Source organism: Bos grunniens, chromosome 2 (assembly GCF_055505025.1).
Source record: "Bos grunniens cultivar Pamir isolate PY7600 chromosome 2, Bosgru_T2T1.0, whole genome shotgun sequence".
Taxonomy (NCBI): Eukaryota; Metazoa; Chordata; class Mammalia; order Artiodactyla; family Bovidae; genus Bos; species Bos grunniens.
Window position 1 is genome coordinate 68,858,498 of NC_141166.1, and position 72,089 is coordinate 68,930,586.

The window sequence follows — 72,089 nt, forward strand, 5'->3', positions numbered from 1 at the left end:
TTTCTATTTTTTTGAATTTACCAAGGCTAGCTTTATGGCCCAGGATGTGATCTATCCTGGAGAAGGTTCCATGTGCGCTTGAGAAAAAGGTGAAATTCATTGTTTTGGGATGAAATGTCCTATAGACGTCAGTTAGGTCTAACTGGTCTATTGTATCATTTAAAGTTTGTGTTTCCTTGTTAATTTTCTGTTTAGTTGATCTATCCATAGGTGTGAGTGGGGTATTAAAGTCTCCCATTATTATTGTATTATTGTTAATTTCTCCTTTCATACTTGTTAGCATTTGTCTTACATACTGCGGTGCTCCCATGTTGGGTGCATATATATTTATAATTGTTATATCTTCTTCTTGGATTGATCCTTTGATCATTATGTAGTGACCTTCTTTGTCTCTCTTCACAGCCTTTGTTTTAAAGTCTATTTTATCTGATATGAGTTGCTACTCCTGCTTTCTTTTGGTCCCTATTTGCATGGAAAATCTTTTTCCAGCCCTTCACTTTCAGTCTGTATGTGTCCCCTGTTTTGAGGTGGGTCTCTTGTAGACAACATATGTAGGGGTCTTGTTTTTGTATCCATTCAGCCAGTCTTTGTCTTTCGGTTGGGGCATTCAACCCATTTACGTTTAAGGTAATTACTGATAAGTATGATCCCGTTGCCATTTACTTTATTGTTTTGGGTTCGAGTTTATGCACCGTTTTTGTGTTTCCTGTCTAGTGAATATCCTTTAGTATTTGTTGGAGAGCTGGTTTGGTGGTGCAGAATTCTCTCAGCTTTTGCTTGTCTGTAAAGCTTTTGATTTCTCCTTCATACTTGAATGAAATCCTTGCTGGGTACAATAATCTGGGCTGTAGGTTATTTTCTTTCATCATTTTAAGTATGTCTTGCCATTCCCTCCTGGCTTGAAGAGTTTCTATTGAAAGATCAGCTGTTATCCTTATGGGAATTCCCTTGTGTGTTATTTGTTGTTTTTCCCTTGCTGCTTTTAATATTTGTTCTTTGTGTTTGATCTTTGTTAATTTGATTAATATGTGTCTTGGGGTGTTTCACCTTGGGTTTATCCTGATTGGGACTCTCTGGGTTTCTTGGACTTGGGTGATTATTTCCTTCCCCATTTTAGGGAAGTTTTCAACTATTATCTCCTCAAGTATTTTCTCATGGTCTTTCTTTTTGTCTTCTTCTTCTGGGACCCCTATGATTCGAATGTTGTAGCGTTTAATATTGTCCTGGAGGTCTCTGAGGTTGTCCTCATTTCTTTTAATTCGTTTTTCTTTTATCCTCTCTGATTCATTTATTTCTACCATTCTACCTTCTAATTCACTAATCCTGTCTTCTGCCTCTGTTATTCTACTATTTGTTGCCTCCAGAGTGTTTTTAATTTCATTTATTGCATTATTCATTTTATATTGACTCTCTTTTATTTCTTCTAGGTCCTTGTTAAACCTTTCTTGCATCTTCTCAATCTTAGTCTCCAAGCTATTTATCTGTGACTCCATTTTGATTTCAAGATTTTGGATCAATTTCACTATCATTATTCGGAATTCTTTATCAGGCAGATTCCCTATCTTTTCCTCTTTTGTTTGGTTTGGTGGGCTTTTATCCTGTTCCTTTATCTGCTGGGTATTCCTCTGTCTCTTCATCTTGTTTAAATTGCTGAGTTTGGGGTGTCCTTTCTATATTCTGGCAGTTTGTGGAGTTCTCTTTATTGTGGCTTTTCCTCGCTGTGTGTGGGTTTGTACAGGTGGCTTATCAAGGTTTCCTGGTTAGGGAAGCTTGTGTCGGTGTTCTGGTGGGTGTCCAGTACTGAGTTATGAGATGTCTATGGTTTTGGGGTGACTTTGGGGAGCTTGTATCTTGAAGCTCAGGGCTGTGCTCCTTTGTTGCTGGAGAATTTGCTTGGTATGTCTTGCCCTGGAACTTGTTAGCCCTTGTGTGGTGCTTGGTTTCAGTGTCGGTTTGGAGGTGTTTGATGAGCTCCTGTCAATTAATGTTCCTTGGAGTCAGGAGTTCCCTGGAGTCAGGGTTTGGACTTAAGCCTCCTGCTTGCAGTTATCGGTGTTATTTATACAGTAGTTTCAAAACTTCTCCTTCTATACAGCACCATTGATAAAACCTCTACGTTAAAGATGAAAAGTTTCTCTACTGTGAGGGTCACTCAGAGAGGTTCACAGCGTTACATGGAGAAGAGAAGAGGGAGGAGGGAGTTAGAGGTGACCCAATTGAGATGAGGTGGAATCAATAGTGGAGAGAGTGGGGTAGCCAGTAGTCACTTCCTTATGTGCACTCCACAACTGGACCACTCAGAGATGTTCACGGAGTTATACAGAGAAGAGAAGAAGGAGGAAGGAGACAGAGGTGGCCAGAGGGATAAAAGGGGGGAATGAAAAGGAAGGAGATCCAGCCAGTAATCAGTTCCCTAAGTGTTCTCCACCATCTGGAACACATATAAACTCACAGAGTTGGGTAGAGTAGAGAGGGGTTAGGGAGGAGACACAGGCGACCTGGTGGAGAAAAAGGAGAGTCCAAAGGGAGAGAGAGCAGTCAAGCCAGTAATCTCGGTCCGTAGTGAAAAATGGGTCCTGAACATTGGGTTCTTAAAGGTACAAAATTGGTAACAAATACATAAAAGCAAAAATTAAAAATCTAGAGTAGAGTTTGGAATTTCAAAAATACGATGTTAAAGAAAAGAAGAAGGAAAAGAAAGAGAGAAAAAACGAACAAAGAAAAACAAACAAGGTCGCGAAAATTATAAAGAAAATACAGGTACAAAATTGATAACTAATACCAAAAAGCAAAAATTAAAAATCTAGAGTTTGGAATTTCAAAAATACAATGTTAAAAAAAAGGAAGAAGAAACATAAAGAGAGAAAACAAACAAACAAAAACAATGTCGCAAAAATTATAAAGAAGATACAGGTACAAATTTGATATCAAATACCAAAAAGCATAAATTCAAAATCTAGAGTAGAGTTTGGAATTTCAGATATATAATGTTATATAAAGAAGAAGAGAATGAAACAGGAAAAAAAAAAAAGTCACAGAAATTATATAAAAAAAAACTTTAGGTACAAAATTGATAACATATACCAAAAAGCTAAAATTAAAAAACTAGAGTAGAGTTTGGAATTTCAAAAATACAATGTTAAAGAAAAGAAGAAGAAGAAGAAAAAAACAAGGTCAAAAAATTATAAAATATATATATGAAGTTTGCTGAAGAAGAAAAAAATAGGGTCTTTTTTTTTTTGCAAAGTAATAGGTTATAAAAGTGAAAATTAAAGGAACAATAGAGGACTTAAAAAAAATTTTTTTTAATTAAAAAAAAAAAGAAATAAAGAATGATCGTAAAAATAGTAAAAATATATCTAGGACTTTCTCTGGTTTTGTTGTATGGTGGGTTCAGTTCATTTTTGGCTAGTTCCTTGGTCCGACTTATATTTCTCAAGATCTATAGGCCCCTTCCTATGTAGTCCGTAGTAACCACGGGGCTTTAATCTATTGCCTGTAGCTTCCAAGGCGTTTCCCTCTGTTTTAACTTCTTCTGTTTGCTGGTCTCTTCAGTGTCTGGCTTCCGCCCTGACACAAAGAGGACGGTGGGGGGAAACTTTTTTTTTTTTTTTTTTAGGCTCACTTGTTCAGTCACGCTGTGGGGAGGGAGGGAGGGATGCTGCAAACAAATCAACACTGGCGTGCGCTCGCAGTGCCTCAGCCACACTGGGTCTGCCCCCACTCACGGCGCGTGTAGCCTCCCTGCCCTCACTGCTCAGGCTCTAGGTTGTTCCACCGAGAACAATCCGAGGCTGGCCCTGGGCTGCATGTACCTCCCAGGTCCAAGCCGCTCAGGTTCAGGCACTCGGGTAGTCCTCAGAGGCGCAGACTCTGTTGGGCCTGCATTTTGTGCTCTTCCCAGGTCCGAGCAGCTCAGGTGATGAGGTGCTTGGCGAACGCCAATGCTGCGACTTATCACCTCCCCGCCACTCAGTTATCTGGGTGTAAAACCAGCTCACCTTCTCAGGCAGATGTTGACCGTCCAGACCCCCAAGAAGTTTTAGTTAGCAAAGAAGCCTGCTTACAGTTTTATAGATAATGTCTCTCTGGGGCTGCGATTGCCCCCTTCCGGCTCTGGCTGCCTGTTACCGGAGGCGGAAGGTCTGCAGCCGGCTATCTCTGTTCAGTCCTTTGTTTCGTGCGCGGGCCTGGTGGTGTCTTAGGTTGGGGCTGGCTTTTCGTGTGGTAGATATCCCACAGTCTGGTTTGCTAGCCCAAATTATTTCGCTCAGATAGTGCTCAGGGTATTCAGGCCAGATTCTTACTCTGAGTGATGCAGCCCGAGCCGCGCCTCCCTGCCCAGCTTGCTTGCTCATGGCGTGTGCAGGCGTCTGCGCTGCTTCTCCGCTGGGGGAGTTACCGTAGGGCTCGCAATCTGCGAGTTTATTATTTTTTCTCCCTGTTATGTTGCCCTCTGTGCTTCCAAAGCTCGGCACAGATTCGGCAGTGAGAAGGTTTCCTGGTGTTTGGAAACTTCTCTCTTTTTAAGACTCCCTTCCCGGGACGGAACTCCGTCCCTCCCTCTTTTGTCTCTTTTTTTTTTTTTGTCTTTTATATTTTTTCCTACCTCCTTTCGAAGAGTTGGGTTGCTTTTCTGGGTGCCTGATGTCCTCTGCCGGCATTCAGAAGTTGTTTTGTGGAATTTACTCGACGTTTAAATGCTCTTTTGATGAATTTGTGGGGGAGAAAGTGTTCTCCCTGTCCTACTCCTCCGCCATCTTGGCTCCTCCCTCCTTCATTGTTATTTTTTAAACTTTAGCAGCCAGTTTTAAAATCTGTTCTCCACTGATCCAACTAAATAAACTACCCAAGTGGGAATTCTAAGCCACTCTTTTTGAGTCTTCAAAAAATTCTCATTTTTCATAAATAAACTCTGAAGTGATTTATGCAATAAATAAGCTCCTCTCCCAATTTTTATGGCAAGATCTCTTAGTATTCATTGGATTTAACTGTCATTTATTAAATAAGAAAAAAGACAAACTCTCAGTGGCATACAGCAGTAAGACTTGTTTTTCCTTCAAGTGTTTGTGAGTTGACTGGTGCTGCATGATCTAAGGTGGGTATGGTTAGATGGCGTTCAGTAGCTACTTAGGGCCAGTTCTACTCCAAATATTTCTTTTTCTAGCAACATGCTAGTGAGAGTACCATAGCACCATAAATTCATGATGAGGGCAAAAGTGCAAGAGAAAATATCAAAATATTCAAAGTATTTTTTAAGCTTCTATTGTCCATCTTCTGATGTCCTCATCCCAAGCAGATCATAAGATAAATATAAAATAAAAAATATAGGAAGTTTAAGTTTCCTGTGAATGTAGCAGGGAGAGGAAGAAAATAATTTTTAAAAATCTATATAACATTCAAAAAACTAAGATCATGGCACCCACTCCCATCACTTCATGGCAAATAAATGGGGGTAAATGGAAACACTGACAGATTTTATTTTCTTGGGCTCCAAAATCATTGTGGATGGTGACTGCAACCACAGAAGTAAAAGAGGCTTGCTCCTTGGAAGAAAAGTTGTGGCAAACCTAGTAAAGTGAAGTGAAATGAAGTCTCTCAGTCATGTCCAACTCTTTGCTACCCCATGGACTGTAGCCCACCAGGCTCCTCGGCCCATGGGATTTTCTAGGCATGAATACTAGAGTGGGTTGCCATTTCCTTCCCCAGGGGATCTTCCCAACCCAGAGATCGAACCTGGATCTCCCACATTGTAGGCAGACGCTTTACTGTCTGAGCTACCAGGGAAGCATCCTAGACACCATATTAAAAATCAGAGACATTACTTTGTTGGCAATGGTCCATATAGTCAAAGCTATGTTTTTTTCCAGTAGTCATGTATGGATGTGAGAATTGGACCATAAAGAAGGGTGAGGACCAAAGAATTGATGCTTTCAAATTGTGCTGGAGAAGGCTCTTGAGATTCCCTTGGACAGGCAAGAGATCAAACCAGTCAATCCTAAAGGAAATCAGTCCTGAATACTCATTGGAAGGACTGATGCTGAAGTTGAAGTTCCAATATTTTGGCCACCTGATGTGAAGAGCCAACTCATTGGAAAATACCCTGATGCTGGGAAAGATTGAGGGCAAGAGTAGAAGAGGGTGACAGAGGATGAGATGGTTGGATGGCATCATTGACTCAATGGACATAAATTCCAGCAAACTGAAGAAGATGGTGAAGGACAGGGAAGCCTGGCATGCTGCAGTCCATGGGGTTGCAGAGTCAGACACAAACTTAGCAACTGAAAAACACTGATCTATATAATACCTCTTGCATTATTTCCCACCATCACTGTCTGCTAAAATGGTGTTATTAGTTACATGTAGGACGAATTACTATGCCACACTGATGTAATTTCAAAGAAAACAAAAACACTTGGGATTTTAGTTAACATGCACAAACTTGTCATCAGGTTTGATTTGTCAGGTTGTTTGAAGTGTTGCAGATAGCTTACAGAGCTTTCAAAGATTTCATGTTGCCTATTGATCTTGGTTTAAGAACTTCTGTTATAGAAAGTACCAATCAAATCTATTCTTTCATGCTATCTTTTCCTTTGGAGAAAATATTTATCTTTTAAGAGTCTAGTGATTTTTTGTACGTTTACCACATTCATCACACCAACCACAGTAGCCATCCACCTTTTTCAAGTTACTCCATATGTCTCCATTTGCAGCTTCTGAGTAAAGCCCAGAATCAGGTGTTTACTTTGCAATATTCGATTTCTTTCTTCTCTATTTGTCATCTGGTAGTGGTGAGTCCATGTGCTTTATATACCTACTCATACATTCCTGAATGCTTACATGTTCATGTTTTAAGGGGATCAGGGATTTAATTACCTGCACTGAATACAAAATATTTATACTAAGAGTATTAATTTCTTGCTCACTACTGCTTACTAATAGCTATAAAGAGAATCATTCTTACATAAGAAACCTAGAAGAAAAGACTCAAAAAATTAAACAGAACTTGAAATGTTGGATTAAACATTCATTGCCCATATTGTACAAAATATAATTTAGCCAGAAAAAGATAAAGAAATGCAAATGTAAATAAAGATGGAAAGCCTTAATACTGACATTAAGTGCAATATCCTGACAAAAGGGTTTGGAAAGTTGCTTTCTGAATGAGGAGTAGAAAGATAAAAGATGAACACTTTTTTTTTTTTTTAATCTGCCTGATTCACACTTTATTCAAAAAAGCAGTAAGTCAAACCCAGGTTTGTAGCATTTGTCGATTTCCATAATATTTTTACTCCCACCTTGGCTGATTTCAAGCTGCTAGTCTATTCTTACAGAATGTAGAAAAGAGACAGGCAGCAGCTACCATTATTAGAATTTCCATCCCTCAGTTGCAATAGCAAAAACAGCCTTAGAAAGTGAAAGTGAAGTTGCTCAGTCGTGTCCGACTCTTTTCGACCCCATGGACTGTAGCCCACCACGCTCCTACGTCCATGGGATTCTCCAGGCAAGAATACTTAAGAGCATAGATAATGGCAAAATACAGTATAAAATTAAAAATTATGATTTTTAAGTACCCAGCACCTTTGTTTTGTGATCATAAATTTATGTAATTTAGTTTTTGATAATAGCTTTATCAGCTCACAAATTTCCTGAATATTTAACAGTTATTGCTTGTGAGCCAGTTTAAGATGAGCACTTTTTACTCGACAAATGTCTACCTGTTGCTGCTGTTGCTCCTGCTAAGTTGCTTCAGTCATGTCTGACTCTGTGCAACCCCATAGACAGCAGCCCACCAGGCTCCCCCATCCCTGGGATTCTCCAGGCAAGAACACTGGAGTGGGTTGCCATTTCCTTCTCCAACGAATGAAAGTGAAAAGTCAAAGTGCAGATGCTCAGTCTTGTCCGACTCTTAGCCTTCCAGCCTCCTTCCAGCCTTCCAGGCTCCTCCGTCCATGGGATTTTCCAGGCAAGAGTACTGGAGTGGGTTGCCATTGCCTTCTCCGTCTACCTGTTAAGACTCCTCTTTGATGATGGAAAACTGTTAGTCGCTCAGTCGTGCCCAACTCTTTCAAACCCATGAACTGTATCTAACCATGCTCCTCTGTCTATAGAATTTTCCAGTCTAAAATACTGGAGGGGGTTGCCATTCCCTTCTCCAGGGGATCATTCCTGACCTACTCTGGATCATTTTGTCTTTCAGCAGGCTACAGTCTGTCCTGAGGAGCTCTCACTATGTGTATTCATCCACCCCTTCTCTGAAAGAATCATTTTTACTATTTTGGTCTTGCTCCAAGAAAGCTACAATAGTGTTAAATGGAGGCTCCTGAAAAAATCGTCATGAGATTGATTCAGATTGCAGTTCCTGGGGCCAGAACAGATATTAGATAAATAGAAACAACGAGGAAGACTTATAATCATTGTCAGTCAGCTGTATGTGTTTGCACCTACTGTGTAAAGAGCAATTAATTAAAGTCACTCAGTTGTGTCCAACTCTTTTGGACCCCATAGGCTGTAGTCTGTCAGGCTCCGACGTCCATGGGATTTCCCAGGCAAGAACACTAGAGTGGGCTGCCATTTCCTTCTCCAGTAAAGAGCAGTAAGAAGATATAAGGTTGACATCCTCCCTTAATATGTTGATTATTTTTAAAATATATAACAGAGGAGTTTTCACTGGGTCTAAAAAATTTCATGAAACTTGCTCTTTTTCTGCTACACTCAGGGACAGAAATGCTCCAAAGGTTTTGAATTAACTGGCTTCCCTTCTGCGGACATAGAAGCACCACTTATTTACCAATGCTGGGTCTTGGAAGGCAAAGATCTTTATATTCTTATTCCAGTTCACTGTATTCTCATGTTGGTTGTTGTTCTTTCACTAAGTCATGTCCGACTCTTTGTGACTTCATGAACTACAGCACTCCAGGCTTCCCTATCCTTCACTATCTCCCACAGTTTGCTTCCCTGGGATCTCAGTTGGTAAGAATCTGCCTGAAGTACAAAAGACCTGGATTCAATCCCTGGGTTGGGAAGATTCTCTGGAGAAGGGAATGGCTAGTCACTTCAGTATTCTTGCCTGGAGAATTACATGGAAAAAGGAGCCTAGCAGGCTACACAGTCCATGGGGTTGCAAAAGAGTCGAACACGACTGAATGACTAACACTATGCATGCTCATGCAGGTTCTGCTAAAAATAATGTTTCCTGAGTCTGCTATTACCATAAATGTAAGCAAATAGAAAAGTTTGTCAAAATATGTAATTTCATGTGCAACCAACCTCTTTGTATCATTCATCATCAAATTATATATTACATGGGAATTGAAAATATAAATCTCATGTTTATTTGATATATGAAGGATTTCAAGAGACATATATATATATGTCTTTTTAGACATAAATTTTATGTAAAAGGATATGGTCATTACAGTCATACTCATTTATAAAGTTTCTTTGTGGTAACTATTTTCAATTACTACATTAAACATTACAGGAAGAAGATATTGAATTTTTTTATGATAAGTTTTATCATAAAGTTTTATGATAAGATTCAAATAATGTTTTATTTAATCAAAATCTTTAGCATTTATAATAAAAGATTGTCATAATGAGTGCTGAGTACTGTCAAAAAAAATAATAAGACTATTGACATATTGAGTCCATTGGGTAAAATAAATACATCCTTCTTCAGACAAAAGGAATGGATATATTACAAGCCAAAAGATACCGGGGAACTTTAATCTTTGATCTATGTAGCTAAGGATATCCTTTAATAAATTTTTTTCAATATACTTTATGTACCTTTATTGAATATTTATTAAGAATTGTATTGAATACATAAAATTGTGTATAACATAAATCCAAGTCCCACTTAAGTAAGACAGAAATTTGGTAGTTTTATTTGCAATTTTTGTCTCTGTTTTTACCAATTTGTCTCTCTAATATAAACCCTCTTTAAATTGAGTTTCTGTGTATGAAAACCACAATATGACATACAAAAGGCTCTAGGCAAATTTCCTATGACTTGTCCATGCCCTTAAGAAATAAGCAGAAATATTTGTCTTTCTATGATAAATACATATTGTTGCTAACTAATTCTGATGAAACACAGAATATTTCTAACATATTATCTCTCATCTCATCTGCCAGACATCATCATAATTTCAACTTTTATCTTCTTTATTTAAGACATTTGAAGTCACCAAGTTTATTTGCTGAAAGTATAGAAGAATTTTAGATAAGAAGAAAAATATCTAATAAGTTCAAAACTTGTCATAGTAACTTGAAAAGGTTAAATTAAAATGCATACATCTTGCATAACTGAAATTAGATATCCACTAAATGGCATTTCTTCATTTCCCTCTTGCTTGAGCACTGGCTACACACACACACACACACACACACACACAATGGTTAGCCAAATAGCCAATTCTAATTGTACTTCTTTTTCTCCAACACTAAGATATGAAAAGATACCAAATAAACTTAAGCTTAAAATCTGGCAGGTGAAGCCTCCAATAATAAACACAAGGTCACCTGTAACAAGAAGAACTATAGCTTTTTAAAAATATATAAATGAGGTTCTGCTTTCGGTTAGAGGAGAAAATTACAATGTAAATACCACAATGTGAAAAAATTAATATATCATGAGTGGGCTTTATATCAGATTTCAAAGTTGCTTCAACATTCCAAAATTAAGTGTAATTCACCATTTGAACAGAATATCAGGTAAAATGTGGTCACATCAATAGACGCAGATAGAGGAATAGAAGAGGATTTTTTTAATCTGATAGAGGAGATTTAACAAATCCTACAATTAATACCATACTTCAGAGTATTGTATTAAAGACTTCCCCTAGTGGCTGCTCCTTTAATAAATCAGTTTCACAAGAATTAGCTTCTCAGTTTCAGCATTTAGGTAATTGAAACTTTCACAAACATAAATCAGTTTATTTTTTAAGATATTAAGAAATGAACAATATAACCACATGGACACGGATATTAGAGCTAAGAATATAATAAATACTGAAATCAATGAGATAAAAATAAATATTTGAAGATAAATCCAAACTTGTCTTCAGAAAAGATTAATAGAATATCCTTTATGAACATGATTAACTTAAAAAGAATGAAAAAACAAGATTAGAAATAGAAAAAGAAGCACTTTATATTTCTCAGACTTGGGGTTATACATAAGCATAAGTAAAATAAAAATAAGATACCATGAATAAATCTGTTACAAAAACATCAACACCTAGAGTAAATTAATTATTTCTAAGCAAAATAAAATAATTTCTACTAACCTGAGAATAATTTGACTATTTTGACATAAAAGGGGCAGCAAAAGTGATTCAAACATTATCAGAATCAGCTTGCTTTACAACTGATATCTGTTAAAGAATCACTGAGTTCATTATAAGTATTCTAGAATATTTATATTTTATAAATAATATCCTAGTATTAGAAATATGTTCTAGAAAAAAATATTCTAAAAATTTCTCTGGTTTATTGTATAAGGCTTACATACATTTATTACAAAATTCTACTGAAGGAACTGCAAAAAATAAATCTTATTTGTTGTGTTGGAAAATGTAAAATTTCAAGTGCTTGACATCTTTAAGTCTCCACAGGGCCCCATAAAAGCCTAATTGTGAGTTCCTTTGTTTTGGCCAGATATGTACTTCCCCAGCCCTCTGCAGGAGGAAATGCTCCCCTCCTCAGCCCCATTTCCTGATCAGCCATTTCCTGTCCTCAATTTATTACATTTCACTGCTTTGCCAACTCATGAAACTTTTCCAAGAAGCCAGTCACAGGTTTCTGATGGAACCAGGTGTTTTCTCATCCTCTGGATACTGTAAGCCTGCTTCCCGTGGGCCCCACTGGGTCACTTTGCTTCCAAATGCAATCACTGGTATGGCCCTGCACGTGTAGCAAATAAACTACTACCATCTCATCTTCCCAGTGTTGGGTGTCCTATAATTATGTATCATTTATTGCATACTCTTCACCTGCAGGGTAAAGAGCAAGTGTTCAGAATGCTTAAGAATGTGGATACAAAATAATTTAAGTAAATATTAAAAAATACAACTAAATGAAGTATCAAAATAACAGTACACTACAAAACTAATGTAGATTTATTCCAGGAAAGCAAAGGAGATTGCAAGTGAAGACATTCATTCATTCTGTTCATTCATTCATTCAGAAATTCATTCTGTTATCTAAATACAGAGTGAGAAATCTCTCATTGAATACTGATATTTTATTTATAAAGAATAGTAAAATTTAAAATGTTATAAGAATTACAAGTAACTAAATAAATATAGTAAAAATAATACTCCAAAGTTAAACATATATTTTAAAAAATAATACTCCAAAGTTAAACATATATTTTAAATAGAAGAGCAACAATGTAATTAAAATTAAAATCTGTAACTTTGCAAAAGTGGTCTCTGTTACCATTTTTATAGATCATTGTATTTCAAGAGTTCCAGTATATGCATTTGCTTAGTGATATGTTGCATATTTATAAAACCCATAAAGCTCTAGTAAAATATGAAAAGTAGCTGTAAACTTGCCATTATGATAAAGGTATACTTATTCCATATATTCAAATAATTTTTCAGAGTACTAAAATCAATCTCAAAATCCAGGAAGAAAAGCTTTTAAACTTCTCACATGGTCTCAGAATATATTAACACATCATACTGCAAACAATTTGCTTATGTGTCATGTTTTTTGTGATTATTAAAGTGAAGATTGATTTATGTTGCTAAATTAAAACCAATTTAATCATTATTATTTAGCTTCTCAATTAGTAAGACTTACAACCTATCATGTGCAAGCTAAAGAAAACTCACATTGAAATTTGGTTTCCTAACACAAATCACTGGAGACTCCTATGCTTCATCTTGTTACCCTTCATTTCTGATAAAGAAAAATATCTGGGTCCAATCTACATATGAAACTACATGGACATGATTATTAATACAGCACGTATTTATTGAGGGTTTGTGTGCCAGTCACTTGGTCCAGATCCTGGGAACTCATCAGAAAACAATAACATTAACAGAGTATGTATACTATATGTGTATATATATATATATATATATGATCTCATATGTATATGATCTCTAGAGGAGCCATATTTGATTAGGAGGAGACAGAAAGAAAAAAAATGAATTAAATGGCACATTAAAAAATAGAGTAGATAAGTGGGTAATGTGAAATGTCTGTGTGTGTGCTACAGTTTAAATAGGGTTATTAAGCAGTTTATCTTTGTGTAAATGTCATATAAGCAAAAACTTAAAGGATGAGAGGAAATTAACCCATGTAGATAGACAGGGCAAAATGTTCCAGACATAAAGAAGAGTGAGTGCAAACAGCCCAGAAAAGGCCTTTAGGGAGCAAAAAGTTGGGCAAAATTGATACCAGAAAGGCTTTAACAAAAAGTTGTTTGGTTTCTCCAGAAGAATTTGGTTGAGGAACACAAAATACAAATGTAAAATAAAAAAGCAAGCAAAAACAAACAAACAAACCCTGAGGCAGAGGAATAAAGAGAAAGAAGCAGTTTATTTAGGGCAGAAATGAAAGCTATACACTTTGAGATAAGAACTGGTGTCCTCAAGAGTGAGGAGCAGGCCACAGAGTTTTTGATCTCCCTTTTTATCTTAATTTTAGCCCTTTGAATGGGAGGTGTTTTTTTTTTTATTATTATTATGGGTAGAATATTCAGGGAGAGGAGGATTGATGTGTGTGCTCATGAAATATAAGCTGTTTCACTTGACTCCTTCACCTTATGCCAGGTTTCTCTTGGTGCCCAAAATATGCCACTCTGATAGCCTCTTTCCTGTACCTATTGCCTCCACTAAACCACTAATTCTTGATACTGGATGCTTAGTATAATCATTGGTGAGATTCATCACCATTTCAGATATAAAGACTCTGCCTAGATTTAATGAATAACCATCTCAGGGAAAGGCCAGCATACTAGGTTGCTTCAGTCCTGTCTGATTCTTTGCGATCCTATGGACTTGTTGCTCCTCTGTCCATGGGATTCTCCAGGCAAGGATACTGGAGTGGGTTGCCATGCCCTCCTCCAGGGAATCTTCCCACAGGGAAAGGTCTAGTTATTTTTAATTCTGGCAAAATGAGTCTTATGTACAGTAAAGTTGGAGGTCTATAATATTAGATATAGTTCCTGAAAAGCAAGAAAAATTTCTTGATTTTACAGCTTGATGTTTGGCATGAAGTAAACATCATAAGTATTTTATAAATTAATGAAAAAATGAATTGTTCTCAAATCTGGTAGTAGTAAGATGCTCCAAGAAAGATTCAGACTTCTGAAATAAAATGAAAAAAATCATTACAAAAAATGAAAAAAAAAAAACAATTATAAATAATGAAAATAATTATATAAGATAAAAATTTATAAAGCTGGAGAAAATGTTAATAGTCACTTAATTCATACCCAGGGCTTCCCTGGTAGCTCAGTGGTAAAAGAATCCTCCTGCAATGCAGGAGATGTGGTTTCAATTCCTGGTTCTGGAAGATCCCCTGGAGAAGGAAATGGCAACCCACTCCAGTAGTCTTCCTTGGGAAATCCCATGGACCCAGGAGCCTGTTGGGCTACAGTCCATGGGGTTGCAAAAGAGTTGGACATGGCTTAGCCATTAAACAACAACAATTCATACCCATATTTTAGATATGGAGGGAATGAGATCTAGGGAGCTCAGCGTCTTTCCCATGGCCACATAGGAGGTTAGGGAACTGTTACTAGGAATTTGGTATGCTGACTCAGCCCTTGAGAGAAGATTACAGCTGCAATGATCTAGGGTATCTTAGCAGTTACCAAGGTTGATACTAGGACCAGCAACATAACATCATCTGAAACCTTGTTAGAAACACAGAGTTTTAGGCCCCATCGCAGAATTAGAAACTCTGGGACTGGGGCCCAGAGAGCTGTTTTAACAAACCTTCAGGGGATTCTGAAGCACTATTGAATTTGAGGGCCACTGATCTGGGAAAACAAATTTATCCTTACCAATCAATTTGAGGAAGTCATTCTGATCTCAGGAGACAACAATGAGTAGTGGTGTGACACAAGATCTTAGTTCCCTGCCCAGGAATTGAACCTGGGTAGCCTGGGTGAAAATCAGGAATTGTAAACACCAGTCCACCAGGGGATAGAGGCTGGCTAGAAGCAAAGTTGCCTTGGCTCATGTCCTTGTTGAAGAATGAACTTCTCAAGGAGGCAAAAAATGTAAAAACAGGTACAAAGTTTATAGTTAGAGACACAACACAGTAAGTCAGAGAGCACACAGAGATAATAATTTGTTTATTAAAGACAGAACCAAGGCAGAGATACACACTTGGAGAGAAAGGGTGTGGGGAGGATCATCCCAGAGAGGTGATCATGTTACTTTATAGGATATTTCCTCCAAGTCTTTGTTTATTTTTGGCCAATTACTTAATTTCTTTTCCACACATGACCTGTTCTAGGGTCCTCCCTGACAGATATACATGTCTTTTATTGCCAAGATGGACTCCAGCACAGAGTTCTATGAGGAGATTGATACCACCTATTATGAGGTGGTCCCATCCATTTTATTATGGGTGGGTCCCACCCAATCCCCTGAGGAGATTTTCTGCACTTTTGTAGTTGGGGAAGTCTCCTTGACCTCAAGAATGAGAAATGTGGTCTCTTTATCTTCTATCTAAACAGGACTCAGTTCCTCCTTGCTCCTGCCATTATCTTTACCTTGGCATATCTGTCCATGGGGAACAGGTTCCAGCTGCTACATCTGGAACACATCTATCTATCTCCAGCCTAAATTATTTTATTATGTTTTCCATCCAGTTTCCCTTCTCCCTTTCTCCCCACCCCTGGTAACCACCAGTCTGATTTCTTTTCCTATGAGTTTGTGTATTTTTAAATTACAAGTTACCTACAATACCACGTTAGTTCCTGGAACACAACATAGTGATTAAATATTTCTATCTTTTACAAAATGATCACTATGAGAAAGTTGTTCTTTGTATAATGTTCATGTAAATCTACTATAACATTAAGCCGTTTCCTATTTTATTTGAGGAACAACCCAGGGTAATATACTACATCTTTGAGAGTGAGTAGAAATTAACTTGGGACAAAATATGCTAGTATAATGCCTCACTTGAAATTTTTCTTCCTTTTGGAAACTTTTGGAACCTTTCTTTTATGTGAGTTTCTATGACATTCCCATAAACCCCACAGTTTTGTTTTGTTTTGTTTTTTCTCTCTCCCATTGTTTCATACATTATGATCAACAAGCTCAAACCCTTATAAATAGTTAGGCACTGCTTAGTGTTTTCCAGTATGATCTCAACCAATCTGCCCTAACTTGTATCTTGGTGCTCAGACTAGCAGAGTCATTAGTATCATAGACTATAAAGGCAGAAAATATTGAGCTTGAATTCTAGCCATAAGACTTGCTAGCTGTGTGATCCAGAATATTTCTTAACTTTTAAATATCTTAATACAAATAGATAGAAAATTAAATATCGACTCAAATATTTGACATATAATAAAATTTAGTATATTTTAGCTATCTTCAGTATACTATATAGTATATTAAATTTAGTATACCTATATTTTGAACTAGCTAAAATATACTAACCTACTAAAATATTTTGTGCCTATTATATTTTCTATTGTCAAAAAATCCAACTTCACTTCTACACTAAATAAATACACCTTTTCTTGGACTTTTTCAGTCATGTAGAGTCTAGTGTTCAATCATATGGATCAGCGATATCCTTTCATCTGCAAATTCTAATGCGTTGCAAAAAAAAAAAAAAGGCTTCTGTTCATCAATGCCAAATAGAAAAACAGAGACAGAGTTTTCAAAGAGTTCAGTTCAGTTCAGTTCAGTCGCTCAGTCATGTCCGACTCTTTGCGACCCCATGAATCGCAGCATGCCAGGCCTCCCTGATCATCACCAACTCCCAGAGTTCACTCAGACTCACGTCCATTGAGTCAGTGATACTATCCAGCCATCTCATCCTCTGTCGTCCCCTTCTCCTCCTGCCGCCAATCCCTCCCAGCATCAGAGTCTTTTCCAATGAGTCAACTCTTTGCATGAGGTGGCCAAAGTACTGGAGTTTCAGATTTAGCATCAGTCCTTCCAACAAAATCCCAGGGCTGATCTCCTTCAGAATGGACTAGTTGGATCTCGTTGCAGTCCAAGGGGAAAACCATAGCCCTGACTAGACAGACCTCTGTTGGCAAGTAATGTCTCTGCTTTTGCAATCATCATCTACAGTGATTTTGGAGCCCCCCAAAATAAAGTCTGACACTGTTTCCACTGTTTCCCCATCTATTTCCCATGAAGTGATGGGACTGGATGCCATGATCTTCGTTTTCTGAATGTTGAGCTTTAAGCCAAGTTTTTCACTCTCCTCTTTCACTTTCCTCAAGAGGCTTTTTAGTTCCTCTTCACTTTCTGCCATAAGGATGGTGTCATCTGCATATCTGACGTTATTGATATTTCTCCCGGCAATCTTGATTCCAGCTTGAGCTTCTTCCAGCCCAGTGTTTGGAAGAGTAGAAAGGAGTAAGTTCATTACTTTGCCAGGCAAAGGGGGACAACAGCAAGCCACCACTTCCAAGGCTGTGCCCCCTTCCTGGCAAATTGGAAGAGGTCTTATAACTTTAGGATAGAAAATGGGGCTGAAGATAAGGATAAGGGCTGACGTGGTTTTGCATTCTTCTCCTCCTGGGGGCATTGAGATCATTTGGGCTGTCATCCCGTGATTTCTGGTGCTTCAAGGTCACCATGTAAGGTCTGTCTAGTCAAGGCTATGGTTTTTCCAGTGGTCATGTATGGATGTGAGAGTTGGACTGTGAAGAAAGCTGAGCACCGAAGAATTGATGCTTTTGAACTGCGGTGTTGGAGAAGACTCTTGCGAGTCCCTTGGACTGCAAGGAGATCCAACCAGTCCATTCTGAAGGAGATCAGCCCTGGCATTTCTTTGGAAGGACTGATGCTAAATCTGAAACTCCAGTACTTTGGCCACCTCATGCAAAGAGTTGACTCATTGGAAAAGACTCTGATGCTGGGAGGGATTGGCGGCAGGAGAAGAAGGGGATGACAGAGGATGAGATGGCTGGATAGTATCACTGACTCAATGGACGTGAGTCTGAGTGAACTCCGGGAGTTGGCGATGATCAGGGAGGCCTGGCATGCTGCGATTCATGGAGTCCCAGAGAGTCGGACACGACTGAGCGACTGAACTGAAATGAAGGTCACCATCCCATGACATTTTTTCTGAAATGAAGAATGCTCCCAGAGGAAAGGAGTGTTGGGAGCAGGTAAACGTCAGGTGTAGCTAGAGAGAAATAGTTTTCAGAATGCAGTTAAGCAAGCAAGCAAGAGAGAAAAACATCTGTACGTTAAATGGATGGAGAGAACAAGGGCTGGATAAGGGCTAACATAATATAGTGCCTCACCTAGTTTCTGCTACAGAAAATACAATTATATCGCTGCCATTGTTACCACTGCACTTAATCCATAAGTCTAATTTTTTTACTATTTATTGATCTGTATTATTTCATATTTCAAGTAATGGCTAAAATAAAGATCTCCTTAAGTCTTAGTTGAAAGCTAAAAGTAGCACTTGTCAGTCAGTTAATAAATTTAATAGCAATTGAATAAGTGAAAATTATGCTACTTAAAATACTGTTTCTAAAGTAGAACTGATTAGATATGGTTTTTATAGTTCAGCAGTTCTGTAAGTTTGTTTGTTTGTTTGTGTTAATCTTTTCAGGATAACAATAATAATACAGAATTTATCCCAGGAATATAAAATTGAGTCAACAGTAGAAAATTAGTCATTACATTTTGTGATCTAACAAGATAAAAAACTTTGTGATCATCTCAGAAAATTAAGGACATGGCTGTTTACAAAATTCAGCATTTATTAATGGTAAAAACTTTAAAAAATCAGTAGGAAAGAACTTCATCAACCTGGTAAAAGATATTTAAAAGTGAACAAGCTACAGCTAACATTGTATTTAAATATAAAATACTGAATGATTTTACCCATTGATGGGTAACAGGGAGAGAGTGTTTTCTTTCATTATTCCTATGTAATATTTTGCTAAAAGATCTAGTCACTTCTCTTAGGCAAGAAAAAGAAATAAAAGCTTTTCAATTTGGAAAATAAGAATAAAATTGTTTTTATTTGCAAACAACATGGGCATCAACCTAGAAAATTTCAAATAATCTATCAAAATAACAGGAATTAACAAGTGATTTTAGCAAGGTCACAGGATACAAGGTCAACATACACAAATCAATTGTATTTCTATCCCAGACCACCTTATGTGCCTCCTGAGAAGCCTGTATGCAGGTCAAGAAGCAACAGTTAGACCTGGACATGGAACAACAGACTGGATCCAAATTGGGAAAGAAGTACATCAGGGTTGTATATTGCCATCCTGCTTATGTAACTTATATGCAGAGTACATAATGCGAAATGCTGGGCTGGATGAAGCTCAAGCTGGAATCAAGATTGCTGGGAGAAAAATAAATAACCTCAGATATGCAGATGACACCACCCTTATGGCAGAAAGTGAAGAGGAACTAAAGAGCCTCTTGATGAAGGTGAAAGAGGAGTGAAAAAGCTGGCTTAAAACTCAACATTCAAAAAACTATGATCATGGCATCCAGTGCCATCACTTCATGGCAAATAGATGGGGAAACAATGGAAATAGTGGCAGACTTTATTTTATTGGGGTCCAAATGGTGACTGCAGACATGAAATTAAAAGACGCTTGCACCTTGGAAGAAAAACTATGTCCAATCCGGACAGCATATTAAACAGCAGAGATGTTATGTTACCATCAAAGGTCTGTTTAGTCAGAGCTATGGTTTTTCCAGTAGTCATATATGAATGTAAGAGTTGGACCATAAAGAAGGATGAGTGCCGAAGAACTGATGCTTTCTCACTGTGGTGTTGGAGAAGACTCTTGAGAGTCTCTTCGGCTGCAAGGAGTTTCAACCAGTCAATCCTAATGGAAATCAACACTGAATAGTCAGTGGAAGGACTGATGCTGAATCTGAAACTCCAATACTTTGGCCACCTGATGCAAAGATATGACTCACTGGAAAAGACCTTAATGCTGGGAATGATTGAAAGAAGGAGAAGACGGTGACAGAGGATGAGATGGTTGTATGGCATCATGAACTCAATGGATATGAGCAAACTCAATTTGAGAAAACCCTGGGAGATGGTGTAGAACAGGGAAGCCTGGGTTGCTACAGTCCATATGGCTGTAAAGAGTTGGACACGACTGAGCAAGTGAACAAGCAATAAAAAACTAAAATTTCTAAAGTATCCATTTACTATTGCATTGAAACCATGAAATACTGTGATATAAATCTTAGAAAACTTGTTCAAGATTTTTACAGTGAAGCTCCAAAATACAGATGAAAATATTTTTAAATACCTACATCAACAGTTTACCTTCAAATTCACTGTCTCTTCTACTTGGACAAATCTAGTGTCAATTCTATTGAGTGTCTTTTTCATCTCAGATATTGATGTTTTTCAATCCCAAAGTTTGAATTTATTCTTAAAAACAACTGTCATGTATCTGTCATCTTCTATTTTTGAGATATAAAAAATGAACTTACAAAAATTTTAGTGCATTTACCCAGTAATTCCATAATTTCTCATTATATGATTTGATTTTCCTCTTTATTATGGGCTTAATTTTCTTGCTTATTTGAAAGTTAGACATCAAAATTTGCTTTGTTGGATTTTCAATATTTTTACTTTCTGAAAAATATAGCTGGAAACAGTTCAATTCTTTCAAAATTTCAAAATCTTTACATGATTTTGAACAAGTTCCAGGAGATAGTAAAGGACAGGGAAGCCTGGTGTGCTGCAGTCCATGGGATCGCAAAGAATCAGACATGACTGAGTGATTGAACAACAAAAGCATGAGCAACAAAAACAAAAAAAATTACATTAATTGTACTTCATCAAAATTAAAAACTTCTGTATATCATAGGGTATTACCAAGGAAGTGAAAAGATAATTTACAAAATGGTAGAAAATTTTGGAAATCATAAATCTGATAAGGGTGTAAAAGCCAGAATGCCTAGTGGTCCCTTGTTGTCTAGGATAGAATTGTTCTGGGATCCCCTGTGGATACCAAATCCATGGATGCTTAATTCCCTTATATAAAATGGTGTAATATTTGTGTATAATCTATACACATCCTCCCATATACTTTAAATTCATCTCTATACTACATAAAATACATGATACAATATAAATGCTACATAAATAATTACCAGCATGGCACACTAAAGTTTTATTTTGGGGAACTTTTGGACTATTTTTCTGAAATTATTCACAATCAGTTGAATCCAAGAATGTGGAACCCATAGATATGGAGGATCAACTGTATAAAGTCTTAAAGCTCAAAAACAAAAAGACAGTTAAAATGGGCAAAGGGCTTACATAAACATTTTTCAAGAGAAGATATCCAAGCCACTAACAATCATCTGAAAGTATATCATAGGGCAATGCAACTCAAAATCACAAATGGTACTGTTTCACACCAGGGGCTTCCCGTTTGGCACTAGTGGTAAAGGACCCACCTGCCAAAGCAGGAGACATAAGAGACGCGGATTTGATCCCTAGATTGACAAGATCCCCTGGAGGAGAACATGGCAACCCACTCCAGTATTCTTGCCTGTAGAATCCCATGGACAGAGGAGCCTGGCTGCCTACAGTTCATAGGATCGCAGAGTCAGACATGACTGAAGCAACTTAGCACACACACACACATGCACTATTTCACAACAAAAATGATGGCTATTTTTGTTGATGGAAAATAACAAGTACTGGAAAGGGTATAGAGGAATTGAAACTTTGGTACATTATTATTAGGAATGTTAAGTAGTTAAGCAAATATAGGTAACAGTTTGGCAGACCTTCAAAAAGTTACACAGAATTACCATATGACCCATAAACACCACTTCTAAATAATAAACTTCAAATAATTGAACATGGATACTTAAACAATTAACATACTGTTGGTTGCTAGGGGAGAAGACAGAGGAACTTCTTGATGGGTACAGGGTTTCCTTTTGTAATAATAAAAATACTTTGGAACTAGACAGAAGTATTGATTAAGCAACATTTTCAATATACTACATGGCCCTGAATTGTTCATACTAAAATTGTTTAATGTGATATAAAATTCAATTCAATGGTAATAATAATAATAATCATTTCTTTAAAAAAAGTTTGGTGTGGTTCTCCCCTCAACTTTTACCAATTTTCTTACATTCATGCACTGATTATTACTAGTTCAAGACTTAATGGTAATCCTCCTCTCTTCTCTTGTAATATAGTGAACTCCCCCTGCCTTGTCTGTCCTGGTCTCTCAACTTTGTCTCTTTAAATCTGGAATATTTCTTGCCTTCACTTAGTTTCCTAGTACCTGTGTTTTAGCTTGCAAACTCCCTAGATAGCAAATTGGGACAATCTTCAGCTCACCTCATTTATCTCCTTCCTATGTCTCAGGTATCATTGTCCTGCACGATCAATGTTCAATATCTGAAAACCATCATTTTACGTATGTTGTCTAGTTTTTGGTTGGTTTGGGATGGCAAATCCAGTGTCTGTTATAAATGGTGGCTAGAAATCAACATTTACCTTTCACTGAAGTGTTTCTCAAGCTAGTCTGACGTCTTTACTCCCAGGTGTTCATTTTACAAACATAAATACATGCACTTATACAGCACATACACACAGAGATATTTTCTCTTTACAAGATGTAAGTAAAATGTACTATCTAACTGCAAGAAACACAAATCTAAATATTCTTGAAGTTGAAGAAGCATACATGCATATGCTCACTAAAGACACTTCAGATTATATTTAATTTACTGCAGCAACAAGAATTTTTTAGCCCATAGGCTCTTATGTCAATGAGTACATCGTGGCTCTCTTCTTAGAGCTCAAACGATGGTGTCTAATTAGATTCTCCTGCTGAGAGTAGAAGAAAATGGGAACCTACACCTGTGCATACAACCCATTCGTTATGTTTAACCTTCAAACCTAATTGGTTGATGATGTCCATGGGTTCTCCAGTTTTCTAAGGGGCTCAGATTGCCAGGGACAAACATTGACTGGGAACAGTGACTCACAGTAACTGAAAAATACATTAGGAGAAGTAATACCAATTAAAATGGAGAAAGAATGATCACTAGGACAACATACATATGATTAACTAATTCTGTCCAGTGGGTAGATTGGGCACTAAGCCATTTTTCCTCAAAGAGCCACATGAAAATATATTCTAACTCATTTTAAAGGATCCTTTTTAACATGAAGAAAGGCATGTCTCTCCTGGAAGTATGTTTTCTGGTTGTGTCATTCTTGTTTTCAAAATTATTTGCTTGATAATCTGATATATTTTTTATGTACTCAGTAAAATTTGTAGGAAAAGTTTTTTCAAACAACCAGTTTCAGAGCACAATTGCAGGAGTAACCTTTTATTAATGTGTCTTGTGTAGGAACCTCTTCTGGGTCATCCCTCTATCATTCCCCCACTGTGATAAGGGAGCAAGGGGATCACAACTGCAGATGCATCCAGGGAGAGACTTTCTCTTCCTAAACACCCTGTGTTCTTTCATTTCTCTTTGGTTTTATAATTATTGTGTCCCTACCTAGAAGACATCCCATACTTTCTCCATTCTAAGTAAACATGTTCATATTTCAAGATCTGTTATGTGTGTCATATTTTAAGTAGAATCCTCTTCACTTTCCCTAATGAATCAACTGGTTTGTCTTCACTAAACCAGTACACGGAGAAGGCAATGGCAACCCACTCCAGTACCCTTGCCTGGAAAATCCCACGGATGGAGGAGCCTGGTGGGCTGCAGTCCACAGGGTCACTAAGAGTCAGACATGACTGAGCGACTTCACTTTCACTTTTCACTATCATGCATTGGAGAAGGAAATGGCAACCTGCTCCAGTGTTCTTGCCTGGAGAATCCCAGGGATGGGGGAGCCTGGTGGGCTGCCGTCTCTGGGGTCACACAGAGTCGGACACGACTGAAGTGACTTAGCAGCAGCAGCAGCAAACCAGTACACAAGAGAGAGAATTTCATTGCATTGCAGTTTTGATTTGGGGGTGATTTCACCCCCTCACCTCTCACCTTCTGAGTTCTGGACGTCTGAGACTTCTTTATGTTAGGACACTCTTGGATGTTTTACCTTCCAGTGCATAATAAACCTTTGAGAAATGATTGCTGGAATGAAGAAAAGGAGGCAAAGAGCAAAACAGATACAAAAAGGATAGATGAATGAATACCTCAACATAGTTACTAGGCAATACAAAGATAAGAGAATATCCTAATTTTGACATTTACACAATTGAACAACCCAGATCACAAACATCTGGCCAAAATATCTGAATTAAGATGATCCTGATAAGCCCATGGATTACAGAAAGTTCAGAACTTCAAATAGGAAGGGAAACTCTAATATGAGATAATCTGTGATTTTAAATCAATGCTATAAAACCTGAATATATGCAATAAATATAGAGATTTTTTTTATTATGAAAGAAATAGCTAAAGGATCAGAAGGACTAATAACATCTTATGATCTCTCCATTAATTATTCTTATGTTGGCAGATTGTAATATGAAATAAAAATACATAATTCTCCCACTGGGTACCAAGGAGAAATGTGAAGATCATAGAAGATACAATAACTAGTTTACAGTCTAGTTGAGGTGATAATACATACTGTCTTTTTAAAAGATTTTGAATAAATGTTCAACTTGGTATAAAAAACAAAAAAATAAGAAGAAGACTTTATTTCCAGGCTTGAACCACTCATGTCTACCTTGATGAACAGTGAGGGAATAATCCCCCTCCATGGGAATCATTGATGGTATACAGGCCTAAGTAGCCTACAGCTAGAATATTCATACACAAAAATATATCATCATGATTGAAACCAAATGCAAAAAAATTGAGAGAAGGTTAAATAAGAAGAAATTGAGCCATTGGGGCTAAATTAATAAGGAAACCATGAAGGGTTAGATTGAATGTAGAAACATAAGCACATAAGCCATGGTTGTGGCTGTGCTGTAATAATCATGGATAGGCAGTGTGATTCTTCACAATAAAGCAAAAAAAAAAATTATTCCCTCAAGATAGCAGCCATCAGACTATATTCAAAATATGGAGAAAACTTGCCATGTACCCAAAAATAACCATTCATCAGATGATAGCTATCTATGTATTAAGCTGAGCTGTATCTGAAGTTGGGCTTCCCTGGTGGCTCAGATGGTAAAGAATCTGCCTGCAATGAGGAGACCAGGGTACTATCCCTGGGTTGGGAAGATCCTCTGGAGAAGGGAATGGCAACCCAGGCCAATATTCTTGCCTGGAGAATCCTATGGACAGAGGAGTCTGGTGGCCTATCCATTGGGTTGCAGAGTCATACACGACTGAATGACTAACACACACACACATATCTGAAGTTAGTACCAAATTAACTTTTGCTGCAGCTTTGCTCTCAAATATTTAAAGAAACACTTTCTACACTTTAAGAAATACATGCTTGCTTGAAACCATGTCAATATTTCTCAAATCCCAACAATAAACTAATTATTGCCTTGATTGATGTTATCAGTTTCTTGTCAAAAATGTGAACATTCAGGAGCAATGGATGACCTGTCAGAATACAGAATTAGATGGACTGGTTTTGTTTAAAAGGCAGTGATGGTAGTTGTTCATTTGCCCAGTTGTATCCAACTCTTTGCAACACCATGGGCTGCAGCATGCCAGGTTTCCCTGTCCTTTGTCATCTTCCAGAGTTTGCTCAGACTCCTGTCCATCGAGTCGGTGATGCTATCCAACCATCTCGTCCTCTGTTGCCCTCTTCTCCTCCTCCCTTCAAACTTTACCAACATCAGGGTCTCTTCCAATGAGTCAGTTCTTCACATCAGGGGCCAAAGAATTGGAGCTTCAGCTTCAGTATCAGTCCTTCCAGTGAATATTCAGGACTGCTTTCCTTTAGAACTGGCTGGTTTGATCTCCTTGCTGTCCAAGGGACTCTGAAGAGTCTTCTCCAACACAAAGCATAAGTTCTTCGGAGCTCAGCCTTCTTTATAGTCCAACTCTCACATCCATACATGACTAATGGAGAAACCACAGCTTTGGCAATATGGAAAGGCAGTGATTAGTAATGTTTATCTCACTAAATACTGAATTATTTCCTGTTATTTGTATGAATATGTTATACATATGAAAGAAATATGAATTCTTTCTTTCTGATCAACTTTCATCATTGAATATGGCAACCAAGATCATGTAATTTGACACATGTTCACAGGTTTTTCAAGTAGCAGCATTTATCTTGTCCTAAAAACAAAAGAAAATCTGGAGATTTAGGTCTCAAAAATTACGTAGCAATTTAAAGCAGTTGGCACTGAAACACAAGTTCACTTGAGCATCTGTTGCTCACAGGTAACTATATTTTCTCAATTCAAAGTGAGCAATTGCTGGTAAAAATCTTACCTATATTACAATTGACTCTCTCCCCTTCCCCCACCCACTCTCTTTTCTCAAGTAGTTTCATTTCTGAACAAAATGCATTTAATTAAATTCTGATCTTTTCTGAATTCTTAAGCAAAATAAGAAGGCTCATTTTAGGAAATTACCAATGCCTTTTTTTTTTTTTAACCTTTTATTCTGTGATGGAATAATAGCATACTACAAGTGATAACCCCTAAGGAAAGAAATCATAGCAATTATCTGAATCATTCTTTTTTTGAGGATTAACAAACCTATGAAATGGCAATCTTTGAACACTCATATGTTTAGAGGAAAGGGTTTAATAGTTTGTTTTTCTTTTTCCTTAGCCTACTGTGGTAAAAGTTCCTCCTAGTATAATTTAATCTATTTTCCATATTAAGATTCAGAAAGAAAGCTTTTATTAAAAGAGAGAGCACAATTTTTACCAAATTCTATGTAGCTTGTAATTAAGTTCAATAAGAGTTAGAAGTTACTATGATGATTCAAAAATTGATGGCTCAAATTTCTAAAATACAATGATATCTCTAAATAAATCAGTTATTAGACAATGAGGACCATTATAGTCTAATTAAACAGTGAAGAACTATGCTGTCCATAAATGCCTATTTCTATGATTAGTGATGGTCAACACTATGAATTTGACATAAACATTTTACTGTATTTATTTTGTACAATTATTTTTTAGCCAGTCTCTTCAAACTATAGATGAAATCTATTATGATTACTATAATGGAAAGTTCCAATTCTATATTGAGAAATGCAGAAATTTTAGAACTGTCTTAGAAATTGTGCGCTATTCTGATGATAATTTCTTGAAATGACAATGAAAAGTCAGCTGAGAGAAGACTTCTGAACAAAGAGTTTTGTACCTAATGATGGCTTATCCATCAGAGAGGGAGTAATTGCGTTTGTCAACAGTATGTATTTCCTAAGGTTGGTGTCACAAAATTCATATCCACTGGGTGGTCTTTTCATTAAACTTTGTCTCACATTTACTGCTTTGGGATTTCTGTAATGAAGTGTACCATAAAGAAAGAGATTCAAACTCTCATATTTTGAGTTTTTAAAAAATTAAAAGTTTTAATTGTTTGGGGAATCAAACAGCTCATCAATATTTTACATGAAAAAAGATTTGTGAATAGTTCTAGAACATTTTTAAGACTAGTCACATCTGGAAAAAACGGTGACAAGTATTAGAAAGGAAATTGCTAGAAATCTTATTGTTAGAACATACAAGGGAATCGTGGAAGAACCTCTGAGTCTAAACCTAATACCAATAAATCAGGGGTTATCATTCACTCTGAGATCAATGGAAATTGTGTCCCTGATGTTCAAATAAAATTCCCATAGAGAACTCTCTAAATTCCTGAGTCAAGAAAGATCTGCACAAAGGGTTGGAGTTCCTATGAGAGCATATGAAAATTAAAAGAGAGAAAGATTCCAGTTACACTTTAAACAGCAGGTGCTTCCAGTAATATTTTTATCCTAAGGTTCTTAAACCTTTCTTCCAGGAGTTCATTCACTTTCAGTACCTGAGGATAGATCCAGAGATACAGAGTGAATTAAAGTTCTTGGGATTTATCCATAAAACATTGAGGTTTTCCTGAGTTTCATTTCTGATTTTGTCACAAATTCCTCATTGCCCTGGTAAATTCCTGTGACCATAACTGTGCATCCTTTATTTTTTCCTTCTCTATAAGAGGGAACTACTTTATAACATCACTGTAAAGTATTTATGAGATAGTAAATGCAAATCACTGTAAGCATTTTAAGATGTCATAAAATAAATGTCATTTTCCATTGAAAAGTCCACTTGTCAGCCACTGGCTTGGATATTATGAATACATTCTAATATATCAACATATTTGACATATGACTTCTGGTCAAGGTAATAGTGCTAGAATTCATGTTAAGAGATGTTAGGAGTCATTTTATTTCTACAGTATTCTATATGCTATATTCTAATTGTGGACTTCACGAGTAGCTGCTAATTCAAGAAAACGTCTTCCTATCCCTTTAATGTAATATTCAATTAAGTCAGCATTCATAGTACTGACTACCAGAATACCAAGATTGTGTTTCATTGCAAGCTGAGATCATTGGCTTGTTAATGTTCCTCTTCAATATAATCTGACAAAAATTGAACTATGGAATTTCAGAGTATATGAAATCTGAAGGGTGTGAAACAAAAAGCTTGGATCACAAGTTTCTGAGACTAATTAGAATTCTTGGTCCACAAAAGCCTTTCTGTGTGATCATAGGAAATGTTTACTTAGTCTTCACTTCCTATATATATTTCAACCATGATAAAGGGACATGTAACAAATTCATCCTACCACTGAGAGAAACTATAAAGGATAGATAAAGTTTCTAAACAACCATTTGATGTCACAGGAAAGTAACGAGGGCAGGCAGGAGCAAGAAAGCACACCAAAGTAAGTCCCCATTCACTTCTGGGTTTGCCTCAGAAAGTTAACCAATCACATTTTAGGGAAATGAAAGCCAAGGTAGCCTAAAAATATGGACATTCAAACTAGGGAACAGAGATATAATCTGGAGTTTGGGGTTCCTATAATGGAAAAAACTTGAGGCCAAAAACACCAGAACCAGGAAATCAAAAGTAAATAAGCCTAGAACTATAGGTAATTTCCTATGTATGAGCTGAGACTCTGAAAAAGCAAGTGAAGAGCAGTAACTGAAAAGCTATAAAACTTAGAAAATAATTTGGCTGCCTAGTCACAAAGAGGTTATTAATAAAATTCAGGACTGGCTATGGAAGTAAAAAGAGAGAAATAAAGGGAGGGAGGGAGGGAGGAAGGAAGGAAGATTTTCAGGTAATATATAAAAAGGCTATACTGTGTGAGTGGGAGCTATGCCCTAGGGCTAAGAGCAAACTAAAATCAGGCATCCTTATTAAAACTGGAAACAAAGACTCCACTGCAATAAGGTGATTTATCTATACTTTATCGACCTGTAGGAGTAAAATTAAACCCTCTCTGGAAAAAGATAGCATCATTCAAAGCATAGAGGATTCAGTAGTTAGTGAAAAATTAATTGGCATGTGAAGTTCTGTTCAGTTCAGTCACTCAGTCGTGTCTGACTCTTTGCAGCCCCATGAACCACAGCACGCCAGGCCTCAACGTCCATCACCAACTCCTGGAGTCCACCCAAATCCATCTCCATTGGGTCGGTGATGCCATCCAGCCGTCTCATCCTCTGTGGTCCCCTTTTCCTCCTGCCCCCAATCCCTCCCAGCATCAGGGTCTTTTTAAATGAGTCAGCTCTTCGCATCAGGTGGACAAAGTATTGGAGTTTCAGCTTCAACATCAATACTTCCAATGAACATCCAGGACTGATCTCCTTTAGGATGGACTGGTTGGATACCCTTGCAGTGCAAGGGACTCGCAAGAGTCTTCTCTAACACCACAGTTCAAAAGCATCAATTCTTCGGCGCTCAGCTTTCTTCATAGTCCAACTCTTATATCCATACATGACCACTGGAAAAACCATAGCCTTGACTAGATGGACCTTTGTTGGCAAAGTAATGTCTCTGCTTTTGAATATGCTATCTAGGTTGGTCATAACTTTCCTTCCAATGAGTAAGTATCTTTTCATTTCATGGCTGCAATAACCATCTGCAGTGATTTTGGAGCCCCCAAAAATAAAGTCAGCCATTGTTTCCCCATCTACTTACCATGAACTGATGGGACCGGATGCCATGATCTTCATTTTCTGAATGCTGAGCTTTAAGCCAACTTTTTCATTCTCCACTTTCACTTTCATCAAGAGGCTCTTTAGTTCTTCTTCACTTTCTGCCATAAGGGTGGTGTTGTCTGCATTTCTGAGGTTGATATTTCTCCCGGCAATCTTGATTCCAGCTTGCGCTTCCTCCAGCCCAACATTTCTCATGATGTACTCTGCATATAAGTTAAATAAGCAGGGTGACAATATACAACCTTGACATACTCCTTTTCCTATTTGGAACCAGTCTGTTGTTCCACGTCCAGTTCTAACTGTTGCTTCCTGACCTGCATATAGGTTTCTTAAGAGGCAGGTCAGGGGGTCTGGTATTGCCATCTCTTTCAGAATTTTCCACAGTATATTGTGATCCACACACTCAAAGGCTTTGGCATAGTCAAAAAAGCAGAAATAGATGTTTTTTCTGGAACTCTCTTGCTTTCTTGATGATCCAGCAGATGTTGGCAATTTGATCTCTGGTTCCTCTGCCTTTTCTAAAACCAGCTTGAATATCTGGAAGTTCATGGTTCACATATTGCTGAAGCCTGGCTTTAAGAATTTTAAGCATCACTTTACTAGCATGTGAGATGAGTGCAATTGTGTGATATTTTGAGCATTCTTTGGCATTGCTTTTCTTTGGTATTGGAATGAAAACTGAACTTTTCCAGTCCTGTGGCCACTGCTGAGTTTTCCAAATTTGCTGGCATATTGAGTGCATCACTTTCACAGCATCATCTTCCAGGATTTGAAATAGCTCAACTTGAATTCCATCACCTCCACTAACTTTGTTTGTAGTGATGCTTTCTAAGGCCCACTTGACTTCACATTCCAGGATGTCTGGCTCTAGGTGAATGATCCCACTGTCATGATTATCTGGGTCGTGAAGCTCTTTTTTGTACAGTTCTGTGTATTCTTGCCACCTCTTCTTAATATCTTCTGCTTCTATTAGGTCCATATCATTTCTGTCCTTTATTGAGCGCATCTTTGCATGAAATATTCCCTTGGTACCTCTAATTTTCTTGAAGAGATCTCTATTGTTTTCCTCTATTTCTTTGCATTGATCGCTGAGGAAAGCTTTCTTATGTCTCCTTGCTATTCTTTGGAACTTTGCATCAAATGGGTATATCTTTCCTTTTCTCCTTTGCTTTTCACTTCCTTTGTTTTCACAGCCATTTGTAAGGCCTCCTCAGACAGTCATTTTGCTCTTTTGCATTTCTTTTTCTTGGGGATGGTCTTGATTCCTGTCTCTTGTTCAATGTCATGAACCTCTGTCCATAGTTCTTCAGGCACTCTATCAGATCTAGTCCCTTAAATCTATTTCTCACTTCCACTGTATAGTCATAAGGGATTTTATTTAGTTCATACCTGAATGGTCTAGTGGTTTCCTCCACTTTTTTCAATTTTAGTCTGAATTTGGCAGTATGGAGTTCATGATCTGAGCCACAGTCAGCTCCTGGTCTTGTTTTTGCTTGCTGTATAGAGCTTCTCCATCTTTGGCTGCAAATAATATAATCAATCTGATTTTGGTGTTGACTATCTGGTGGTGTCCATGTGTAGAGTCTTCTCTTGTGTTATTGGAAGAGGGTGTTTGCTATGACCAGTGTGTTCTCTTGGCAGATCTCTATGAGCCTTTGCCCCACTTCATTCTGTACTCCAAGGCTAAATTTGCCTGTTACTCCAGGTGTTCCTTGACTTCCTACTTTTGCATTCCAGTCACCTATAAGGAAAAGGACATCTTCTTTGGGTGTTAGTTCGAGAAGGTCTTGTAGGTCTTCATAGAAGTGTTCAACTTCAGCTTCTTCAGTGTTACTGATCAGGACATAGACTTGGATTACCGTGATATTGAATGATTTGCCTTGGAAACAAACAGATTATTCTGTTGTTTATGAGATTGCATACCAGTACTGCATTTTGGACTCTTTTGTTAACTATGATGGTTACTCCATTTCTTCTAAGGGATTCCTGCCTGCAGTAGTAGATATAATGGTCATCTGAGTTAAATTCACCATTCCAGTCCATCTTAGTTCACTGACTCCTAGAATGTCAGTGTTTACTCTTGTCATCTCCTATTTGACCATTTCCAATTTGCCTTGATTCATGGACCTAACATTCCAGGTTCCTATGCAATATTGCTCTTTACAGCATTGAATCTTGCTTCTATCACCAGTTCCATTCACAACTGGGTGTTGTTTTGGCTTTGGCTCCATCTCTTCATTCTTTCTAGAGTTATTTCTCCATTGATCTCCAGTAGCATATTGGGCACCTACTGACCTGGGGAGTTCATCTTTCAGTGTCCTATCTTTTTGCCTTTTCATACTCTTCATGGGCTTCTCAAGGCAAGAATACTGAAGTGGTTTGCCATTCCCTTCTCCAGTGGACCACATTCTGTCAGACCTCTCCACCATGACCCATCCATCTTGGGTGGCCCCATACGGCATGGCTTAGTTTCATTTTGTTAGACAAGGCTGTGGTCCATGTGATCAGATTGGCTAATTGTCTCTGACTGTGGTTTCAGTCTGTCTGTCCTCTGATCCCCTCTCTCAGTCAAGAAAGAGAATCAAATAGCCAAAAAGTAAAAATAAATAATAAAAAAGTACCTGAGTGATCCAGATATTGATGCTACCAAAAGAAAAAAAAAGAGAGAGAGAGAGAGAGAGAGAGAGAATTCCACTAGGAAACTGAAAACAATTCTGGAAATTTTAGAACTTAAAATAAATTAACAAAATTTTAGAATTCAACATATAAATTTGATAGAATGAGACTGTTAAAGATATTCACATAACTAACATTAGAGAAATTAAAATTAAGAACAAAGTGTGCCATCAGTTTAAACCTATTCAAATTGAAACTATTAATTTAAAAAATATCAATAACATGATAATAAAATTAGCATTGGCACTAGTGATGAGCATGTAAGTTAGTACTGCAACCACTGCTCAGGAATACTTTTGGTAGTTACTAATAAAGTTAAATAAATAAAATATTACTCTAAAATTTTCTAAAATATATTTACATGAGTGTTGATAGCAATGTTAGTTCTAGTAACTCCAAACTAGCAATTATCCAATTGCTTATCAATCTTAGAATAAATAAAGTGTGGTATGTTTTTAATGAAATATAATACAGCAATAGAAATAAATAAACTTTGCTACATATAATAACATAGCTACATCTGATGGAAATTTTGTTAATAAACCCAGATGGAATAGTATTGGGTATTGTATAATTATTTATGTGAAATTCAAAAACAGACAATACCAATTTATGCAGTTAAAAATCACAGAAAAAATTATCTCTACAGGATGAGAATTAACTGAGAAAAGACACAAGGGAAGTTCCTGATATGCTAATTGGGTTCTTCAGCTTGATGATCATTATAGATGTATATACACTTGAAAAAATTCACACACAGGATTTATGTGGTTAACTTTAAATTCTATCTCACTTTTACCAAAATTAAGGCAATTAAATTCAGTAACATGAAAGCACTTAAAACAAGTTAAAAAAATTAAGCATAATATTATTTTTGTCAACCTGTTATTTCTGATGCCCAATTTCACATTTAAAGTTTCCAAAAGAAATAAATGCATATTCCTCTGGCAGTCCATGTGGCGCTAGTGGTAAAGAACCCACCTGCCAATGCAGGAAACATAAGAGACTCGAGTTCCATCCCTGGACTGGGAAGATCCCCTGGAGGAGGGCATGGCAACCCACTCCAGTATTCTTGCCTAGAGAATACCATGGACAGAGGAGCCTGGGGCTACAGCCCATAGGGTTGCAAAGACTTGGACGTGACTGAAACAATTTAGCATGCAGACATGCTTGAGGGAAAGGAGCAGGATTTCTCTGAGAGACATCTCTCATCTTTCAAGTGTCAGGTGTTCCCAAGTAGTACACTGTCAATATTAGATTCACTAAAACTAATTCTAAGTTTTAAAATGTCATTTTGATTTACCTTCTCTCAACTCAAAATTATGTGCAGAAAAAGACATTTCGTTTGCTTAAGGAACAGGTCACTGGAACCTTACTAAGTCCCTTTGAAAGGTGAAAAATCTTTTTATATCTGGGGAATCCAATATTTATTTGAGCTGACAAAATAGTCTGGGGCATAACAATGAAATATTTGGTTCAAATGGTGTTAAATAAAGGAGAGAAATAGCATACACACATGGGAATTTGGTTGTATGATTTATTGAAGAATGTGGCTTTCATAGCTATTTCTTCATTTATTATAGATCTTTCTCCTCGTCCATCAAGTTAGTAAGTAATCAATGCTCTAAATGAAGAACAGCCTTTTTGTACAATAGTCACATGAACCTATGCTCCTCAATGCACAAATATTTTTGTTGACATTTTCCCCTAAATCTTTGATGCCAAAACCCTTTTTTTGATGTATTGGGATTGAAATCACCAATATAATAGACTTGTTGTTATTGCTTAGTCACTCAGTCATGTCAGACTCTTTGTGACCCCATGGACTGTAACCCGCTAGGCTCCTCTGCCAATGGGATTTCTCAGTCAAGAATACTGGAATGGGTTGCCATTTCCCCCTCCAGAGGATCTTCCCAACCCAGGGATCAAACCCAAGTCTCCTGTGGCTCTTGCGTTGCAGGCTGATTCTTTACCTGATGAGCCATCAGGAAGCCCATGTAATGGGTTATTTCCCTCTAAATAATTTTATGACTGAAAAGAACTTCAAAATATCTTTCTTCCATCCCCTTGTTTTTTATATTAAATGATGTGAGATAAGTGAGCTGAGTTGATGAAGCTCACACAGTTTTGTGATGCTAAAATTAGAACCTTATTTTCTGATCATTTTTCTTCTTTTTTTCTTTCCCCAATGGGCTATTGCAGAACTAGCATAAAAACAGCATGAAAATAGGACTCAAACCTACTCCCTCTCAGCTCATTCCCCCAGAGCTCTTCTGCCACACTGAAGTTCCATGCTGAATTTTGCATTAAGAACTACACCACCAACTAATAGCTCTTTTGCAAAGGAAAAGTCTAAATGTCACTGATTGAAGTGATTTAGGATTTCAGAATGGAGAGTCTGTATATGGCTCATAACAATGAGGAGTAGCTTGATGGAAGAGGATTCAGAGGAATGGTGAAATTTGAGATGAAAAATGTTGTGAAGACTTGACTTAAAGGGTCTTTAGTCAAAGTCAAATCATATGGATAGTCTTGTCTAGATGTAGGATCTTACCTCTGATAAGTGAAAGGGAGTGTCTCTTGGAATATCTCCAGCACTTTGACTAGACTCTGAGTTAGTGGCTGGGAAAATCTGTTACCCATTCAGCAGGCCAAATAGTCCTGACAGTAACTGTCCGACTGCTGTTTTAGCAGATAGAAAAACCACTGCTTTTCTTAATGCTAGGCTCATACTGGTAATTACTCCACTCATCTTTTTTTTTTTTTTTTTTCCATTTTTTTTTATCCCCACAAACATTACCTGAAAATCAGTGTAGATGGCTGGTAGTGAATATCGCCTATTTTGGAGAGCACAACTTGAGTTCCCAGTTTCAAAATAACAATCTCCTTTCTTGTATTCATCCTCTCTCTCCCTTACTCCCTCCTTCTTTCGCTCTCTCCTTCCATCTAAGGATGGAAGGCTAAAAGCTTATTAGCTCACTGATTTGATTTGTGTTAGTGATTTGAAAATCTGTGTTAATTATTTTCATTATTGTCTTTCCACATCCCCAATACCTCACTTTGTTCCTCATGCACAGATTGACTTCTCCCTGTGGAATTTGTCTCCTACATGTGTGACCCTAATTATAGAGTTGAGCCGGCCTCTGAGTATGAATGAATCAATACTAAGCCATATTGTTTTCTTCTGTTTTTTTATTTCTTCCTTCTTGCTTTCTTTCTTATATTCTGAATTAAAGACACTCTTGAGAGCCAACACTGTTCTATGTGTGGCTACGAGAAATCCTGGAGATATACAGAAGGAAGATCTAGCCCTTGCTCTCATGGAACTCCGAGTCTCCTTGGGAATACTTTGGGAAGACAAAACTTTGAGCTCAGAAGCAGTAAACACAGGTGGGCCTTCCGCATGCAAGCAGACAGTGAAATACAAATGCAACACAGAATCTGAAGTAGTAGATGAAGAGGTCAGAACTGATTTGAATGGTTGTTCCCAAAAGGGACTTATGAGTACAAAGGGATGAAATAATTTGCCAAAAGTGACTCAAAATATACATGACTGAGTCATCTCCTAAACTCTAAATTCTACCCTCTTTAGAAATACCACATACCTCTGTACATTTACTTTTATCATCCCCTTGACTTTGCTTTCAATCTTATTTCTTTACACCCTCATGAAGAGCCTTTTAGTTTCACTGAGATTTCCATTATCCAAACTCCTAGGCTTACCTTTTACTATTATGACCTCATGATACTAAATTTTCTTAAGTTGAAGCCCCCAAACAAGAAATATTATTTTGCACGCCATATTTTACATTCATATATCCCTGGTTTCATTTTCTTAGTCATTATCTCTTCACATTAAAACTTACTGGTACATCTCAACCATAAAGTCAGAAAATCCAAAGACCCTTCACTTTAAGGTGAAAGGGGTAACTTTCATCCTCGTGTTACTTACTTGCTTCCTGTAGAGCAGTGGTCCCCAACTTTTTTGGCACCAGGGACCAGTTGTGTGGAAGATAATTTTTCCTTGGACTGGGGCAGGGGAGGATTTCAGGATGATTCAATCACATTTCATTTATCGTGCATTTTATTTCTGTTATTATTACATCAGTTCTACCTCATATCATCAAGGCATTAGATCCCAGAGGCTGGAGACTCCTACTGTAAAGTACCTTGATTTGATGATGACTAATGGAAAACTACAGTGTGACATTTATATACTTGTAACTATTTTACAGATGAGGGCACTGAGCTTAACTTGCCCAAGTTTCCAAAAGTGTAAGTGCTAGGGAAGAAACTTGAATTTTGGAGTTCAGTTTTTGGATTCTTATCACGAGATCACAAAATTTAAGGTATAACTTTACATCTTTTCAGTCTTTGCTCCTACCCAGCTCTCATGTTACAAAACAGAATAAAAACATGTCTGGAGGGACAGTGGGAGTCTTAAGACTGTGGGTTTCCACTGGGAGATACAGAGAGGGAGAAAGATTTCTGCTTTCAAGCTTATAGAAATAGTCCAGGAAACAGCAAGTTCATCACTTTTCTTGAATCCCTGAGTGTTAGGAGGTTGTAGAGCAACCAACAAATCCAACAGAGGAAGACAGGTAATTTTGGGGGCACTGGAGACAGAAACACTGAAGTACCTGGGCAAGATGCATCTGCACATAGGTGAAAAGAGTCCATCTAGGGCACTGGTCCTGGGGGAGGATGGGGGAGTACTGGAAAGATGGTGAAGTCCCCAAGAACTGTGAACGGGGGCGGAGTCCAGACTCTCTGCAAGCCTCTTTTTTTTTTTAACTTTTTTTTTTTTTTTCACAAACCTCATATAAGATATTTCCTGAAAAGAGTAAGAGAATCATCAGCAAGTCTCTTATATTTCAGAACTAGAGCTGGGAATAGCAATTGCTTCAGGAAAGCCAGGAAACTAAGATGAGACTTTGAACCTGAAAGTCTGTCTCCTGTATGAAATGAAAGCCTTCATCTATGGAAGAAAAGCAATATGAGCTGTAGAGCTGGAGGTACCAGGGAAAACCCACTGCTGCTGAAAAATCTTCCAACTTTGAGACAGGATCAAGAATAGTTTCTGGAATCAGAATTATGGGAAGCGAGTGAACACTGAAAAAATGACATTCTTGAGGCTCAGGGACATGACAGGGGGTATGTCAGAGGGTGGGATTTTGGTCAGAAAAATAGAAAGTGCCCCCACATTGAACACCCCACAGACACGCTAACAAACGTCTCATAGTATGTGACTCGCAAAAGTCAGAAACTTGCTGAGATGGAGTAGAAAGGAAAGCCCTAAATCTGAGAACAAAAACACAAAAAATACCTGGCAAACCAGCCCCCACACAAAGCACAAAGTATCCCATAGATAATTTAACATCTGTGATACACAGGGTAACCACAAAGACAGCAAAGGTCAAACCCAGTCCCATTTCTAATTAGATTAGCTCACACTGGTGCCCTAAAGACCCAGTAAAAGGAAAAGTGTGCCCATCTTTAGGTTTAAAAATCTGTTTACCTCAGTCTCAACTGTGTTACACAATGTAACAGGCTTTCAGGGGAGAGAAAGACAAACAAAAAGGCAAGAGAAAATGCTGCCCCGCTGAGAGACAAAGAATCATCAGAACTAGATTCATAAATGACATAGACAACATAGAAACTCGCTAGTAAGTGATTTAAAGTAAATATGATTGTTATGTTAATGATAATAAATAAGACTTTGACACTCTGTATAATCTGATACAGAGAAGGCAATGGCACCCCACTCCAGTACCTCTTGCTTGGAAAATCCCATGGATGGAGGAGCATGTTAGGCTGCAATCCATGGGGTCGCTAAGAGTCGGACACGACTGAGCGACTTCACTTTCACTTTTCACTTTCATGCATTGGAGAAAGAAATGGCAGCCCACTCCAGTGTTCTTGCCTGGAGAATCCCAGGGACAGGGGAGCCTCGTGGGCTGCCGTCTGTGGGGTTGCACAGAGTTGGACACGACTGAAGTGACTTAGCATCATCTGATATGACATATAAGAGATGGCACATAACCAAAAATGTATAACCTTAATCCAATAAGAAGAAAGTACCAGGAACACACAAATCAAAGTATAGCCTGCAAAATACTTGAAAAATATTCTTCAAAATTTCAAGATTATTAAAGACAAAGGAATACTCAGAAATTGTCACCGTTCCTTAGTAGACTAAGAAGACACAACAATTAATACAATTTGGCTTCCTGGATTGGATCGTGAGGTGAATAAAGAACATTACTGGAAATCTGGCAAAATATGAATCAAGTCTGTAATTCAGTTAATAGTATATCTTAACATTAAGGGAATGTGGGTGAAGGTTATTTGGGAACTCCGTAAGATTTCTTCAAATCTTTAATCTAAAATCTTTCAAAAATTTTTAAAGTCCATAATTGCCTGCTAAGAGTCATCTATGTGGGCTTCCCTGTTGGCTCAATGTAAAGAATCTGCCTGCAATGCAGGAGGTGTGAGTTCAATCCCTGGATGGAGAAGATCCTGTGGAGAAGGAAATGGCAATTCACTCCAGTATTCTTGTCTGGAGAATTCCCATGGACAGAGGAGCCTGGCAGGGTACAGTCCATGGGGCTGCAAAAAAGTAGAACACAACTTAGTGACTAAACAATTAACAATTTATCTATGTAGTCAACAAATATTTATCGAATGCCTGATATATCCTGTGCATTCTTGGAGGCACTGAAGAAATATTTCCTGGCTTCATAGTATTTAAAATATAAGAAATAAACAGCTATTTTGTTACAAACCTTGAATGAAAGCTAGACTTACAGCATGAGAAGCCATCACATGGAATACTACCTTGGGGCCACAGTCTACAAGTACATAACTATGCAAGCAGTAATAGCCAAAGAACAGGTATGCTCCCAAACCAAATAAAAGTGCTTGAATCATGTGGAATAATAAATGAATTTAGAACAAATAGGACTGAGCAGAGGAAATGAGATGGAATATATTAATATACAGGATACAGGTGAGTTGGAAGGGCCACACTCTCCAAATTACCCTTGTTCTGTCAGAGACACAGGGGCATATATACATATGGCTGGCCACATGAGCTATAGTTTGTCTACCAACTTGATAGACAGCCATGGGCTTTATTTTTGTGATTAGGCAGAGGACATAGGTGCCCAGCTGCTCAGTTGTGCCTAACTCTTTGGGACCTGATGGACTGTAACCTGCCAGGCTCCTCTATCCATGAAATTTGCCATGCAAGAATACTCCACCCAAAAGTGGGTTACCATTTCCTCCTCTGCTGGATCTTCCTAGCTCAGGGGTCAAACTTGCATCTCTTGCATCTCCTGCATTTGAAAGTGGATTCTTTACCATTGTGCCACCTGGGCAGAGGATATATGGGACGAAAATGGAGTGACCAACAGGCGGTCATATTAAGACCTCATTTCAAGTATTCTGAATGAGGATCTCTTTGTAATATATGTAGTGTCTACTAAGTATCATGCATATTTAGAGTATAATAACATTTAACATCCAAGTGCCACATGAATATTAGATATATTTCAGTCCTTCCATCACTTCCTATCTATGAGCATTCTTCATAACTGTCTCTTTATTACATTTTGCTTCTCCAGAATTGAATAAGAGGTAGGAAGTGATGGGAAAATCAGAAATAATTTCCTTGCTAGAGCTGCAATGTATCATCAGTCCATTTAGAATACCAAGTTCCTCAAATGTTTTTTCTCAAGGAAATTTCTGTGCATTCTTCAAAGACCCCTCCCTCCCATATTACCGGCCATTATTAACTATAGTTGCATGTCATAGATGATAAATAAATTGGGTAACTGCTTCTCACAACCCATAAGCCTCAGGCTCAGTGAATTGCAATGGAGGACACCTCACACCTGCACATAATCCTCTCCAGCATGGACCCTTCCAAGGATCCTTTCCAAAGGATCAATGCCTAAGCCTGAGGAACAAGATGTTAGCTCATTTCTTGGTAGAAGAACCATGTTGTTCCACTTTGACCATTTCTTCTGTTCTGCAATCAGAGGCTATTTCAAGAGTGAATCAAGTATGTTTCTTCATTCATATATTTAAGCCTGAATTCAACAGGCTGGAAGTGGAACCAGTTTAATCTCATCCTCTCTGAAAACATAGTGCATATGGACTGTACTCTTCAGAGAATTTCTCATTGTTGAAATCTACCCAGGAGCAGAATAAAATAAGGGTTGGAAAACTTGCTTAATGATCTCTTGCCCTCCCCCTCATTAATGGTTAGACCACTATTAAGACTCCTAACTTAAGAAAAAATTTGAACTTAATATTCTGTTCTTTTTTCCAACATTAACACATTATTACTCATTTTAATCACTATTAATCTATGCACTGATTCATTCACCACTTACATTGTTCCTCAATAGAAATTTTTCTACATTGCCAGTTAAAAAGAAAAGTATACCTCATGAAGGCTTCCCTAGTGGTTCAGGGAAGCCAATGCAGGAGATGCAGGTTCAATGAGGGTTCAAACCCTGGGTCTGGAAGATCCCCTGGAGAAAGAAATGGCAACCTACTCTAATATTCTTGCCTGGGAAAATCCATGGACAAAGGAACCTGGAGGGCTATAGTCCATAGGATCGCAAAAAAGTCAGACATGACTTAGAGACTAAGCAACAATAACAATACCTTAATGAAAAGCATATTATAATTATGTTTATTTTCTATAAATATTCTAGCTATATTTATATAAACTATATTGCCATGGTTTCTAAATGCTTCCAGATCATTTTTAAAAAGGAAAAAAATCTCTAAATCAACTCACATTTCCCACTTTTACAAAAATAAATGTGGAAGCTCAGTAGTAATGCTGAGAATGAACCCCTTATATTTTTAATGCAATTTTCATGTACAGTCATCTTGGAATATTATTCAGGATAAGTCCCCAGTGATGAGGAGGTCTGTGTCTCCACTGAGACAAAACCAGAAGGTAATATGACAACATAGCTTTATCCAGTTATGATCCAAGGGTTTAAATAACTCATTCATTGAAAAGGTGATAAAAACTCTACTCAGGCTTCTTAACCAACCATTTTTCAAGTATTTTATAATGGAGTACTGAACAAGTAAGTTTTACAAGCATGCCATAGGGCAGGGAAACATGTCCACAGGAAAAGTCTACAACTGACATCTTTCTTGTCACTTTTTTTCCACCTTCCTTATAATAGAGGATAGAACAATCCATCAAATTGCAAAAGGTTGATTTGATTAAGTCACAGCAAGCTGGGGAGAAATTCAACTGAAAAATGGCCAATTTAAAGGCACTGTTAAGACCAAACAAGCTCACTTCCCCAGGTGCCAACAGAGGCGAAAAAGCAATGAACTGGCAAACAGTAGAATAAGAAAGATTGGCTCTGCCTCCACATAGCTGAAGCTGGGCAGGCACCACTTCAGTCCCTGCAGAGCAAATATGCAAAAATTACTGTAATCTCAGTGACAGATTTTATTTTCTTGGGCACCAAAATCACTGCAAAACTGTGACTGCAGCCAAGAACTTAAAAGATATTTGCTCCTTGGAAGAAGCGCTATGACAAACCTAGACAGCATATTAAAAAGCAGATATCACTTTGCCAACAAAGTTCCACATAGACAAAGCTATGGTTTTTCCAGTAGCCAATGTACAGATGTGAGAGTTGGACCATAAAGAAGGCTGAGCACCAAAGAATTGATGCTTCTGAATCGTGGTACTGGAGAAGACTCTTGAAAGTCCCTTGGACAGCAAGGAGATCAAGCCAGTGAATCCTTAGGGAAATCAACACTGAATATTCATTGGAAGGACTGATGCTGAAGCTGAAGCTCCAATACTTTGGCCACCTGATGTAAAGAGCTGACTAATTGGAAAAGACCTTTGTGCTGGGAAAGACTGAGGGCAGGATGAGAAGAGAACAACAGAGGATGAGACAGTTGTATGGCATCACTGACTCAACGGACATGCTGCTGCTGCTGCCGCTAAGTCTCTTCAGTCGTGTCCGACTCCGTGCGACCCCATAGAGGTCCAGCAGCCCAGCAGGCTCCCCCGTCCTTGGGATTCTCCAGGCAAGAACACTGGAGTGAGTTTGAGCCAACTCTGAGAGATAATGAAGGACAGGGAAGCCTGGCATACTGCAGTCCGTGGGGTCAGAAAGAGTAGGGCGTGGCTTTGTGACACATCAGCAATCTCATTTGCCTCCTTGATTCTATCACATCCTTTTTTTTTGATGCCGTCTTCACTTTTTTTTATCCTAATGTCTCTAACATTCAGAATATCAAATTAACATCATATTTCTGGTTACGCTGACAATCAGTGTTAGACTCTAAGGCCCTTCCTCATTTTGAAAGATATAATAATAATAATAGAAAAAAGACAAATTTTAAAAGATGTAACTATGCTGTAAAATTTAATATATAAATGCCTTTTGGAATTCCCTGCTGATCTAGTGGATAGGACTCTACACTCTCAGAGCTGAGGGCCCAATTTCAATCCCTGGTAGGTCAGGAAACTAAGATCCCAAAAGCCATATGATATGACAAACAAAACAAAACAAAAAAAATTCCTCTGAGAACCAGAAAACAATGCACAGATCAGAGCAGAAGCCAGGAGCACTCCAGGTTTCAGATTAAGAAGCAGCTGAGATTTTGACTCACATTGGATTACAAGAAATAAACATTTTCCACAATGTTAAAAGCAGAGCATGATAAAGAACTTTTGCTTATAAAAGCAAAAATACTAAAAAAAAGTTTCTGCCAACCACTGCTGTCAGCATGGCTCAGATACCTCTGCTTTCTTAGAAGCAGCAGGATAGACACACCTGCTGTGTTGGCTACTGGATCAGCAATATTTGCAGTCACCATGGAGTAAGAATTGAGCCACATCCACGAGATCCAGTTCTCAGCTGGGAGCCCTGGGGAGCTGCATGGAAGCAAATGGAAAACCACAAGGGAGTAAGCATCTTAAGGAGAGAGAGAAAGAAAGAGAGAGAGACCTTCCCCTAAAGACCAGAAAAAACAAAATTCTGAATATTTAAAATACAATTGAACCATAGAAGTTACCAGTAACATCACCATTAGTAATGAATTCCCTTCAGACAAAAGGAAATGAACTAGCAATCAGGCAAAAACATATTTCAACATGATTATATTCAGAGATCTGGTAATGATTAGTGAAAAAATGCTATACATTAAAAAAACTTATGAAATTAAAATGTGTGGAAAAGGTTAATGTGTCTACTTTACAACTCAGTATTGCCTCTGCATCAAAAAAATTGAAGTGAATTTAGCAAAATAATAAAATTGCTATCTTTATCCTAAGACTTTTTACACACTATATTTGCATAACAATCACTTATTTAATAAATTTAACTCTGCTGTAAAATCCTTAAAGTTTTAATAACAATTTCATATGTTTTTTGAATTTATGGATACTAAGTACTTGGTAAGGCAGATATTATCTCCATTTTATAGACATGTAATGAAGCAGAGAATTTTAATCAATTGTCACCTAGCTACTGATAGAGTATTACTCAAATTTAGGTCTTCTGATACGAAAGTCGTTAATTAGCCCCAAATGCAATTTATAAATTTATTTGCAATGCCAATTTCCTCACTTGTAATTTATTGAGAATTTGGAAAAATGAAATGTCATATTTATAGCACCAAATGGGTCTTCAGTAGATGTTATAATCCTTTTCTTTGTTCCTACCAGCAACTTCTTACTTCTCTTTGCTTCTCTTATTGACTTCTGCTTCCAAATTGATTGAAAGTCTATACAATTGCAACCAAATTTAAATTTTATTCTTTACCTACTCTACCTACCATTACCAAGTATATATTTCTACTACCTACAATACTAACTTGGTTCCTCATAGCAAATATGTAAAGCAGATAAGGAAGGTGTTTGTATTACTTTTAGCACTTTATTCAGTTAAGAAATTTGAGACTAAAGGTTACATGATTCACAAGCTCACATAACTAAGAGAAAATCGAGCTACAATGTTTGATTTTCTGATTTCAAATCTAGAATTTTTCCAGAAATGTGAGGTTTTCTTGTGTACCTATATACCAATTGTTATTCATTGTTGATTTCAGAACTCCTAAGCAAAATTATGAGTAGTGTATTCTCAGTGTGTAGAATAAATGACAGTGAATCTGCTGTTATTGTGAGGATGTTGTGGGGCATTGTAAAGGCAAAGGGTTGACCTCAAGGTTTCTGACTGTGTAGGTTTAGAGTGAGGCCAAGAATTTTCATGTTTACAAATTTACAGGTGAAGTTGATGTCCCTGGCCTGGGAATCAGTACATTGCTATTCTAATTTCTTGTCACTCATTGTGTGACCTGCTGAGCAGCAGGTATAACCTACTTTGGGGACTTCTTAGAAATGTAGCAATTCATGCTTGCTTGCTAAGTCGCTTCAGTCGTGTTGACTCTCTGCAACCCTACAGAATGTAGCCGGCCAGGCTCCTCTGTCCATGAGGATTCACCAGCAAAGAACACCGGAGTGGGTTGCAATGCCCTCCTTTAGGGGAACTTCCTGACCCAGGGATCAAATTTGTGTCTCTTGCGGCTCCTGCAATGCAGGCGGATTCTTTACTGCTGAGTCACTGACAAAGCCTGTAGCACTTCATAGTGAAAATGAAAGTGAAAGTCTCAGTCCTGTCCAACTCTGCGACTCCAGGCTGAAATCCATCTTGGCAAAACAATGCACATGCATCATGGAGAGGGCCCTAGGACAGGTTAGGTGTGGAAAAGAAATGAGATAATTGGCCGAAAGTAAACGAAACCCTTGAAAGACTGCTCCTATATAAATGACTGAATCAATCATTTAACCATTCCTTTACAGCAGCCCTCATCACTAGACAGAACACCCACACCCAATCTCTCTGGATGCATATTACTGCCTTGCTTCTGTCTTAAATAGTTTCTCTGTCTGCTCTTCCATATGTTGTGCTGTGTCTCTGATAATAAAACTTTGTCCTCTTTTGCAGTTTTTGCCTCCCTGAGAAATTCATTTTGCAAACAGGGCAAGAGCCAAGGCAATTTTGCCTTTAGTTTCCAGCTCCTAGCTGACTAGCAGCAGCTAGGATTCCTGGTTTTCAATCAGGCTACCAAGGGGGAGTGAACTAAGATTTCACCTCAAGCTACCGCTCACTGCTATCTCTCTGAGATCAGGGCGACATAAAACACACATACTTGGGTATCTTACTAAACAATTTTAATTTAATTGATCTAGGGTATAGGCTTGTGTGCATGCTAAGTCGCTTCAGTTGTGTCTGACTCTGCAACCCTATGGACTGTAGCCCACCAGGCTTCTCTGTCCATGGGCAAAAATATTGGAGTGGGTTGCCATTTCCTTCTTCAGGGCATCATTCCAATCCAGAGATTGAACACACATATCTTATGCTTCCTGTATTGGCAGGCAGCTTCTCTACCACTGTCAGGCATGAGTAGTTTAAAAGATGTTTCCTAGGTGACTCAGAATTGCAAACAAAATTGTGAGCCACTGGCCTAAAATACACCATTTTCCACACTTACCTTAGGTCAAGAAGGTTATAAAAACCTGATAAGAAAGCAAATTCTCAGGTACCTCCCATAAAAATATTCAGTAAACCAAGGAGGAGCCAAGACTATATAATATTAAGAATTCTAAACAATTTTTATGGCCAGATAAGTTTAAGAAACTCTACTCCAAAATTCTACACATATCCCTAAAATAAATGAACTGTGTGCTGGTAATATTCTTACCTATAGTACCATTTTAAAAGTGTTTCAGTCAATATTTCAAATTTCATAGAATATTTTAAATTTCACAGAATCATTTTAAAGGTTATGCTTTCATAAAATGTATAGATATAGATATCCTCAGAAATAAGCATTATTTTAATGAAATGGAATAATTAATTTTGAAAGTTGGGAAATTGTGTCTCTAGCCCTCACTGTATCTTAAATTCCACGTATCAATGTCAACTATTTATTTAGAATCGTTAGGTATCAGTTTCCTCATTTCTATATAGAAAAGAGGACACTGAATGACTGTGGCTCTAAAAAATATTATCATTTAGTTAATGGTGATAAGATATGTAGCAGCCATCAGGAGGGTAACTGCCAGCCTAGGAATACTGTGTCTTAACATCTGGTGCCTTCTAACCTACCTCCCCAAATGTCTTTATTGATGTACTCAAATCTCAACTCCCCAAAAGACTGCCAGTAAAATCTGTTATTCAAGCAAACTGAGCAGTAAGTGAGAACATTATCTTGACCAATTCTTAACAGTGTCTCTAAATGGGAAAATTTGGATCTAGAATTCAGGTTTGTAGCTTGGTCTGGTCATTTTAAGATGTGTTTAAAGTAGGGACCTGGTTGAGATGAGTCAGGGAAAGTACATGACCTAATAATTTTGGATTAACGGGCACGGTAAAATGAAGTGACTGTCTTAAAAGTGAGTCTTGATGAAAAATTGTTTTAATAAATTGTTTAGTTGGTTCACAGGATCATATATTTCCTGGAGCAAGCAGCTAAATTATTTTTGCCTTATCCAGTGTCATTTAGCACAAAAGCACTACAGTACTTTTCTTCCTAGAATGGTTTAGCTTAATAATAAAAAATACACTGGTTTCAAATCTCACCGTATAGTTAAAATAGAGTTTACTTGTTCTATTGAAGTAACCATATATGCTTTGTTAAGTACCCTGTGGTGAACATGGGCTCCTTTCCCCATTGTGTGTGTGTGTGTGTGTGTGTGTGTGTTCAGTTGCTCAGTCATATCTAACTCTTTACAACCCCATGGACTGGAGCCTGCCAGGCTCCTCTGTCCATGGGATTTTCCAGGCAAGAATACTGGAGTGGGTTGCCATTTCCTATTCCAGGGGATCTTCCTGACCCAGAGATCGAACCCACATCTCCTGAGTCTCCTGCATTGGCAGGTGGATTCTTTTCCACTGTGCCACCTGTGAAGCCCCTCCTTTCTCCATTATTGCACCCTTATTTAACCAGTTCCTCTCCACTCTGACTCTGGGAGTTCTCTAGCTTGATAATGAAGCTAAATCCAGCATCTATACCCTGACACTGAGTTAAATCTCAGAGATAGGGTTTTGGATGAGTAGGAAAGAATAATTTTATTGCATTGACAGGCAATAGGGGCAAATGCCTTCAAACCTGTGTGTCTTACCTGGAGGGGGTAAGGGGAAGTTTTATAGTAATGGGTCAAAAGAAGGGTATGATCAGCTCATGGACATGGTTGGTTGGTGACAAGGTAAGTGGGAGTCAGCATTATCAACCATCTGGTTCAAAGCAGTCTGGGGTCTCCATGCTTATGTGCAGCATACAGTTAACTTCTCCTACATGGTGGAATATCAGTATCTACAAAACAGCTTATATATTCCTGATGGGGAACCAGGACCCTGCCTCAAGTCTGTACTATCATTTCCTTTGACTAGTCCTCCCTGTTTGTGCATTCCCTCCCTTCCCTGATTAGCAACTATTTGAACCTGCTCATTGAACTCAGGGAAGATCATGGAGGCTGAGTGGAGCCTATTTCCTGTAATCGAGAAATGGGGGACACAGAAAGGCTTTTGTGCCCAGGAGCCCCACAGGGTGGTTTTGGTGCTTGGTTTCAAGGGATCCCTGAAGTAGGGATCTTTTGCCTCCTCCCACTAGTAGGACTTTCACTAGGGTCATCCCATGACGTTCAGGATCATGGTTATCACAGGTCATTCACGAAGTACAATATTAAATTCCGAAGACTGCTGATGCATTCAACATGGCTGACAGTCAGTTCTGAGCCAACACTCCTGCTATTAGCAGCAGGAGCTCCCTCCCTTAGGCTTGACCTCCAGGATTCTTTGCTAATGATCCTTTGTACAGAGTGCTGAGGCCACCCACGGTGAAGCTGCCTGGTGTGGCATGAACTTTCATTCTGGAAAATAGGAATTTAGAAATATTTCAAATAAGGACAACTGCTGGGTTAGAAAATGGAAACTGAGCTTGTCAGCAACCACTCAAGCTGAGAAAAAGGTCAGACTGGCAGGGGCAGTAAAGAGCACAGGATGAGGCATCTGCAAGGGGAGGGAGGAAGGGAATTAACATAGACATTAAACCTGTGATTCCAGAGAGATGATGAGTCCTTTGTTGTTAAACCTCATTCCCCTCTCAAAACGCCCTTGAGATACACATCCTTATCTTTATTTTATACATATGGAAAGAACTCAAAAGAAAGATCAGACTTGTCCTGAGTTACAGAGTAATCCTGGACAGAGCCAGGCTGCGAATACAGCAGTAGTCTTTCCTCCCCTCTGTGTTGCTTCTCTGTGCATTAGCAGTGGAATGTTTGTCCCAGAACTTATGCTTTGGTGAATTCAGGATACTAGTCTCCTTTGCAGTAAAACAAAAGGACTCAACAAATTTTAATTTATCTCAGAGAAGCCTAAAATATCATTGGAATAATAAACTTGGAATTGTTGATTTCTATCTTGTGGAAAGTTCATCTGAGAATAAGACAAAAAAAGAAAAGCAGAGTTAAGAAATGAAGGGCACTTTTATCCAAAGTGCAACATTTGTGCCTTGGGTTTAGTTAGTCTAGTTCTAGGACATTTTCAGAGCATGAGCTAAATAGATCTCTCTTTTTGCTTAATTGTATTTAAGTTAAATATCTAAAAAAAGTCCTGGCTGATTACAATCATATAGAAATTATGTTATTTGGAATTATATAAAGATGAAAATTTTTTCTTCAATTTTTTTTTGCAAATTATCTAAATTGGTCTGAATATACAATAAAAACAAAACACATTATGCTAGTTCCAGATTGAATAATTCATTTTAGTGGCATAAGTTTGATGTTATGTCCATCTTCTCATCCAAGCTCAAAACTTCTATTTATCCCTTAAGCCAGAACTCAAGCGCTGTATTTTATTAAAAACATCTCTTGTTTCCCCATAATAATATTTTTCTATCTGATCCCTTTCATAATAAACTATGATCAGGATCAGTGTACTTCAGTAATTAAAAAATATTCTAATTTGTTAAACGAATATATTCTCAAAGTAAAATATTTCAAATGCAGAAGACCCTACAATTAGTTATAAACTACCACACAGCAAAAATCATACCTTTAACTCTTAAGAAATTGTACTCTTAGGAGCTATTTTGCATATATATATATATATATGTATTTATTAGTATTTATTTTTTAGGTATGTATTTATTTGGCTGTGCAGGATCTTAGCTGTGGCATAAGGGATTTTTTAACTGCAGAATGTGACACATGGTACATTGGTAAAGAATCTGCCTGCCAGTGCAGAAGACACAGAAGATGTGGGTTCCATCCTTGGTCTGGGAAGATCTGCTGGAGAAGGAAATGGCAACTCACCCCAGTATTCTTTCCTGGGAAATCTTATGGACAGAAGAGACTGGCAGACTACTGTCCATAGAGTCACAAAGAGTTGGACATGACTGAGCAAACAAGCATATGCGACCACTTAGTTGAGGCATGTGGGATCTAGTTCCTTGACCAGAGATTGAACCTGGACCCCTTGCATTGGAAGCATGGAGTCTTAGTCACTGGACCATCAGGGAAGTCCAGCTCCCTGGTCCCCAGGGCCCCCCCACCAGATTTCTTTGTATATCAATTGGCTCTTCCCTGGTGGCTCAGGCGGTAAAAGCCTCTGCCTACAATGCGGGATACCCTGGTTCAATCACTGGGTCGGGAAAATCCCCTGGAGAAGGAAATGGCAACTCACTCCAGTACTCTTGCCTGGAAAATCCCATGGACTGAGGAGCCTGATAGGTTACAGTCCATGGGGTCATAGAGTCGGACATGACTGAGCAACTTCACTTTCACTTTTCACTTTTCTAAAAAAATAATAGCAAATAGAAGCCAACTGTAGACACAGTACTAAAAACTTTTTTTTTTTTTTTTCCAAATAAACACTTGGATGAAACTATCCATTTTGGCAGAGTGCATCAACCTAATTTCTTTTCTTTATCTTGTAAAAGTATTCTATGATATGCATTTACCATCTTATTTATTTTAGCTTTTATTGATGGGGACACATACACTCATACACACACAGGTCTAGATTTTGTTATGTAACACAATGCTACAATGAACATTTTCTTGTGGCAAATCTGTCTGAGGGATCAAAAAAGAAAAGCAGAGCTAATTGTATGGCTCAAGCTCTGAATCACACTACATAGTATATCTCCAGGACATTTTCAGAACCAGAGCTGATAGTCATTCTTTTTGCTAAGTTCTGTTTAAGCCAGAGGTCAAAAGCTTTGAACAAAACTGGATCAAAGACTACGGTTTACATTGTATGTTAGATATTGTGAAATTGTTCTCCAAAGTGCTATCACTAATATGTCCTCCTGCTGCTGCTGCTGCTGCTAAGTCTCTTAAGTTGTGTCCGACTCTGTGCGACCCCATAGACGGCAGCCCACCAGGCTCTCCCGTCCCTGGGATTCTCCAGGCAAGAACACTGGAGTGGGTTGCCATTTCCTACTCCATATGTCCTCCTACTAAGAATTAATAAACACTTTTATTTTCCTTTCTAAGCTAAACTTTATTACATATCATTATCTTTGGATTATGTTTGCTAATATAATGTGATATGAGTTTTAACTTGCTTCATTCTGTTATGAATCAGTTTATTCTAAACAGATCAGATCAATCAGTCGCTCAGTCGTGCCCGACTCTTTGCAACCCCATGAATCACAGCACACCAGGCCTCCCTGTTCATCACCAACTCCCAGAGTTCACCCAGACTCATGTCCATCGAGTCAGTGATGCCATCCAGCCATCTCATCCTCTGTCGTCCCCTTCTCCTCTTGCCCCCAATCCCTCTCAGCATCAGAGTCTTTTCCAATTAGTCAACTCTTCGCATGAGGTGGCCAAAGTACTGGAGCTTCAGCTTAGCATCATTCCTTCCAAAGAAATCCCAGGGTTGATGCCCTTAAGAATGGACTGGTTGGATCTCCTTGCAGTCCTTGGGACTCTCAAGAGTCTTCTCCAACACCACAGTTCAAAAGCATCAATTCTTAAGCGCTCAGCCTTCTTCACAGTCCAACTCTCACATCCATACATGACCACAGGAAAAACCATAGCCTTGACTAGACGAACCTTTGTTCGCAAAGTAATGTCTCTGCTTTTGAATATGCTTTCTGGGTTGGTCATAACTTTCCTTCCAAGGAGTAAGCATCTTTTAATTTCATGGCTGCAGTCACCATCTGCAGTGATTTTGGAGCCCAGAAAAAAAAAGTCTGACACTGTTTCCACTGTTTCCCCATCTATTTCCCATGAAGTGGTGGGACCAGATGCCATGATCTTTGTTTTCTGAATGTTGAGCTTTAAGCCAACTTTTTCACTCTCCACTTTCACTTTCATCAAGAGGCTTTTTAGTTCTTCATTTTCTGCCATAAGGGTGGTGTCATCTGCATATCTGAGGTTTTTGATATTTCTCCTGGCAATCTAGATTTCAGCTTGTGTTTCTTCCAGTCCAGCGTTTCTCATGATGTACTCTGCATATGAGTTAAATAAACAGGGTGACAATATACAGCCTTGACGTACTCCTTTTCCTATTTGGAACCAATCTGTTGTTCCATTTCCAGTTCTAACTGTTGCTTCCTGACCTGCATACAAATTTCTCAAGAAGCAGATCAGGTGGTCTGGTATTCCCATCTCTTTCAGAATTTTCCACAGTTTATTGTGATCCACACAATCAAAGGCTTTAGCATAGTCAATAAAGCAGAATAGATGTTTTTCTGAAATTTTCTTGCTTTTTCCATGACCAGTGAATGTTGGCAATTTGATCTCTGGTTCCTGTGCCTTTTCTAAAACCAACTTGAACATCAGGAAGTTCATGGTTCACATATTGCTGAAGCCTGGCTTGGAGAATTTTCAGCATTACTTTACTAGTGTGTGAGATGAGTGCAATTGTGTGGTAGTTATGGCACCCCACTCCAGTACTCTTGCCTGGAAAATCCCATGGATGGAGGAGCCTGGTGGGCTGCAGTCCATGGGGTTGCTGAGAGTTGGGCACGACTGAGAGACTTCACTTTCACTTTTCACTTTCATGCATTGGAGAAGGAAATGGCAACTCACTCCAGTGTTCTTGCCTGGAGAATCCCAGGGACGGGGAACCCTGGTGGACTGCCATCTACAGGATTGCACAGAGTCGGACACGACTGAATCGACTTAGCAGCAGTAGCAGCAGCAGTACAGTAGTTTGAGCATTCTTTGGCATTGCCTTTCTTTGGGATTGGAATGAAAACTGACCTTTTCCAGTCCTGTGGCTACTGCTGAGTTTTCCAAATTTGCTGGCATATTGAGTGCAGCACTTTCACAGCATCATCTTTCAGTATTTGGAATAGCTCCACTGGAATTCTATCACCTCCACTAGCTTTGTTCGTAGTGATGTTTTCTAAGGCCCACTTCACATTCCAGGATGTCTGGCTCTAGGTCAGTGATCACACCATCGTGATTATCTGGGTCGTGAAGATCATTTTTGTACAGTTCTTCTGTGTATTCTTGCCATCTCGTCTTAATATCTTCTGCTTCTGTTAGGTCCATACCATTTCTGTCCTTTATCAAGCCCATCTTTGCATGAAATGTTCCTTTGGTATCTCTGATTTTCTTAAAGAGATCTCTAGTCTTTCCCATTCTGTTATTTTCCTCTATTACTTGCATTGATTGCTGAAGAAGGCTTTCTTATCTCTTCTTGCTATTCTTTGGAACTCTGCATTCAGATGTTTATATCTTTCCTTTTCTCCTTTGCTTTTCGCGTCTCTTCTTTTCACAGCTATTTGGAAGGCCTCCCCAGACAGCCATTTTGCTTTTTTGCATTTCTTTTCCATAGGGATGGTCTTGATCCCTGTCTCCTGTACGATGTCACGAACTTCATTCCATAGTTCATCAGGCATTCTGTCTTTCAGATCTAGGCCCTTAAATCTATTTCTCACTTCCACTGTGTAATCATAAGGAATTTGATTTAGGTCATACCTGAATGGTCTAGTGGTTTTCCCTACTTTCTTCAATTTAAGTCTGAATTTGGCAATAAGGAGTTCATGGTCTGAGCCACAGTCAGCTCCTGGTCTTGTTATTGCTGACTGTATAGAGCTTCTCCATCTTTGGCTGCAAAGAATATAATCAGTCTGATTTCGGTATTTACCATCTGGTGATGTCCATGTATAGAGTCTTCTCTTGTGTTGTTGGAAGAGGGTGTTTGTTATGACCAGTGCATTTTCTTGGCAAAACTCTATTAGTCTTTGCCCTGCTTCATTCCATATTCCAAGGCCAAATTTGCCTGTTACTCCAGGTGTTTCTTGACTTCCTACTTTTGCATTCCAGTCCCCTGTAATGAAAAGGACATCTTTTTGGGGTGTTAGTTCTAAAAGGTCTTGTAGGTCTTCATAGAACTGTTCAACTTCAGCTTCTTCAGTGTTACTGGTTGGGGTGTAGACTTGGATTACTGTGATATTGAATGGTTTGCCTTGGAAACAAACAGAGATCATTCTGTCGTTTTTGAGATTGCATCCAAGTACTGCATTTCAGACTCTTTTGTTGACCATGAGAGCTACTCCATTTCTTCTGAGGGATTCCTGCCCGCAGTAATAGATATAATGGTCATCTGAGTTAAATTCACCCATTCCAGTCCATTTCAGTTCGCTGATTCCTAGAATGTTGACATTCACTCTTGCCATCTCTTGTTTGACCACTTCCAATTTGCCTTGATTCATGCACCTGACATTCCAGGTTGCTATGCAATATTGCTCTTTACAGCATCGGACCTTGCTTCTATCACCAGTCACATCCACAGCTGGGTATTCTTTTTGCTTTGGCTCCATCCCTTCATTCTTTCTGGAGTTATTTCTCCACTGATCTCCAGTAGCATATTGGGCACTTACTGACCTGGGGAGTTCCTCTTTCAGTATCCCATCATTTTGCCTTTTCATACTGTTCATGGGGTTCTCAAGGCCGGAATACTGAAGTGGTTTTCCATTCCCTTCTCCAATGGACCACATTCAGTCAGATCTCTCCACCATGCCCCGCCCATCCTGGGTTGCCCCAGGGGCATGGCTTAGTTTCATTGAGTTAGACAAAGCTGTGGTCCTAGTGTGATTAGATTGACTAGTTTTCTGTGAGTATGGTTTCACTGAGTTTGCCCTCTGATGCCCTCTTGCAACACCTACTGTCTTACTTGGGTTTCTCTTACCTTGGGTGTGGGGTATCTCTTCACGGCTGCTCCAGCAAAGTGCAGCCATTGCTCCTTACCTTGGACGAGGGGTATCTCCTCACCACCGCCCTTCCAGACCTTCAACATGGGATAGCTCCTCTAGGCCCTCCTGCACCCGCGCAGCCACGGCTCCTTGGACGTGGGGTTGGTCATGAGTAGATAATTTTATATATTTATGCCATATTTGATCTTTTATGCCATATGCTTATGGCATATTTGAGTTTTAATACATCCCTTTATTATTTTTTTCCAGAGAAACAGAGCCAGTACAGTATCTATCTATCTATCTATCTACAGAAAGAGAGAGAGAGCAAGGAGATATTTATTATTCGAATTGGCTCAAGTGATCATGGAAACTAAGTCCCACAGTCTACTGTCTCTACTGCAACAGAGAATCAGGAAAACCAGTGTTATGATTGAATCTTATTCCAAAGGACTGAGAACCAGAGGAATCTATGGTGTGACTCCAAGTGTGAGGTCAAAGGTTTGAGAACCAGGGGTCCATAGGTAAGTCCCTGAGTCAAAAGACTGGAGAACCAGAAGCTCTGATGTTCATGGTCAGAAGAAGACAAATCCCCCAGCTCAAGAAAAAAGAAAATTCACCCTTCCTTTGTCTTTTTGCTCCATTTCACTCCCAGTGCATCGGATGACGCTCACACTGGTGAAGATACATCTCTCTATTCAACTTAATCAAGTGCTAATCTCTTCCAGAAATACCCACACAAACCCAGACATAACATTTTACCAGCTAAGCTGGATATTTCTTAAACTGATCCAGTTGATGGATTAAATTAATCATTATATTCCCTCTTCATATCCTTTGCCTATTCTATTTACTATCAGGTTTATGGTATCTTTCTTACTGATTCTTAATTGCTTATTATGCATTTCTCAGTTTGTCTTTAGTATTTTGATTTCTGATATTCCTTTCTCATGCATATTTTTTAATCTTAGATAGTCAAATTTATAAAATGTATTTTGTAAATTCTGGATTCTTTTTTATTTAGCAAAAATATTTCTTTTGCAAGATTATTATGAAAAATAAAAAACCTCTATATTATCCTCTAATTTTATTGGGGGGTAGTATGGTATAAAAAATGTTGTAACAATATAGACTTGATTATTTTTACTTGGATTATCCATTTTGCAATTATTCTTTATAGATTAATTCATGGATTTCTTATTGTTTTTAAATGATAGCTTTATTATACATTTAATATATTTTATGAAGTCTTCAACCCATTTCATTTATCTATCTGCTGATTTCTGTGCCAACATCAAAAGTTTCTAGCTCTGTGTTTTTGTAATATGTTCTAATATCTGTAGAAATTTTGTTATTACCGAAGGTTAATATTGATTTTATCATGTTTTATCATTATCAGTATTATTTTTATCATTACTATTCATGCCTACTGTTACATACTTTTATACATAAATGTTGGCATCAAGTTGTCAAAAAAATAAATAATCTGCCAGGAGGGTTTTTTTAGATTCCATTAAATTCCAGATTAATTTTGAAAGAATTGGAATGTTTATAACATTTATCCTTATTGACTAACAACAGATTATTTCCCTTTGTAAATATGGTAAGTTAACAGTGGTCACAAAATCTTTGTAGCTTCTCCCATCAAGAGAGAGAATCTATTTTCCAGAACGTTGACTCTAGACCAGCCTTACAACTTGATATTATGAGGGAGGAAAAGGCCTTTTCCGCTATTCTCTTATATTTGGCACGTTGAACCTACAAGTTAAACTGACAGACAAATTAACAGGAGAAATGTCTATTTGTATGTACACATGAGTCGACAAAGAGGTAGCTAGCTTGTTAAACCATCTATCTATCTATCTGTATATAACAATGTATAACTATATATATATATCAGTTAAGCTATATATCTAAGAGATATATAAGTCAAAGGCTTATATATCTACTTTAGTAGGGGAAAAGAAGGGAGAAGAAATGGCTTGTATGGGAAAAGCAAATAGGTTTCTTTAGGAAGAAAAATTTTTAGTAGAATGGAAGGCAAGAAAGTTTATGATAATACTAGTCTACACAGATATGAGTGGCCATCTTCAGTACTATACAACTCCTCCAAAGAAGACATTTTCAGTAGATTTACTTCTCGCCTGTCTTTTGGGTGTAGAAATCACCCCAAAGAGGGAATTAATGGTCATTGTCATTTCTCAGAAATTTCTGCTGTTAGATAGGAAAAGCCCTGAGAAGATTTCTTCCTGCATCTGTTGAATCTCAAATGTCTTTAGCTTAATATAATTTTTATTCCAATTTTCTCAGGTTCCAAGTGATTTAGGACTAAAAAACCCTTGTGGTTTATGACTTTACAGTCCTGATACACACCTGCCATAACATGAATAAACCTGGGCTTATTTCTGAAAGGATGAAAAACCATGTAGAGATAAAATCAAGGAAAACACTGAGACATAGGACAAAGCATTGTTCCAGCAGAACATGGCCCAGACTGCCAACCAACAGAAACAAGCATGACTATGTTATCATTGTTTTAAGCCACTAAGTTTTTAGGTGATTAATTACATGTAATGAGCTGATGAATACTTAAAGTGTCTTCTTATGGGTCCCGGACCTTTCTTTTTACATTTATTTCAATAATTTATTTGCATATGTTTACCATTGTAAATAAAATCTCTGTTTCCAAGAAGTTGTTTATAAACATGAAAGTTGAAGATATTAATTTTGTACCTATACTGATGAATTTATTAAGAGTTTTAATAGATTTTCAATTTAAATACATGGTATAACTATTTATATACTCTCTTCATCATTAAACAGGGTAATTTTGCTTCTTCCTTAACAAATACATTTTATACACATACATGTTTCTCTTGTGTATTTACTTTGACTAGTATTTCTGAATACTGGAATAGTATTCAGAATAGTGATGCTGGTAATACACATCCTTTATGTTTTCTGAATGTAAGAGTAAATTTTTCCATGTTCCACTACCAAACATTACTCTGAAAGTATACATCAATTACATTTTTATTTGGAGTTAGGTGATTTAAAACTATATTTTAAATTTTATCATGCATCTTCCAGCCATCAATTTAGCTTTCACATGTTTTTATACTAGTTATATGTGTATGTTTTTTACAGTAATGTACACTATGTGGTATTGCTTTATACTAATATATGTTTCATACTAAGCTATAAGCAAATATTTTTTAATATTAAATCAGTCTTTATTATGAAAACAAACTCCAGTTTTCTATGGTATTTCCTAATTTAGTTTTTTGGCTCAACTCCTATTTTATTTGAGACTTTTAAATCAATATTTTTAAATGAGTTTTCTTTCTTCATACTGACATTTCTGGTTTTGATATCAAGGATATGTTTGATTTTTAAAAATAGTTTTGAACTTTTCCTTTGCTCTCAGTGCTCTGGACAAGTTTAAATAGCATCGCCATGATCAATTTCTTGAAATATTGATAAAACTCACCACTAATAACCTCTGGTTTTTGGCCTTTTGTGCAGATTAGAGATGCAATGACGAGGAGGCTATTTTCTTCTTGAGCTTGTTTAGTTTCTCTCGTGCAATTGGTTTGCTTATGTTTCCTGTCAGTTCATGTGTTGATTTTAGCAATTTGCATTTTCAAAAACCTCATTTATTATATTCAGCTTTCAAACTGACTTGAAGAAAGTGATGAATTATTTAATTCATTTAATTTCCTCTATATCTTTGGTTCTTTACCATTTCCTCTCTAATCTTTTGTGTCTAAGGCTTTCCTCCTTATCTTTTCCTGATTAGGCCAGATTTTATTGTTTTTGAAATGAATCCTATTTGGATGTACATATTAGTACTACATTTGTTTCTGATGTGTTTTCTATTTTGTCATTTATTAATTCCATCCTTCCTCTCATCCTACACTTTTACTATTATTTACTTTTCAAAATCCTCAACTTCAGTGCTGAATTTGTTTACCTTTTTCCTCTGTCTCTCTGCTTATCTCTGTCTATGTCTCTCTCTTTTTCTCTCTCCCTGTCTCTGGCACTCCCTGCCCCTCATTTTTTTCCAAGCAAAATTGTTCTGAGATGTTTCCAGCTTTTATATTATAACAGTTTCATGTATCCCCGCAGCCAAAAAAAATCACAAAGTTATGGAATATCATCCTTACATACTAAGCTGCCGTAATTTACACACACGCATATGTATTATAGAGAGAGATATACAATAGTTTTTGCCCTCCAATATCAAAGCAGTCTCACACAGCCTCTCAGATAAATTGTTAGAAAGATGGTTTGTGCTATACAGTAGGTACTTATTGGTTATGCATTTTAAATATAGCAGTGTATACATGTTGATCCCAAACTTCCTAACTATCCCTTCTTCCCACATCTTTCCCTCCTGACAACCATACATGGAACTCTGCTCAGTGTTATGTGGCAGCTTGTATGGGGGGAGAATGGATACATGTATATGTATGGCTGGGTCTCTTTCCTGTCCACCTGAGATGATTGCAGCATTGTTAACTGGCTATACTCCAATATAAAATAAAAAGCTTAAAAAAAAAAAAAAAAGAAAAATGGCTTGTATTTAATTTATTAAAGTTAAAACTGAATATTCAAAACATTAAGAAAACTATGACTCTGGCCATTTTTTTTCTATTTTATATGTGGAAAAAATCTGCCTTGGTGGCGAAATCTCAATTTTAACTTAAAAGATAACAATCTTAAATAACTGAATACTAGAAAGAGAAATAATCATCTTTTCCATTATACATGTTTTTCTGTTGTCAAACTAATTTGTTTTAGTTTTATCTCACTTCTGGCTAAAGAGTTCTTCACAGTGAACCCAAGCAATGCATATGGATATTTCATCCTCAGAGATCTACAGAATTCAAATTACCATTCCTTTTGGAGTGATGACAACCATAGCAAAACAAAATAACAATGGAGGTTTCCTGGCTCAGATTTGAGGAAGCAGCTCTTTCATTCTGAACTTGAGCTCAGAAAGAGAAGCTGTAGCTGACTGGCCTTCCATTACCCCTCCTTGTATTTGTGTGGTAGCACCACATAAAATACTTCTTTTGTTTGGTTTAACACTGTGGATCTGCATCATAGAAATAATTTTATGTGCATCTAGATGAAAGAACAATTTCTTTAGATCAGGATTTTGATTGCTGCACATGCCATTTGTAAATCTCTTCTTATTTATTCCATTTTCTGGGGGCATTTTCAGGCTTCATGTGATTCCCTGCATTAAATTTTCTTAGTTTGTAACAGATTTAAACCTTTTTCTGATCACACATTTTATCACTTATACTGTAGGAAATGCACTTAGGTCTAAATTTCTCCCCAGGAAATCACGGGTAAAATTTTTACTTCAGTTCGTAAGTGTTTCTCCCCACAGGGAAAAACAGGAGGAAATGTCAGCAGATTCTTGAGGATCACATTTGATTTAAAAAGTCAGTTACACACACACACAGTTAGATATGACTGATTTCACTGCTGTTACCTGTACTCCCTATACATGTATAAATCTTTCATCTTGTAAAATTTGCCCAGTTAATGAACAGTTCAATAGCATGATGTCTCATTACAAGGTTGATAATATAATTTAACTTTCAAACTAGGATACTTTTGAGAATTAAAAAAGTTATATCATACAGTTAATATACTGGGATTAGCATTGAAGTCACCAAAGTGATGACTTCCTAGACATGCATTTTCTTCCTTTCATAACCTTCTGGAATATTTTAAGTTCCTGTTATTCCCAAGTCTATTTTTTTCTGTCTCCTATGCATTCTGCAAAGTTCTTTATAAGATCACATAAAGTGCATAAGAAAATGTATTGAACAAATTGTTCAATAAATCAATGCCTTCTCTGAAAGGCAGAAAAGCATATGAAAGAAAGGAATAATTTCTGGAGCCTTACGATCTAGTTCAAATACTGATTTGAACTCCTGCCTTTAAAACCATTAGCAAGTAATCAATGTCTTTATGCTTCAGCTCCCCTGTCATTAAAGAGAAGATAGAATTATATAAAAAGTATATCATACAAAATTGATAAATTTTGTATATATCATTATATCCTATTTATATCATAATGTATATGATCATATACATGATATGATATGATTAATATACATGATATGCTATGGTTCACATATATAAATCATCATATATATAATATATATGATATCATATATGATAAAATGATAAATATATTTGATTATATATTTATATACCATCATATATATTATTTGATATATATATTATCTTATAAATTAAAAAGTCATTGTTATTTATTTAAAAGTTAGCAACATTATCCAAGATAATCATATGTATATAAGTTCTTGGGTGTTTTAAATACTGTGTTGAAATTACTTTGGCTAGCAAGAAATGAGTTTATATAGTTGACTGACAGATGTGAGATAAATAAGATGTGAGATTAATCAGTTATATTCCAATGGGTCTCGAAGTTAACCAGATTAGGAAAGGATGTTCTAAGTGTATATTTTTATAACTGCCTCTACATGCCAAATATATTGTTAGAAGAAATGCCATATGCAACTGAGATAGCCAGTATATCAGGGTTGAGTTACACATATACATTCAAGGGAGGTCCAGAAAATTCTGAAAGTTTTTTTTTTTTCCGAGGAATGGATAAGCAAGAAATGACAAGAGAACAAATTTTGTATTGTAACTCAAAGAAAATGTGCTGAGTCTCTGAACTAAGAATGGTTATTTTGAGACTTCCCTGGAGGTCCAATGGTTAAGATTGCACTTTCATTGTAGGCAGGACAGGTTGGATCCTGGGTCAGGGAACTAAGATCCTGCATGCTACATAAAGTGGCCAAAAAAAAAAAAAAAATGGTTATTGCATTCTGATAACTTAAATAGGATAGTGTCAACACCCTATGATTTTGTGCTATGCCTGATGACCACTGCAGCACAGGAAGGAATGCTAGGACTAGGAGAAGATGAAATGGAGCCACTCCTCCAGGGCAGTGTCTAATTACCTGGGGGTTTCTTCCTGCTCCTTGTTGTCACCAAGAAAGTTTATATCTTCCAAAAGAGTTAAGATGAGTCATCAATAGATTCAGTTTCACTAATAAGTTTCCAGAAAATCATTCCTCACTTAAAACAACAATAGGAAAATTTGCTTTTTCCAATCAAGATCATTAAGTGGTGTTTCTTACTTTATTCCTTTCTTTCTTTCTTTTTTTTTGACTGTTTGATATAATGAATTTTGTATTTCCCAAGATGAGATTGTAATAAGTGCTCCCTTTGAAAGACTCCTTTATAATGACATCCATTAATTGTTTTGGGAAACTGTGATACAAACTGCAGTTATGGATGAGTAGGAAAGTGTACTCAAGAGCTACTGATTACATTGGATACCAAAAGAGAGTTAGATATGTGTATTTATGAATAGGTCCTGAACTGGGAGGGCCAGAGAGAGGGCTTACTTTTTTTTGTCTGGTTTCTCTCAAGCCTATAAGACATTTATATATCAACAACTGAGAAGGCTAGACATTTAGGTCCTCTTTGGCATGAAAGCAATACAAAGTTTTTCCCAAACTCATGTATTCTGGATTTGATTCAACAAACATTTATCTAGTACTTAACTTCACAATTAACAATGAACAAAACAGTGCTCAGTGATATAAGTAACAATAAGTATCTTAAAAATTAGGGTTAGGATTAGGGTTAGGAGGAGATCTTATTGAATGATATGAGCCAAGCACAGAAAGTAGTGTGTAAGCAGGCAAAGAAAACACCGCATATAAAGGCACTGAGAGGAAAATATATTCAGCATTTTGAGAATCAGCCAGAAGTCAGGAAGCTTAAACAGAGTGGACAGGAAGGTTAGAGACACAGCCCAGGGCCTATGTCTCCATATATACTGGGCCACACTGAAGACTTTGACTCAAATAAGCCATTCAAATGAACAGCAGACTGAATTGTGTCCTTCCACCCTCCAAATTTGTTTTCTGAAGCTCTAACATCCAATATAATTGCATTTGGAGATAAGCCTTTTAAGATGTAATTAAGGTTAAAAATGGAGAAGGCAATGGCACCCCACTCCAGTACTCTTGCCTGGAAAATCCCATGGACAGAGGAGCCTGGTAGGCTGCAGTCCATGGGGTCGCTAAGAGTCGGACACGACTGAGCGACTTCACTTCCACTTTTCCCTTTCATGCATTGGAGAAGGAAATGGCAACCCACTCCAGTGTTCTTGCCTGGAGAATCCCAGGGACAGGGGAGCCTCGTGGGCTGCCGTCTCTGGGGTCGCACAGAGTCCGACACGACTGAAGTGACTTAGCAGCAGCAGCAGCAAGGTTAAAAAATAATAATAATAATAAGGACGGGATCTTAATCCAATAGGTGTGTGTGTGCTCAGTCCTGTCAGTCCTGTCCATCTCTTTGTGATCCCATGGACTGTAGCCCCCCAGGCTCCCCTGTCCATGGGATTCTCCAAGCAAGAATGACTTGCCATTTCCTTCTCTAGGATATCTTCCGGACCCAGGGATCAAACCTGTGTCTCTTGCATTCCAGGCAGATTCTTTACCTCTGAGCCACTGGGGAAGTCTTAGATCAATAGGATTGATGACCTTATAAGAAATTTATCTCTCTTACATGTGAGGAGGCTATCTGCAAGCCAGAAAGAGAGCCCTCACCAGCAAACAAATTGGCCAGCACCTTGTTTTTGGACTTTCAGCCTCCAGAACTGTGAGAATTAAATATCTGTTGTGTAAGCCACCTAGTCAGTGCTATTTTGTTATGGCAGCTGAGCTGATACCCACAGCATCCTAAGAAATCTAAATATGACTTACTTTCTCCAAATGCTCTGAATTTTTAGGCAACAAATAGCCAGGTCTTTTAAATATATCAAAGTATTAAAGTGAGAAAACTTTACCATACCTCTGCTGCTGCTGCTGCTAAGTCACTTCAGTCACGTCCGACTCTGTGCGACCCCAGAGACGGCAGCCCACCAGGCTCCCCCTTCCCTGGGATTCTCCAGGGAAGAACACTGGAGTGGACTGCCATTTCCTTCTCCAATGCATGAAAGTGAAAAGTGAAAGTGAAGTCTCTCAGTCCTGTCCAACTCCTAACAACCCCATGGACTGCAGCCCACCAGGCTCCTCCATCCATGGGATTTGCCAGGCAAGAGTACTGGAATGAGTTGCCATTGCCTTCTCTGTTACCACACCTCAAGTGCCCCCAGATTTTCAATATAACTTTGTTTTTATTATACTGAGGATGACTTTTTACTCAGAGTTTTTTCTCCCCACGAAGTGTCCCATTTTTAGAGAACAGATACAGCACACTGAGTTTAATCTTAATGTTCAGTTTTTAAATGCTAATAATTTTGGCTATTTTATTACAGTGGTTTCCTTGTTAGAATTTTCTCCCTTGAGTTGCTTTAAATTGTATGTGGTCTAGAATCACAGAGCTTACCTGATTATCTACCCGGTCCATTGCCAATGCTATATATCTTTTTCAGGACTTGTCTTTTGGAATACCTCCCAGACATAAGCACATGGTTTTCTAGCTAAAGCCACCTGTACATCATTTGCTTTTATTTTTAACAGTAACTATATCCTCATTGTGACTATAGACTCTAGTATCCCAGTTTTCAAGAATGCTTTTGTAAGATGGTGCTTGGAAATGGCCTCTGCATTAGCATGATGCTCTTATTGGAATCTTTGGAGTTACATTTGCCAAAGCTGTACAAGTAAACTTTCCAAAAGATTGATAAAATACATACCTTGATTTTGATATCACTTGCTTGTAGTTAGTATTTAAAATCAGCTAAATTAAAGGGTGTATAAATAGATGTCTGAAACCACTTTTTAAGCAAAACTTTATGGAGTTCTCTTAATTATCAATCACTGGAAATTTGTCATTCTTTTTAATTTTCTGAATATATGCACACATTTTACTACACTGAGCAAAGACTCAGTTTCTTATAAGTAGCCCCACTAGTCTGTTATTCTCTCCTTGCCCTCATTTCTTACTTCTAGATAAACTGGTAATAATCTGATGCCTGTACTTCTTTGCAACCTGTTTGTGTGTGTAAATGCATGCTCTGTAGTGTCTAACTCTTTGCAACCCTCATGGACTGTAATCCACCAGGCTCTTCCGTCCACGGGATTTTCCAAGCAAGAATACTGGAGTGGGTTGCCATTTCCTTATCCAGCAGATCTTTCTGACCCAGGGACTGAACCCATATCTCTTGTGTCTCCTGCATCGACAAACAGATTCTTTACTATTAGTGCCACCTGGTATATCCACCTGGACCTCTACCAATCTGGTTCCTATCAGAGCTACTCCAGTGAACTACACCCAAAGTCATATTTGATATGATAAACACATGAACTGTTCTCTTTCTTTTTCTCCTCTCTTTCTTTTTCTTCCTATCTTTCTGTTTTGTTTTTGTTTGTTTGTTAATAGAATCACCCATCTCTTACGCATCTGGACAAATACTATCAAATTCTTAACATCACTCTCATTAGCACCCTTGGACTCTTCTATATTTACCAGAGGCTCAGTCCCTGTTGCCATTCTCTGCTCCAAGATACTACGTAGTTTATCTGCTTGTGCTGTAAGAATGCAAAACATTTATGAGAGAAAATGAGGACACAAGAGCATTGTGCTAATCCCAGGAACATTTCCAAGAACAGTCCTACAATAGCAGTCTTGAGAACAAGACATATTTTCAATGAGATTGACAATATAAAAGGAGAAGAGACAAAAATTGCCATTATCAGAAATGAAATAAAGGATATCACTAGAGATCTTGCAGCCATTAAAAAGATAGCTGGGGAACACTTGAGACAACTTCACACTCATAAATTTGACAACTTAGAAGAAATAGATCAATTCCTTAAAAACCACAAGCTACCAAAACTCAAACAAAAGTAGGTGGACAATCTGAAGGGCTCTATAGTCATAAAAAAAAGAAACTACTTTATTAATAGTTTAAAATCTCTCAAAACATAAATTTCCAAGTGCATATGATTTCACTTGAGAATTACACCAAACATTTAAAGAATATTTACCACATTTCATGCAATCTTCCATAGAAAACAGAAGATAAAGGAACACTGTCCAATTCAATTTACAAAACTAGTGTTACCCTAATACCAAACGCAAACAAAGTCAGTCGTCCAACAAATTGACTCCAGAACAATAAATAACATGAATCTAGGTGTAAAATTTATCAACAATGTATTAGCAGGCAGAATCCAATATATTAAAAAAAAAATTAAATAGTATCACCAAGTGAGATTATTTGTGTTTTTCAAGGCCAGTTGAACCTTTGAAAAACAATATTATTCACCATATCAAATAGCTAAAGAAGAAAAATCTTATAATTATGTTAATTAACAGAGGAAAACATTAAAAACCCAACACCAATTTATAATAAAAACTCTCAGAAAAAGAAATCAAAAAGGAAAAATATCTCAAAATGAAAATAAATACCCCAAAGAAAGCTTACAAGTTCATGCTAATCAGTATCATGTAATATATCAATATATGAAAGCATAATATTCACTGGTAAAGGTACATACACACCAAAATTCAGAACTATCTAGTGTACGTAATGGTGCTGTGCTAATCACTTTTAACTCTAGTATAAAAACTGGAAGACAAAAAGATTTAAAATAACTATAAATACAATATTTTATTAATGGTCACACAATATAAAAATACTAGTTGTGATATCAAAAATATAAAAATGTTGGGTGAGGAAGAATAAAATTGTTATAATTTGGTTATGTAATTGAAGCTAAGCTGTTATCAGTTTAAAATATACTGTTATGACTGTGAGCCTCATAACCGCAAAGCAAAAATCTATAGTAGATACACAAAGGAATCAAAGCACAACACTCCAAAAGTCATCAACCCACAAAGAAAACAGTAAGAGAGGAAGAAGGGAGCAAAGGAGTTACAAAACAGTCAAAAAACAATTAATGAATGACAATAGTAAGTTCACGCTGCTACTGCTAAGTCACTTCGGTCGTGTCCGACTGTGTGTGACCTCATAGACGGCAGCCCACCAGGCTCCCCCATCCCTGGGATTCTCCAGGCAAGAACACTGGAGTAGGTTGTCATTTCCTCCTCCAATGCATGAAAGTGAAAAGTGAAAGTGAAGTCGCTCAGTCGTGTCCAACTCCTAGTGACCCCATGGATTGCAGCCCACCAGGCTTCACCATCCGTGGGATTTTCCAGGCAAGAGTACTGAAGTGGGGTGCCATTGCCTTCTCCAGTAAGTTCATACTTATCAATAATTAATTCAAATGTAATTGAATTCTGCCAGTTGCTAAGTACGTCTATGTCAAGTATAAATACTGTGACTTTGAAAATAGAAAATGAATTCAGGGACCCAGTGGACCCATCATAAGAAAGCCATGAGATTGATTTCGCTGTTGTTCAGTCGTTAAGTCATGTCCGACTCTGCAACCACATGGACTGCAGCACGCCAGGCTCCTCTGTCTTCCACTGTCCCAAAGTTTCCTCAAATTCATGTCCATTGAGTCGGTGATGCTATTTAACCATCTCATCCTCTGCCACTCTCTTCTCCTTTTGTTTTTCACCTTCCCCAGCACCAGGGTCTTTTCAATGACTCTACTCTTCAGATCAGGTGGCCAGAGTAGTAGAGTATTAGAACTTCAGCATCAGTTATTCTAATGGATATTCATGGTTGATTTCCTTTAGGGTTGACTGATATGATCTCCTTGCTGTCCAGGGGATTCTCAAGAGTCTTCTCCAGCACCACAATTTTAAAACAACAATTCTTTGGTGCTCAGCATTCCTTATGATCTAACTCTCACATTCATATATTACTACTGGAAAAATTATAGTTGGATCTGACTGGTAGATCAGACTTATGTATGTTTGGGGTCTCCTGGAATAAGCAATAGTTCAAAGCTAGAGTCTAGAAATCCCAAGTCTGATCATTTATTTTTCCCATGAGTAGTAATCTATTAAAAGGCTGTAGGTCCCTTTGAAAAGTGTCAAGGAAGATTATTAGTACAATCACTATAATCAATTATCAATATCACTTTTAATGAAATAAGATCCTTCTGTAAGCAGGTCTAGACTTTCCTTTACTCAAGGGGTCTAGGTTTGTAAACTGGATACAATCCAGGAATTTATTGAGAGTTCATGACTCTGTTATGGTGATTCAAGTTAAACTTCTATTCACTTGACCTAGAAGTCTTCTGCTTATAAAGATCGAGTAAGAATTTAGTAGACTACAAATGTAATTGTCTTCTAGAAACACCATGATCAACTGGCCATTGTCTTAGGTCTCTGAGTCAGACTGTTTTAATTAATGTTTTGACCTTCTGTCTATTAGGACAATGATGTCTGCCTGTCTTTGGCAATTTAGTGTTGCCATTGCCTCTTGTCATCCTGGCATCTATCTATTCCCCAATGCATTCAACAACCAGAGTTCAGTGGTAACAGTTTTAACTTTAATTTCGGACCTGCAGAAAAGAACAATCACAAAGATGGTGAAGAAAGCTGGGACATCCTTTGCAATTTTTTTTCAGAGTGCTAGAGAAAGATGTATCTTTTGGACCCTACTAAGGTTAGTGACCAGGTCTTGCATAGTAAATCCAATCTACCATTTTAATTTCCCTGAACTTTTGGATGCCTTCTTCTGTGGTATACCAAGACTGTTATGGCATTTTGACTTCTTTTGATGTAGGCCACTTGTTGGTGCAAGTTTCACCCAACTAGGCAATCAAATTGTTAGAGTTATTTCTAGTTCTTTGAGTTCAATGTTGAATCCAGATTCTCTGCTCAATGGTTTAATATGAATAATTTAGCCTCATCCAACTTTTTTTTCCTCCACCATTATTAGTTGTCACCCTTAAAATTAATTACGATACATATTTCTCTGATTTCTATTTATACACACTGGAAAAATCAAATGGCTTTTTTGATATACAGCCCATCTCTGTGTAGTTCACACATTGTCCTTATCCTTCTGGGCTTGTTGGGACTTGAGTTCAGTCATAGAGCTTGAAGCAAATATGGGTAGAGGAGTAGTACCTTGCAAGGCAACTACTTCAGAGGATGTTTCTTCAGGCAAAGCTGGTTTAAACTCTTCAGACTAAGACTGAACTCCTTAGAAAGGTGTGTCAGACTACAGATAAAAAGGAAGAATTCAGGTTTTGATGACTCCAGCTTCAATGGGATCTTACAACATGTTTCTATTCTAATTTTCAAGATCCATTTTTTTCCTCAACCAATGCCTTCACTTGAACTGAAATCTCCTTGAGGTTTTAGGAGTTCGATTTGTGTTGTGATTCAGCCAATAAGACAATGAGAGTTTGGCTTTGATTTTCAGAAACATCATCCTTATGACTGCAGGAGATGATGGTTTCTTTCAGAGTAAATTTCAGAAAATTTCAGGTCATTTATGCAAAGCTTAAACTGTAAATGTGAAGTCCTGAGCACCTTTAGATCTCCTACTTTCTCTGAAAGTTATGAGCAAAAAGCCAATTTCATTATATTCATTAATTTTACAGAACTGCTCTAAGGTATAAAATACATTGTCACCCAGAAACTTATCTTTTACAAACATTTGATTACAAGTAGGAAATGATGTTATTTGCACATCTCCACTGCCATGTGAACTATCAGTGCTCTCTCTTCCAGTGTAAATAGTCATCAGAGCCTTGAAACATAATCAGATTAGAGAACCAATCTCCCCCCCCAAAAAAACCCCAAAATAATCCCAGAACCAAAGCAGAAAACTGTTCTTAACATTCCATTCCTCAAAAGAGACTCAGACAGAAAATAAACTTGTGGTTGACAAAAGGGGCTGGGGAAGGGGAAGGATTAGGAGTTTGGGATTAGCAGGTGTAAACTATTATATGCAGGCTGGATAAATAACAAGATTCATCATACTGCACAGGGAACTATATTCAATAAACTGTGATAAACTGTAATGGAAAAGAATATTAAAAATATATATATACATATGTATACAGGTATACTCACATTTTGCTAGTCACTTTTTGATATAGCAGAAATTAGCACAACATAATAAATGCAATATACTTCAATTAAAATAAAAAGATTCTCTTCTTCAAAAAACTTTCAGTACCAAAGTCTGAATAAGTCAGACTGAATACCTCCAGAAAAACACAACCATTTGGATATATGGGTTTATTTATTTTAAGAAGTTAGTTTCATGATTGTGGGGGTGGCCAAATCCAAAATTAATAGGCCAATCTTGCAGGTTGTAAACTTTCATCAAGAGGCTGATATTTCTGTCTTGAAGCAGAATTTCTTCCTCTTATAGAAACCTCAGTGTTTCTTCTAGGGCTTGACTGAATGAGACCTACACATAATATAATGGATAAGCTCCTTTACCTTAAGCCATTTGTTTATAGATACTAATGAGATCTACCAAATACCTCCACAGTCATACCTGCATTAATATTTGGTTGAATAACTGGATATCATAGTCTAGTCAAGTAGACACATAAAATTAACCATCATAACAATTGACCCGGCAATTTCTCTCCCATGTATACACTCAACATAAGTGGAATGTGTATTCATACAAACTTGTACATAAATGTTCATAGTAGCTTCATTCATAACAGCAACAAAAAAAGGTAGAAGCATATTCAATGTACAACAACTGGTGAATGCATAAATAAATGTGGTATAACTCTATAATGACCATATAAAACAATAAAGCACTGACACATATAGCAACATGGATGAACCCTGAAAATATGATGGCATCACAGACTGTTTGAGCGAACTCTAGGAGTTAGTGAAGGACAGAGAAGCCTGGCATGCTGTAGTTCATGGGGTCCCAAAGAGCTGGACACGAATTAGTGACTGACCGATAATGTACATTGAGTTCGTGATGTCATCTAACCATAGCCAAAACTTCTAGGATGCAGCAAAATCAGTTTTAAGAGGGAAGTTTATAGCAATTTAGTCTTACCTCAGAAAACAAGAAAAATCTCAAACAACTTAACCTTACACCTGAAATAACTAGAGAAACAAGAACAAACAAAACTTAAAGTTATCAGGAGGAAAGAAAGAAAAAAGATCAGAGCAGAAATAAATGAAGTAAAGACAAAGAAAACAATAACAAAAATCAGTGAAACTAAAAACTGGTTCTTTACAAAAATTAACAAAATTAACAAAATTGATAAACCTTTAGCCAGATGAAACAACAACAACAACAAAAAAAAGCAGGGGGGGAGGACTCAAATCAATAAAATTAGAAATGAAAAAGGAAAAGTTACAACTAACACCACAGAAACACAAAGGATCACGAGACTACTATTAGCAACTCTATGACAGTAAAATGACAACCTAGAAGAAACAAAAAAAGTCTTAGTAAGGTACTATCTTCCAAGACGGAACCAGGAAGAAATAGAAAATATGAACAGACCAATTGCAAGCACTGAAATTGAAACTGTGATTAAAAAACTTCCAACAAACAAAAGTCCAGGACCCGATGCCTTCACAGGCAAATTCCATCAAATATTTGGAGAAGAACTAACATCTGTCTTGTCTCTAACTTTCAGTGCTAATATAGATATAGCTTGTGATTCTCATTCCCTGCACTTGATTCACTGTGGTGAATATATATTGGTACAGGGTAATTACAGAGGACAACTGCCAATTTATTTTGGTTGGAAATACTGTTCTTGGTGGTAAGCAGCTGCTCCACTTGAATCTACCCAAAGAAATGTTCAAAATATGTTTCCAAACTTGACTAGGATCAACCCTGCCAAATGTAGAATCTTTTATGACCAAGGCCATCCTATCATTACACAGATTGAGGTAGACAACTGACCCATTTGGGCTAATTGGTTT